The following is a 55342-nucleotide window of genomic DNA, read 5'->3' as shown; positions in this document are numbered from 1 at the left end:
AGCTTGTTCAGGAGTGTTGGACACCCCTGATTTAAGTTTTTGAGCAGTGTTTTACAGGGATTCCAACATTTCCACATCGTTTGATCACTTCCCTTCCTCACAGCGTGCTCTATTCACCAAAGCATTATGGGAAATGTATTCTAAAAGCTGTACTGTTTCTTATCTCTGTGAAGAAACCGTAACAAAATGTGCCTCTTTATTCCATCTTAGCTTTACCAAAACTAACAGAAACACTTCTTCCTTAAGGTAAATGTGCGCGCTACTGTCATCTAGTGGCTAGTCTATCCTCCTTTTTCTTCAATGTGTGAGTAAGCTTATATGGGTGAGACTTCTGGTTCATTATCCGCTATAGGCCCTGTCCCAAATGGAACACATGGGCTGTTTCTCAAATGGAGGGCTGCATCCTCCAGAGGTCGCATTTGTAGGCTGCATACGTCATCAAGCCTGAGTCAAAAGCATATTACACTTAACTAATTTACACTTAACTAAGAATAATGGTCAAATTTATAACTGTCAATATTCTAAAATAAGATCTTCTTTATGATGTATGCAGCCAACAAATGCGACCTCCGGAGGATGGACTAGCGGTCTTACGGACTTACAATGGCCACCGCGTGCACATGTCCGTTAAGTTCACTAGACCGTAGGGTGTCCCATTTGTCATTTTAGCGTTCAGAAGGGTGCTCACGGTGCACCCTTTGCGGCCATTATGCACCCTCGATAGGCACTTCTGCCGAGCCAGCACTGGGGCGAGCTCCGCAGCAGACTTCTACCCGACAGTCAAAGCGGCATTACGTCACGAAAGTGGGGACTCAGAGGAAGACCGCAAGGGTTTAAGGTTCCATTTGTGACAGGGCCTAGATGTTTTTATTGAACACGGAAGTCACGCATGACTCTTAACCGGAAGGATGCTTTGCATTTCCAGTCTCCAGTGTTTCTAGTCAAATTAGTGTATATTCCAAGCTGATAATCTAATGTTAAACCTATTAAAATGTTTTAAAAAAAAGCACATGACTCCATAGCGCCATCATTTTACATTGTCATAATGACCGTCATTTGTCAGTCCCTCTCCTCAAAGTTCAATGAGTGTGTAGATGACGCTGCCGAAGTTAGATACATTAAAAACAGATGGGTACTATTTTAATGGGTTCCTATGGAGACCGGAACAGAAGAGCATCCAATCGGAAGTTAGAATTCATAATGGCGGCGCTCATCATTTACTTAGGAAAAAGGTCTATCCACCTTTTTCTTCAACGTGGAAGTAAGCCTGGGCGAGACTTCTGTTCATTAGCCGCTATAGGTAAATAATGAGAAGAATAACAACGTGCAGTAAACGGTAAAAATGTTTGCACTACAAACCAAATATGGTAAAACACAACAATTTTCAACATCAAACAGCAAAACGAATTGTTTTGTACAGCTAAAAATAGCTGGATGCGTATGCTTGACTCATAGAATTTACAAATGTCCACGCCCATTTTTATGACAAGAAAAAGGTGAATAGAGAATGTGAAGCTGACTTCACGCCGCTTCGAGTCACATGCAATTTCCATTATTCTTGTTATTCACTAAGAATTGTGGTTAATTTTTTACTGCCATTATTCACATACCCCACTGCACAGCACAAATGATGGACTGAGAAAGAGCAGGTGTGTTACTGATCGATGTTTTAATTTACTTACGTCTAATGCAAAACACTTTTGCATGGTTGCATTCCATGCTTTTTCGGCACCATAGAAATGTGATGGAATTTGTTTGCCTATACGCTGCCATTGTGTTCTACTCGCCGTTTCTAGATGAGGGTAAGAACAGAGACTGGTGGCAGCGAGGTGTGTTTTCCTCAGAATGCGATGCTTTCTTCTCCACCATCATTTCTAATCTGTGTATTATTGCAGGTGCGTGTCACGTCATTGTCACAAGCACATGCTCACTTTGGTCAGAGCGCCAATACTGCGATTAAGGTGTTCACATGTCTGTAGGGGCCTATATTTCGATTAATATCAGAGTATGCCACCTATGTTAATACGATTATGCTTGCTGCGATTATCGCATTATTTAGATCGAAGTATTGTGTTTACGTGAGGTTGTCAGAATCGCAATATTGTCAGAATCTCATAATCACATTAAGAGGGTACATGTAAACGCACTGATTATTGTTGTGTGTTGCCGGTGTGCTGGAGCATTAGCACTTGAAGCTCCTCCCACTTCTGAAAAGGGGGCCGGGAGCACCAGCTCATTTGCATTTAAAGAGACAAAGACAAAAACGGCGTGTTTTGGCTCATACCCTAAAAATGGCAACTTAAACAAGCTATAAAAAAAAATTATCTGTGGGGTATTTTGAGCTAAAATTTCACATATACACTCTGGGAACATCAGAGACTTATTTTACATCTTGTAAGAGGCATAACTAGGTAAACCTGTTTGCACTACAAACCAGTGTGCTCATAATTAAGGTACATTAAAATAATATGGTAAGACACACCAATTTGAAATATCAAGAAGAAAAATTATTTTGTACAGCTAAAAATAACAGGACGTGAGACCGGAAGCCAGACCCATAAAATTTGCAAATGGCTACCCCACTCTTACGGAAAGAAAAAGGAGGATAGAAATGTAGGCTACTCTCTATCGTGACATCTGAAGAGCAATAATATCAAGGCAGCTTAGACTGTTTATTTGCTGCATGCAGCTGCATTTACTCTTCAGATCTAAATATTTGCTAAAGATACGGTGTATCTACTGATGTGTGACTTAGTATGAAGAATGAATTGATTGATGTATTTGTGTCTCCTGCAGATTCACATTTCCATGATCAGAATCTGCTCATCACAAAGTCAAACCTGTTTTCTGGTACTGACATGACAGGAACTGTCCTGTGTGAAACCACAAACCAGACTCGTTGGTGTTGCATTACAAAGAGCTAAACAGTTGAGCCGACAAATAAGATGATGCACCATGATCACACTTCAGCCATTGTTTCCCGCAATACACAGACAGACATTTTTAGTGATGTAAATAACCTTCCTAGATTTTTAGCGTCTGAATGTGAGCGACAGACTTTTCTGATCTTCTCATCTCATTGTTGCTCCTAAACCCCTGAAAAGTAAACAGACAACAGTATTCTCAGGTAATTTTGGAGTCAGTTTAAGTCAAGGTCAATATATCAGTGAACATCACAGGTTTAAATGCATAGTTGTGAATTTCTGGTTGTCTTTCAGTATCTGCTTTTCTCTGGATCTACTAGATCATCTGAGGGATTTGACTGAATCAAGATGCTGCTGATCATTGAAGCTCTTCTTCTCATTTTAGCTGCTCTAGGACAGGTAAGCTCGTGTTCTAGTATGAATATTGCAGACATGAATACTGATTATTGATCATTATGATTCCTGTTGCTGCAGGATCACAGAGCTGCTGCTGCTTTTGAAAATATACTTCCATTGGATATGGCACTGAATTCAGTTGATGACCAATATGAGGGTTGTAGAGAGAAAATGGCAAACCTGGTAGAGACAACATATCTAAAGAAAGAAATCAACAACTCAACTGATTTTAAAATTGCTTGGAAAAAAGGGAAAGACTTTTTCAAGACCCAAAAGTACAAAGACCTAACAAAGAATAATTTAATTGCTATTTATGTGTACAGTGACAGTAATGTATTTAAGCATTTTAATCCTGACACTCGTAATGGTAAAAAAAAGTACAAACAAATGAGATACAAATGGTATTCACTTCACTTTCTGTTAACAGAAGCGATACAGATTCTGAATAAAACACAAAACCAATGCTATTATACATATCGTGGTACCAAAGCTGTATTTGATAAGCATGTTCTGAACAAAGAGGTCCGTTTTGGCCAATTTGCTTCTTCCTCTCTTGTTCGTAAAAAAGCACAGCGTTTTGGAAATATATCTTGTTTTGAAATTTATACTTGTGAAGGTGCTAATGTGTCAAAATACTCTAAGCTTCCTCATGAGAAAGAGGTGCTGATTCCTCCATATGAGACGTTTAAAGTCACTGCTGTCAAGAAAAGTAAAGGTCAGAAAGATCTCTGGTGTGACACTGTGTATGTGTTGAAAAGCTCTGGAAACAGAAGTGACCTGAACTGTGCTCTATTCAAGAAACCAACCAAGACCATAATGAAGTGATGTACATCAGTTCCATATATAAAGAATGTTTTTTTTTTTTCAGTTTTGTTCAATAATTCTTTGTCAGAAAATACAATTTGTTTACATAACTTCAACATAAATAAATAAAGTTATTTTTAAGTGACCAAATTCAGTGGCCTTTAAGTGATTTTATGTTATTCTAAAACATTTCTTTATTTATACTTACACTATATTATCAATACAATAAATAAAAATTTAAAAAATTTTTGCTTCTTGTTGAATTTAATTTGTTTCAGTAAACTTAAACAGAAGTTCTTAAATATTTTAAAATAAAAATGTACAATATTTTTCAACTTAATCTTAACCTTAATCAGGAGACTGAGAAGAGTTTCTGTGATGTTGGAGTTTTTGTGGTTTTCATTGTGCAGAAGAGTGAAGCTTGTGGTTTTGTTGTGGGCAGCTTTACTAACACCATGACGCTTTACAAAATGAGCAATGATGAGTCTTCTTACGTGTTCATCTTACTGCATTGTCAAAAAATGTATTAGTAACTAGCAGTTAAATGAAAATGATTGATTTAAGTAGCAAATAACTGTGAAATTCTAATTAATTAAGTTTTTTAACAAAACATTTAATTATACAAGTCTTCTTATCTGAACTTTAGAAAAGCTTATCTCAGTTTGATTAAGATTGGGGGCAGTTGTGGCCTAATGGATAAAGAGTCAGACTTATAACCCAAAGGTCACGGGTTTGAGTCTCAGATCTGGCGAGATGGTCCTCACTGCAGAACCAGCAAATAACCAGCACTCTCTCCACCCTCAATACCATGACTGAGGTGAGACCCTTGAGCTCCCTGAACGCTGCAGCATAAATGGCTGCCCACTGCTCTGTGTGTGTGTGTGTTTGTTCACTACTCACTGCTGTGTGTGCACTTGGATGGGTTAAATGCAGAGCTCAAATTCTGAGTATGGGTCACCATACTTGGTCACATCCTTTCCTTTCCCTTTTCACTGAACATCTTCTTTGAAATCAAACTTAATTTGAAAAATATGTAAGGATTTATACTCATCTTAGACAGACAGAAATTCAAGAGTTGTTCCTACTTGAAACCACACAGACCGGACCTTCACAAGTGCTGATTTATCAGAGGAGATGAGAAGATTCACTCTTTCAACTCTTGCCCGTTTGAGCAACGTATTACAGACTTGTCCCTGGTACAAGAAATAGAAATAAAAAACACAAACAAGAACAAATTCATAATACACCGATATAAATTCAAATACTTAATATTTAAAATATGACCAAAATAACCCACAAGTGCCCACTTTATAAGTCCATAAACCAGATCGTTTTGTGAGCTATGCACAAACAACAAGCTCATAGACATTTAAAATAAAGAGGCGATGGCAACACTGCATGAGAAGTGTTCAGCAGAGCATGGCTATACCAGGGGACTCCAAACTCGGTCCTGGAGGGCCGGTGTCCTGAGTTTAGCTCCAAATTTTCCTAAACATACCTGCCTGGAAGTTTCTAGTATGCTTAGTAAGACCTTGATTGTGTGTTTAATTAGGGTTGGAGCTAAACTCTGCTGGACACCGGCACAGCAGGACCGAGTTTGGAGACCCCTGGGCTAAACAAGAAATGATGCCTCTGTTGGCGGTGGTTTAGTTAAAATTATAGAACGAGTTGTAATATTTCTTTGGTCAGTGAGCTGTTTTGTGTACACACACGAAACCATAATTTGGGGAATTTACTCCCTTATTTTAATGCGGTTGTCACTCCTAAAACTTTACAGTGTGGTCAGACTTTACAGAACCATATTGTAAAATGTTATGAAATTTATCAACAGTCAACAGTGTTAATAAAAGCTTCAGACAATAACAGTCAAAAGTTGCTTACAGATTTGTGATATAAGCAGCTGTTCTAACCCAATCAATGAATGATGGTGTGGACAGGTGAAGATTGGTCATTGTAACTCTTTGAAACAGCACCACCTTCTGGCCATTGTCTGACATTCATTTTAACTCTTTATTACAATGGCCTCATCAATAATGATTCCTAGGCAAGCACTTTGAGGTTTGGCTCAGATTATTAACAAGCTGGATCTCTCACCAGTCATAGATCTGATCTTCAACCCTTATAAGCTACAAACTGTGTGCAGTCAGTAGAGCAACAATATAAAACTGATCCAACAATGTGCCAAGAGCAGATCAAAACATAATTCAGACCAGATTTTAACATTTTCTGAAGACAATGTGAGTGGCGTTTGTCTGTGTGAAGTGCTGGACTTGATCAAAAGTCAAGATTTTAGGAACTACAGCAAATTACCTTAATTTTGACACTGATATCTGTTGAAAACAGATGTGTGCTGCTAGATTACCACATACATTTTAAAGTATTTTTAACCATGTTAGTGTCAAATCTTTCAGATCTGCGCCTTTGCATGTTTTGCAAGCATCCTTTCTGTGATTACTTAAGAATCTGAGTGAGCGTTTAACTAAATACTAAATGACCTTTCTGCACCCTTTTCAACCTTTTCTGCTCACCAAGGCTGCATTTATTTGATCCACAATACAATAAAAACAGTAATTTAATGAAATATTATTACAATTTAAAATAACTGTTTTCTATTTGAGTATATTTTAAAATGTAATTTATTCCTGTAATGCAAAGCTGAATTTCCAGCATCATTACTCCAGTGTCACATGATTTTCATAAATCATTCTGATAGGCTGATTTGCTGCTCAAGAAATATTTCATTATTATTATAAATGTTGTAAACATTTATAATAATAATTAAATACATGCTGATTAAAAAAAAAACTATCACTTTCATGAGCAAGTTCATGCAAATTCATGCATATAATTATTATGAAATCAGATTGCTATGCACTTCTCAGATTATTTCTTAAAACACACACACATTATCAGCATTATAAAAAAGCCATTTTCCTCATCTCATGGTTTTAAGAGTCGTTGTCTTCTGGCTTTGAGCGACTGACTTTTCTGATCTTCTCCTCTCGTCACTGTTCCAACGATCCTGAAAAATAACAAAAAAAAAACAGAATCTGACAAAAAGAGACAATAATTCTCAGGTAATATTACACTTTCATTAGTGAACATCACAGATTTAAGTCATTATTTCAAGCGGTTCTGCTATCTGTCAGAATATACCAATCCAAATTTAAACATTTTATTTAGTATTTGAGAAAAAGGTAATGTTTCTTGTCTTTCAGCATCTGCTCTTGACTAGATACTAGATCATCTGAGGGATTTGACTGAATCAAGATGCTGCTGATCATTGAAGCTCTTCTTCTCATTTTAGCTGCTCTAGGACAGGTGAGCTTGTGTTCTAGAATATTACAGACATGAATACTGATGATTGATTATTATGATTCCTGTTGCTGTAGGATCACTGACCTGCTGTTGAAGGACTGAAATTGGATATGGCACTGAAATCTGTTGATGACCAATATAAGGGCTGTAAATCAATGACACATCTGGTGAAGACAAAATATCTAATTAAAGAAATCAATAACTCAGCTCAATTTAAAATTGGTTGGCAAGTGGGTGAAATGTTTGTCAAGTTCCCAAAAGGTTATTTAACAAGGAATCATTTAATCGCCATTTATGTGTACGGTGATAATAATGTATATCAGCATTTCAATCCTGACAATCGTTACAGTAAAAAAAAAACAGTACAAACAAGACATACAAATGGTATTGACTTTACTTTCTGTTAACAGAAGCAATACAGATTCTGAAGAAATCACAGTATGGATGCAGGTTAATTTATCGTGGTACTAGTGTTGAATTGAATAAGTATGTTCTGAACAAAGAGGTTCGCTTTGGCTCATTTGCTTCATCTTCTCTTGATCGTAACATAGCATGAGGTTTTGGATCTAAATCTTGTTTTGAAATCTACACTTGTGAAGGTGCTGATGTGGCAAAATACTCTTAAGTATCCTAATGAGAGAGAGGTGCTCTCTCTCATCCCCTCTGTTAGGACAAGAAAATATCAGCCTTATCTCTGGTGTGACACCTTGAAAAGCACTGCAACAAGAAGTAACCTCAACTGTGCTCTATTCAAGAAACCACCTACAGTGGGGGTATTTGATCCCCTGCTGATTTTGTACGTTTTCCCACTGACAAAGAAACGATCAGTCTATAATTTTAATGGTAGGTTTATTTGAACAGTGAGTGACAGAATAACAACAACAAAAATTCAAAAAAACACATTTCAAAAAAGTTATAAATTGATTTGCATTTTAATGAGTCAAATAAGTATTTAACCCCTTCGCAAAGACTGGCGGCCACTCCAGGACCTTAATGTGCTTCTTCTTGAGCCACTCCTTTGTTGCCTTGGCCGTGTGTTTTGGGTCACCTCCATGTTTGACGTGTTCTTGGGGTCATAGGCAGCATTCCTCCTCCTCCAAACACGGCGAGTTGAGTTGATGCCAAAGAGCTTGATTTTGGTCTCATCTGACCACAACACTTTCACCCAGTTCTCCTCTGAATCATTGGCAAACCTCAGACGGGCTGCACATGTGCTTTCTTGAGCAGGGGACCTTGCGGGTGCTGCAGGATTTCAGTCCTTCACGGCGTAGTGTGTTACCAATTGTTTTCTTGGTGACTGTGGTCCCTGCTGCCTTGAGATCATTGATAAGATCCTCCCGTGTAGTTCTGGGCTGATTCCTCACCGTTCTCATGATTATTGAAACTCCACGAGGTGAGATCTTGCATGGAGCCCCAGTCCGAGGGAGATTGACAGTTATTTTGTGTTTCTTCCATTTGCGAATAAATCACACCAACTGTTGTCACCTTCTCACCAAGCTGCTTGACGATGGTCTTGTAGCCCATTCCAGCCTTGTGTAGGTCTACAATCTTGTCCCTGACATCCTTGGACAGCTCTTTGGTCTTGACCGTGGTGGAGAGTTTGGAATCTGATTGATTGATTGTTTCTGTGGACAGGTGTCTTTTATACAGGTAACAAGCTGAGATTACTCCCTTTAAGATAGTGCTCCTAATCTCAGCTCCTTACCTGTATAAAAGACACCTGGGAGCCAGAAATCTTGCTGATTGATAGGGGATCAAATACTTATTTCACTCATTAAAATGCAAATCAATTTATAACTGTTTTGAAATACGTTTTTCTGGATTATTTTGTTGTTATTCTGTCTCTCACTGTTCAAATAAACCTACCATTAACATTATAGACTGATCATTTCTTTGTCAGTGGGCAAACGTACAAAATCAGCAGGGGACCAAATAACTTTTTCCCCCACTGCAAGTACAATGTTTTTCACTGAAGAAAAAAAAAAGTGTTACATTTTAACACTTTATTTTAAGGTGCCCTAGTTACAGTGTAATATTACACTGTAACTAGGACACCTTAATGAGTAATATAAATTAACTACATGTACTCACTATATGGTTAGGGCAGGGTTAGGATTAGGGCTACTTGCATGTAATTTTGCATAATTTGTTGTTTTTATAATAGTTAGTACATGTAACATGTAACAAGGACACCTTAAAATAAAGTGTTACCAGAAATGCTCTGAATTTATCAGTTCCACGCAAATATATATATATTTTCTCTCAGCTATTTCCTCTTCAATAATTCTTTGTCAGAAAACAGATTTTGTTTACATTATTTAATTATGTTCATTAAGTATACAGACACTGTAACAAAAACCATTTTCATTCATTTTCTTTTGTTCAATGTCTGTTTCAGACCCTCTTTCATCAGACTGTTTTTGCCCCCTGCTGGTCACATCTGACAGCTGTTACTTAACTTGTTGAAAACAATTGTTCAAAAAATAACTTTACATTAATGACTGCTATCAATATCATATCAGATAAAAGTAAAGCGATAGAAACCACTGTAACTTGAAGAGTAGGCTATAAAAGCAAATAGACTAAAGTACAAACTACCAGCATATGCCTAAACACTGTTTTGTAAACCATGCATAACAAATGTGATGCTGTGCAAGCTAAAAGTAGCCTACATCTGAATTCGTGATTATTACCGGCTCCGTTGCTCTCACTATTTGCTTGCAAACTTCACATGGTTCCACATTCATTTGTTGTGGCTGCCAGTTTCTATACGACTCCTTCCACTGCATTTAGTAGTAACCTGACCGTCTTTTTTTTCCCCATTTACTAATATCTGGTAAAAGCGCATAGGAATGATGGAAGTATGCAATTTTGCGCGAAATCCGTCCTGACAGCTATAAAATATAATAGGCTACTTCTCATAGGCTTACCGTAGTGATTTAGGCTAGGGCAAAAACACGATTATTGTAATATTATTGTTGTAAATAAAAATGTGTCCATTTAAGGTCAGACAAAAGTTTCAGTCTTATTTAATTTTTAAACATTATACATGTTTTAATGCTGACTTCTAAGCATTTTTTAAATATATATATATATATATATATATATATATATATATATATATATATATATATATATATATATATATATATGTTCATACCATTTATGATCAAATATTTATTTCTAAAACAGACATTCATTCCTATTTCAATATTAAAACATAGGAATAGACCATACCTGTATAAAACATCTAAAAAAATTATAATTCAACGAACTATTGCTGTTTTCAGGTTTTCATTTTCCAAACCAACAGTATTTTACTACATATTTCTATAGATGGTTCGATCCTGTGCTTAAATAAAAAGAAATTCAAAAATTCAAAAATAACAGCACAAACTAGGTCTACTGATATTTATTTTCATTTCTTATAAAAAGGCAAAATTACTGTATACAATTAAATAAAACGGAAAACATGGAAAACTTTTTTTTTTTTTACTTAGTACGTTTCCATCTCTGGGAAGCTAAAACAGTTATATTAAAATATACTGTAGCCCAAAGTATTTGGACTGTGAAGTCCAGATTTTAGCCATTTCTCAGACGTTCTCCACCTTAATGATGTTCAGCTCGGGCTCATGTGGCGAAACTGGAAGACTAGAGGACTGGTTAGGGGGGCTACAGGCCTGGAATGACCCATCTGCACTGGTGGAGGGCATGTCTACGGATTTATTATCCATCCCCGTAAAGGAGTCTGTGTGCGGCTGTGTGTACTGGGGTGCAAATGTTTGAGTGTGGGTTTGCGTGAATGTCGGCGTGCGGGTGAACGAGGGCCCCCCAGAAGTTGGGCACTGCTGAAACCCGTTCATGCTGGGTGGGCTGAGCTGGTCCAGAGAAAACACCTCAATGCTCTCTAGACCAGAATCATGGATTTCGTTGTATCGCGTCTGAGCTTGGCTGCACTGAGCGTAAGCGCCCTGACTGGTAGCAGTCTGGCTGAAGGGCGCAGAGGAGGCCAGGGAACAAGATGCTGGTAACGTTGGTGCAGATGTCGACTGCAGAGGCTCGAATTTGGATGAGAGATCTTGCAGGGTGCTGAGGATCTGCTTCTGGACTTGAGTCTGCTGGGCTTGTTCTCTCTCCAGTCGGCCCTGATGGTCCACCATCATCCTCAACGCCAGTCCCAAACTTCTCAGCTCGGAGCCCAACAGCTGGATCTGCTCCTGCAGGCCGCTCAAGGCTCCAGAGTCCAGGCTGCTCCGCTGGGGAGGAGGTGAAGGCTGGTTGGTCACGTTTTGGACCCGTGCAGGGGGGGCTGGATTTTGGGACGTCATCCCAGTGGTTGATGGGTCGGGCAGGCGGATGCCGACACGCGGAGGGTTTTGAGGAGCTCGAACAGGAATGCCAACCCGCTGGTGCATCCACCTCCTGTGAGGACTGGCTCCTTGGTGCAATGATCTCTGGGAAATAAAGGTTTAATTTAGCCCTCAATCTATATACTGATGAGAAATAATAATAATAATAATAATAATAATAATATATGAAACATTAATATTACATTTTTAAAATGATATTTTATTAAATTAAAAATCATTCTGCATATTGGTTATGGGATGCGACACTTAAAGTCACCATGAAATCAAAATTGACGATTCTTTTATTTTCATGAAATATTTATTATAAATCCTTTATCCGTACACATCATTTATTTTTATTAATGTGCCCTCGTATTCTTTACTCAAAACAACTTCCTTTCCCTCTTCAGTGACATCTCTTCTCTGATGACATGTTTACTGGCGTGAAGGCGGGATCAACCTGTCACTCACATGAGATCCACCAATAGCAAACCAATTAATTCCCCACGGACAAAATCAAGACCTGTCCAACATTTTTCTTATTCAACAAGCCGTTTCACTTGGATATACAACACAATAGGGAAGAAAAGACAAATTCCATTTCATGCCGACTTTAATCAACAAATAATTATTATTGGTTATAAAAAATAGTTTTTATCTACCTCTAATCATAATAGTACTGGATTGATGATGAGGTTTCATAACTCACTATGTTTTGAGGTCTGGCTGTAGTCAGGTCATAAGAGGATGTCTGAGGTAATGCAAGCTTTCTGCCCTCAGATCCAGAGAAACAGGACGGGTCTCGTCTCATTGACAGCGACGCCTGCTGGCCACTCTGGGGAACACTGTCTCTGACCTTCACAAAACACATGCAAGTTATTAAGGTAAAAAAAAAACATAAATAACAAAATTTAAATAGGATTAATTATATATTATGTATATATATTTGTGAATGATATATTAACAATTTTTTGCTTTCTTTGAAAATTAAGTGCATTATCCTGTAATGTGCACATTTTAATTACTGCAATACAGGCATTTTTATTGTAAAGAAATGATTTAATGTTTTTTTAAATATACTTTAAAGCAATTTAATTATCCCATAATGTATAAATGCTTTACAATTTACTTTTTTTTTATATATAATGTAATGAAATATTTGTCATGAAATAGCTTTTTTTCCATTACAGTCATGAGAATTAGAGGAGTAATGTGCTTAATTATCATGAAAATAAAGGTAAATTTTCAGTGTCACATGATCCTTCAGAAAACATTCTAATATGCTGATTATTATCAATGTTCAAAACAAATTTGCTGTTTCATATTTTTGTGGAAACTGATACATTTTCTTCCAGGATTCTTTGAATAGAATGTTCAAAAGAACAACGTTAATTTAAAATTTATTTAAAAATAAATATATTTAACATAAATGCATTGTAACATTATAAATGTCTTTACAGTCACTTTTGATTAATTTAATGCATCCTTGCTGAATAAAAGTATTAACTTCCTTGCTAACTGACCCCAAACTTTTGAACAGCGGTGTATGTATATATTAGCACACTCCACCCACCCGTGCTCTATGGAGCAAAGCCTTATCCAGCAGTCGTTTGCGAGCCACTAACACAGGATTGGCAGGTGAAGGCGTGTGCCGTCGTCTTACATAATTAGCACCACTCATCGCTCCGGTTCCCACTCCTGAACGCGGCCCTTGGACGCCAGCGTGCTGCGTACCCTGTGCCAACGAGGTGACACTGACAATCCGGATATCCTCATCTTTTTCCCCACCTCGTGCGTCCCTTATGCCAGCCGATCCCGCCCCGGACAACTGTCCTCCTCTCACATCTGAGGACGCCCCGGCCTGCTGGGAGGCAGCAACTCGAGAAGCTTCTCTGAGGAGGTTCCTCAGCTGCTGATCGCTCCAGCCAGCCGACCGTGTCTCAGAGCTGCCCACCTCCCTCGCTGACATCGGCACCGAATGACTGCTGTTAGCAGCTGCTCCGTCCTCCTTTCGAGCTCTCCCTTGAAACTCCTTCAGGAAAAGGTAGATGGCCTGTGCAGACACCTTGATGTTCTCCAGCTCCAGCACGGCTTTGATCTTACGGAAGCTCAAACCTGCTTCCCGCAGCTCCACCACCTTGCGCTTGGCAGCGTCGTCCAGTCTGCCCATGCTGGAGACCAGAGGACTGACACTAAAAAGCTGGTTGGTTCAAGCTGATCCTGAAATCAAAGCAAAAACAAAAGTGATGTTCCCTGAAAAAATGCTGTTTACATATGCCCTGTTAGTAGTTTTTAGGAATTATATACACACATACATACATACATATATATATATAGACACGATTTGCTGTGTTGTGTCAGAATGTAGGATTAGCAGTTCTTTAAAAACACACACACAAATAATTAATTAAAAAGTAAGAGGGACTTTGTTGAATTCGGGGTTTAATTAAACTTAAAACTGAAACTAAAAAAACCCATTAAAAACATTTTTGCTACTTGAAATAAAATAATGTTAACATGTATAAAATACATGATAGATAGATCATCGAAATATGAATATAATTGTTATTAATTGTTTATTTTTTTTCATTTCATTATTCCATTAATTAATAAAGTGGATTCAGGGTTACATTTAAATACAACTGAAAAAAAAAAAGAAAGAAACATTAAATAGAATAGATAGATCATTTTTCATTTTAATTAATTTCACTTGATGTATTAAAATGCCTAAAACTGAAACAAAAATGAAAACAACACACACACACACACACACACTAATAAAAATAACAAAAACACCAAACAAACACTGATTGGATTTCGTTGATAAATATAATTTATTATAATATTTATATATATAAATTATATTCATTTTTTCCCCCTCCATTATTCCATTAATTAATAAAGTAGATTCATGATTACATTTAAATAAAACTGAAAAAAAAAAATAATAATAATAAATAAATTTAAATATAAAATAAATGTTAAATAGAATATTATATTATATATATATATATATATACACACAATATATGTATTAAACATATACACACACACACACACACATACACATACAATGGGGGGGATGATCCCCTGCTGATTTTGTATATTTGCCCACTGACAAAGAAATGATCAGTCTATAATGTTAATGGTAGGTTTATTTGAACAGTGAGAGACAGAATAACAACAAAAAATCCAGAAAAACGCATTTCAAAAAAGTTATAAATTGATTTGCATTTTAATGAGTGAAATAAGTATTTGATCCCCTATCAATCAGCAAGATTTCTGGCTCCCAGGTGTCTTTTATACAGGTAAGGAGCTGAGATTAGGAGCACTATCTTAAAGGGAGTAATCTCAGCTTGTTACCTGTATAAAAGACACCTGTCCACAGAAACAATCAATCAATCAGATTCCAAACTCTCCACCACGGTCAAGACCAAAGAGCTGTCCAAGGATGTCAGGGACAAGATTGTAGACCTACACAAGGCTGGAATGGGCTACAAGACCATCGCCAAGCAGCTTGGTGAGAAGGTAACAACAGTTAGTGCGATTATTCACAAATGGAAGAAACACAAAATAACTGTCAATCTCCCTCGGACTGGGGCTCCATGCAAGATCTCACCTCGTGGAGCTTCAGTGATCACAAGAACGGTGAGGAATCAGCCCAGAACTACACGGGAGGATCTTATCAATGATCTCAAGGCAGCAGGGACCACAGTCACCAAGAAAACAATTGGTAACAAAATTGGTAACAATTGGTAAGAGCGCCCGCAAGGTCCCCTGCTCAAGAAAGCACATGTGCAGCCCGTCTGAAGTTTGCTAATGATTCAGAGAAGAAGTGGGTGAAAGTGTTGTGGTCAGATGAGACCAAAATCAAGCTCTTTGGCATCAACTCAACTCGCCGTGTTTGGAGGAGGAGGAATGCTGCCTATGACCCCAAGAACACGTCAAACATGGAGGTGGAAACATTATGCTTTGGGGGTGTTTCTGCTAAGGGGACAGGACAACTGCACCGCATCAAAGGGACGATGGACGGGGCCATGTACCGTCAGGGCATTGAAGCCAGCCAGGGCATTGAAAATGGGTCGTGGATGGGTATTCCAGCATGACAATGACCCAAAACACACGGCCAAGGCAACAAAGGAGTGGCTCAAGAAGAAGCACATTAAGGTCCTGGAGTGGCCTAGCCAGTCTACAGACCTTAATCCCATAGAAAATCTGTGGAGGGAGCTAAAGGTTCGATTTGCCAAATGTCAGCCTCGAAACCTTAATGACTTGGAGAGGATCTGCAAAGAGGAGTGGGACAAAATCCCTCCTGAGATGTGTGCAAACCTGGTGGCCAACTAAAAGAAACGTCTGACCTCTGTGATTGCCAACAAGGGTTTTGCCACCAAGTACTAAGTCATGTTTTGCGAAGGGGTCAAATACTTATTTGACTCATTAAAATGCAAACCAATTTATAACTTTTTTGAAATGCGTTTTTCTGGATTTTTGTTGTTGTTGTTATTCTGTCTCTCACTGTTCAAATAAACCTACCATTAAAATTATAGACTGATCATTTCTTTGTCAGTGGGCAAATATACAAAATCAGCAGGGGATCAAATAATCCCCCCACCCCCCCCACTGTATATTAGGGGTGTAACGATACATGTATTCTAGGGATGGGAAGATTCCCCGCTTCGCTCGATGCATCAGCATAAAAAGTTAACGATGCATCGGTTTAAAAAGTGTTGTAGCAACTCATAATGTAATAACTGCATATAATGAGAAAATTGCACATAATGTAATAAGTATTACATTAATATTGTAATTAAATGTGTCAATGTTTGCCAAATACGTTATTATTACAGTTTCATCTAATGGTGCTCTTTTATTTATGTATTTATTTTTTTGTTTGTTTTTTGTTTAGCTCCCTAAAATGCACTTTAAAAAAGAATTTGTTGAGTCAACTTAAAATAATTTGTTACCCCGATGACTTAAAATTTTAAGTACACTCAACTCTAATTAAAGTGACTCAAAGTGACAACTGAAATATTTTAGTTGACTGAACAAAAATGTTTAAGGCAGCGGGGTAACAAATTATTTTAAGCTGAATTTATTAATTTATTTTTGTGACACAATAAACTGCTTTCTGTATGGATTTAATATGGAATGTTACTTAAATACGAGAACAGTTGGAAATCCTACTCTGCATGTTTTAAACATGTTCTTACTTTGGCCATGCATTAAATGCAAGTCCTTGAAAGAGAACAGTTTGCTGACTTTAAACAAGATGCCAATATCTTGTAAAACAGGGTGGCCGACTTCCGATATGCTGTAAAGCCGATATAATTAAATTTATTTTAATTAATATTTAAGAAATTTTAAATCATTTGAAAATGGATTAAAAAATAAATGTGTAAAATAAACAATTATACTTTAGATGACAAAGCATTTTTCACAAATAAATAAAAATGTAATTAAAAAGGAAGTAAGCACTGTAACCAACAGGTCACTCAGTATTCTGGGAAGTTTGTGTGCATTGGGAATCATATTTTTTTCAAATATAGCTAAGGTAACACTCATTTTACAAACAGCACACAGTGAATATGACAGTGGGCAAAAGCATAAAGCGTAGCATAAAAGCGTCTGAAGCTGAACTCTCCTCCTGTCCGCATTCAATTTATGAACGGCCTCTGTGGCCGTAACAGGACAGACAGTGAGTTCAAAAGTGGGCGCCACCACCTCAGGAGGTTCTGCAGCGGAATCTGCAACCTCTGGTGGTTCTGCAGTGGACGCCGCCTCCTCTGGAGGTTCTGCAGCGGAAGCCGCCACCTCTGGAGGCACTGGAGTGGATTCATGCACAGGAGACACTGTCAGACACCTTCGTCAGGCCAAAGAGGACACCTACAGAAATGGGGACAGAGTCTTGTACAATCAGGCCAGGAACGCACTGAATAAGGAGATTAGAATGCTAAAAAGCTGGAAGATCAGTTCACTTCCAATGACTCCGCTTCAGTGTGGAAAGGCCTGAAAGCCATCACCAAGTACAGGACACCATCCCCCAGCACTGAGGTGAATCAAAAACTTTCTGAAGACCTGAATGAGTTCCATTGTAGATTTGAAACCCCCCACACCCATCCTGACCATCTCTCTACACAACCGTTAACACCTCCAGCAACCCCCCTTTCCCCCACTCCTGTACTTCAGATCAGTGAAGAAGATGTGCGCCAGGTCTTCAGGAAGAACAAGAGAAAGAAGGCACCAGGCCCAGACGGTGTGACACCAGCCTGCTTGAAAACCTGTTTTGACCAGCTGGCCCCCATCTTCACACAGATCGTCAACAGATCTCTGGAGTCGTGTGAAGTCCCTTCCTGCTTCAAAAGCTCCACCATCATCCCTATTCCAAAGAAACTCAAGATAACAGGACTTAATGACTACAGACCTGTGGCTCTACCGTCTGTCGTCATGAAGTCATTTGAAAAACTGGTTCTGGCTTATCTGAAGGACATCACTGGACCCTTACTGGACTCCCTGCAGTTTGCTTACCGAGCAAACAGGTCCGTGGATGATGCAGTCAACATGTGACTGCATTACATCCTGCAACACCTGGACAAATCAGGGACTTATGTGAGGATCCTGGTTGTGGACTTTAGTTCGGCCTTCAACACCATCATCCCTACACTCCTCCAGATCAAACTAACCCAGCTCTCTGTCCCTAGCTCTATCTGTCAGTGGATCACCAGCTTTCTGACAGATAGGCAGCAACTAGTGAGACTGGGGAAATTCATGTCAAACAACCGTTCCACCAACACTGGTGCCCCTCAGGGATATGTTCTCTCCCCACTGCTCTTCTTCCTGTACACCAACGACTGCACATCTTAAGACCCCTCTGTCAAGCTCCTGAAGTTTGCAGACGACACCACACTCATCTGCCTCATCCAGGACGGTGACGAGTCTGCCTACAGACAGGAGGATAAAGAGCTGGCTGGCTGACTGCAGTGGAGACATTCAAGTTCCTGGGATCCATCATCTCTCAGGACCTGAATTGGGACACTCACATAAACTCCATTGTAAAAAAAGCCCAACAAATGGTGTACTTCCTTCGCCAGCTGAGGAAGTTTAACCTGCCACAGGAGCTGCTGAAACAGTTCTACTCAACCGTCATTGAGTCTGTCCTGTGCACTTCAATAACTGTCTGGTTTGGCTCAGCTACAAAATCAGGGATCAGAAGACTACAGAGAATGATTCGGACTGCTGAACGGATTATCGGTGTCCCCCTGACCACCCTTCAAGAACTGAGCAATGAACTTATACATCCAGAGTGAGAAAAAGGGCTCATAAAATCACTCTGAATACCTCACATCCAAGTCATCCCCTTTTTGAACTTTTGCCATCTGGCCGGCGCTACAGAGCCCCAATCACCAGGACAGCCAGGCACAAGAAAAGTTTCTTCCCCAAGGCAATCCACCTTATGAACAGTTAAATGCATTACAGCACAACTGTACATACAATCATTTATGTTTCAAATTATTTTTATTTTTCAATTTTTTGTTTATTTATATTTACATGTGTATTTTTTATTCTAATCTTATTTTTATTGTCTGTGTCATTGTTGTCTCTGTGAACTGGAAGCTTATGACATCAAAACAAATTCCTTGTATGCGCAAGCATACTTGCCAATAAAGCGGATTCTGATTCTGAGAGGCCTCTGAGGGCGATTCATGGAAAAGAGAGGGCTCTACGGCAATTTTGTGTACAGATGAGGCCTCAGAAGCAGACTCGTGGACAGGAGAGGCCTCTGGAGCACAGTGTGCAGCCCACACGCTCAAAATGGCGATCACCATAACAGGAAGCACTGAGGCCAGGGGAACAGTCTCTGTGATAGCCAGTGCTGAGGCCCTGGGGATGCCAGCTGCTCGCACCGACAACAGTGGTGGGTTCATCACACTGGCAATCACTCCTGGCCCAAGCTCCGCATCCGCAGGAGCTTGGGTACTATCTCAGCTTAGCCTGACAGTTAGCCTGTTTTAGACCAGGTTAATTTCCCAGCATAAGTTGCCACAGTGACTAAGCTTGATCTAGGCCTATGTTAAATTAGCGTTATGAACCAAATCATTTAACAATGAGTAAGAATAACTGAAATAAGCCTGGCTTATTTGGTTAGCTTGTTTTATGAAACAGGCCTAGAGGCATTAAAAGTAATCATATTTTCTGCATTGCATCGTATTGCATCAAATCGCATTGCGTTGAATCGAATCGAAATCGGATCGCACTGCATCGAAATAGGGGTGAATTGTATCGCATTGCATCGGTAGCTGCTTCATATGTATCTTAATGTATCGTATCATTGGCTATGCATCGAGATGCCTATCATATCAAGTCATGAGATGCACATCCCCAATGTATTCAGTACCGTTTCTAGGTATAGGCAAGGTAGGCGCCAATGAGCGCACTGAGCTGTTCAAACGCTCCACCATCATCCCTGTTCCAAAGAAACTCAAGATAACAGGACTTAATGAGTACAGACCTGTGGCTCTAACGTCTGTTGTCATGAAGTCATTTGAAAAACTGGTTCTGGCTTATCTGAAGGACATCACTGGACCCCCTGCAGTTTGCTTACTGAGCAAACAGGTCTGTGGATGATGGTCTGGCAATTCACCCTCAATCCAGAAGGGGGCGCCCGCAGTAACGCAACGCTGTTTGATAACCGCCAGCAGAAGAACAGCAAATGCCATGAGTTGCGCACTTGAAAAAAAAGCCCACTAGACAGTGACCATGTGCTGATTCTGAACGCGTCTCTCACTGGCAAAGGAGTATACTTAAAGGCTTGCGCACTCAACTGTTTGCGAAATGGAGCTTTGTGCTTGTGTATCCTACCTCTCTCATTCGGGCACAAATCCAAATATTCCATAATATTTCCATATTTGCGATGTATCTAAATGCAAAACTATTATTTATTATGTAAATTATAGGCTTTGTACTTCAATCTCATTTCAACGGTGACACAGAGGTGGGCGCGGTGATGTTTGGGTCACTGTATTTTATTTTGATAAAGTACCAACTGCGCTGTCAAGTTAGCAATGCTGTAACTTATATGTCTTGTGTGTGTGTGTGTGTGCGCCAGCACGATCACTTCAACTGTTTCCTTGTACCAGCAGAATCAACTTAAAACACTTTTTTGTCTTACTAATAATGCATCACTGTAAAAGGTATATTTTATTTGTGTACACTCACAATGAAAACAAAACATTGTGCTTTTGTAAAATAAAAACGCTTTCTGCCATTTGAGTTTCCTTTCTGTTAACAAAGCGTCACAAAAATGAACTGAAACTCTGCATATATAGGCTACGTTACGTGTCGCACTGTTTTTTCCCCTTGTTTATCTGTTAACTAAATCAAATATATATTTTAAGTATCAAATAAGTATTTATTCCTTGTATGTACATATGTACTGCAGATTATATATACGCAGTGCTCTCCACTAATATTGGCACCCTTGGCAAATATGCAAACACGGCTGTGAAAATAAATCTGTATTGTTTATCCTTTTTATCTTTCATTCAAAAAAATTCACAAAATTCCAACCTATCATTGAAGTAAAACAATTGAAAGTGGGGGGGAAATCTCATTGTGAAATAAATGCTTTCTGCATGATGGCCACAATTATTGGCACCCAATTATTGCAACGTCCTTTTCCCAGGGTAACAGCTCTGAGTTTTCTCCTATAATGCCTGAAGAGTTTGGAGAACGCCTGATAAGAGATCAGAGACCATTCAATCATACAGAATCTCTCCAGATCCTTCAGATTCACAGCTCCATTGTCAGTAGTACTTCTCTTCAGTTCACCTCACTCATTTTCTGTAGGGTTCAGGTCAGAGGACAGGGACAGCCATGGTAAAAGATTCATTTTGTGCTCAGTGACCCATTTTTGTGTTTATTTTGATGTTTATTTTGGATTGTTGTCCTGGTGGAAGATCCAAATATGGCTCATTATAAGATTTCTAAAAGAGGCAGTCAGGTTTTGATTTTTTATCTGTTGGTATTTGATAGAATCCATGATGCATGCATCTGAACAAGATGTTAAGGACCTCTGGCAGAAAAACAGGCCCACAATATTAAAGATCCAGCAGTATATTTAACCATGGACATGGGGTACTTTTTTTATCCCTCTTTGTACTAAACTCATCTGGTGGGTTTGCTGCCAAAAAGCTATTTTTTTCTTTTTTCCATTTGAAGTTCCAGTTGTGTCTGATAACTGAATTTGCTGGAGTTTGTTTTTGTATGAGAGAGGAGAATTTTCCTTGAAACCCTCCCGAACAACATGTGGTGATGTAGGGGATGTTTGATATATACAGGTGCATCTCAATAAATTAGAATGTCGCGAAAAAGTTCATTTTGTCTTGTAAGTTACTTCAAAAAGTGAAACTTTCATATATTTTAGATTCATTGCATGTGAAGTAAAACATTTCAAAAGGTTTTTTTTGTTTTAATTTTGATGATTAGAGCTTACAGCTCATGAAATTCAAAAATCAGTATCTCAAAATATTTGAATATTTACATTTGAATTTCAATAAATGACCATCCCTACAGTACAAATTCTGAGTATCTCTTGTTCTTTGAAACCACAATAATGGAGAAGACTGCTGACTTGACAATGATCCAAAAGACGAACACTGACGCACTCCACAAAGAGGGTAAGTCACAGAGGGTCATTACTGAAAGGTGTGGCTGTTTACAGAGTGCTGTATCAAAGCATATTAAATGCAAAGTTGACTGGCAGGAATAATTTGGGTAGGAAAAGGTGCACAAGCAACAGGGATGACTGCAAGCTTGAGAATACTGTCAAGCAAAGCTGATTCAAACACTTGTGAGAGCTTCACAAGGAGTGAACTGAAGCTGGAGTCAGTGCATCAAGAGTCACCACGCTCAGACGTCTTCAGGAAAAGGGCTACCAAGCCACTTCTGAAGCAGAGACAACGTCAGAAGCGTCTTACATGGGCTGTGGAGAAAAAGAACTGGACTGTTGCTCAGTGGTCCAAAGTCCTCTTTTCAGATGAAAGTAAATTTTGCATTTCATTTGGAAATCAAGGTCCTAGAGTCTGGAGGAAGAGTGGAGAGGCACAGAATCCAAGTTGCTTGAAGTCCAGTGTGAAGTTTCCACAGATGATTTGGGCTGCCATGTCATCTGCTGGTGTTGGTCCACTGTGTTTTCTGAAGTCCACAGTCAACACAACCATCTAACAGGAAATTTTAGAGCACTTCATGCTTCCTTCTGCTGACAAGCTTTATGGAGATGCTGATTTCATTTTCCAGCAGGACTTGGCACCTGCCCACACTGCCAAAGGTACCAAAAGCTGGTTCAATGACCATGGTGTTGGTGTGCTTGACTGGCCAGCAAACTCGCCTGACCTGAACCCCATAGAGAATCTATGGGGTACTGTCAAGAGGAAGATGAGAGACACCAGACCCAACAATGCAGATGAGCTGAAGGCCACTGTCAAAGCAACCTGGGCTTCCATACCACCTCAGCAGTGCCACAAACTGATCACCTCCATGCCACACCGAATTGAGGCAGTAATTAAAGCAAAAGGAACCCCTACCAAGAATCGAGTACATATACAGTAAATGAACATACTTTCCAGAAGGCCAACAATTCACTAAAAATGTTTTTTTTTGTTGGTCTAAAATACTAAAATACTAAAATACTTATTTTAATTTGTTGAGATTGGTGTTTGGTGAATTGGTGGGTTTTTGTTAAATGTGAGCCAAAATCATCATAATTAAAAGAACCAAAGACTTAAACTACTTCAGTCTGTGTGTACTGAATTTATTTAATACACGAGTTTCACAATTTGAGTTAAATTACTGAAATAAATTAACTTTTCCACAACATTCTAATTTATTGAGATGCACCTGTATATTTTTTTAGGTTTCTGACCCCAAGACTCAACTATTTTCTGCAATTCTCCAGCTGTAATCCTTGGAGAGTCTTTGGCCACTCAAACTCTCCTCCTCAGCGTGCATTAGGACAATATATATGCGTCTTCTTCCAGGCAGATTTGTAACAACCTTATTTGATAGGAACCTTTTAATTATTACCTTGATGGTGGAAATGGGGATTTTCAATGCTTTAACTCTTTTCTTACAGCCACTTTCTATTTTGTGAAGCTCAACAATCTTGTTTTACATATCAGAACTATATTCTTAGGTTTTACTCCTTGTGATTGATGATTAAGGGAATTTGGCATTTGTGTTCATCATAGTCCTGTGGAACAGGAAGTCATGGCTGGACAATTTCATGCTCCTAGTCACCCTGGTGTGCTAAAAAATGTAAATATTAATGGGAATATACTTCAGAGATATTTTACTCATAAGAATTTCTAGGGGTGCCAATAATTGACCTTATGCATGGTTACTTCCTGGTCGTAGATAAGCCAGCTCAGTCATTTCCGGTCAAGTGTACTGTGCCGTAAGAGGAACGCCCTTGGCCCTTTGCTCGGTTTCTCTACATAATCCATTCACAATTAGGAGAAAAGTTTTGTTTGTCTAAGATGACCAAACGTCCACGTATTCCGTTTCAGGAATGACAAAATGCGAATGTTAAATTTACGCGAGGGAATCCGTTAAATCATGCCGCGAGTCATTGCTATGATTGACAGTGGCAATGAAATTAATCACCCGATGTCAAAATAAAGCTGTGCATTAAGTGATTCAAAACTACAGGTCTGTGTTGGATAAAACTTAAACGATGTAGCCTAGTTATTAAATTAAATCTAAACATTTCAAAATATTGAATGCATTATTTATTTGTTATACCAACTTATTTAATTTGTATTTGACTATATAGGTATTTAAATAATTCAGCATTATAGGCTGTGACTTTGTGACTTCCTGCACTTGCTATACTTTATACTTAAGTGCGACAAAGTACTAAATTTGTTATAATATTTATTTTATAATAAATCAAAAGACTTGGAAAAACTAAGTTGAAATGGCAGCTGCAGCCAATGAGTGATCCTATACTACCATCTCTTGGTTATAACGGTAATTTCATTTTCTTCTTAAAAAGTCTATTTTTCACAGAGACATGTTTTAGCATATTTCTTCATGTCGTCTTCGTGAATGAAAAGTGAACCTTTAATAATGGGAATTTTACCACACATAGTTGAGAAATAATAAATGCTTTAAAATTGTATAAGATTTTAAAAATGTGTTCATGGCTATGAAGTAGGGCTGGGCGATAAATCGATTTTATCGATTAACTCGAATGTGTAGTTTACGTCGATTTGTTTGAATGAAAATCGGTTTTCTCTTTAACATCCGCTGACGCTCCCCTCTGGGCTCCCGTAGTCCCGAATGGGCTCAGCCCTCCCCCCACACGTTTGCCATATTAGAGTTTAGATAGGGTTTCGTGATCCTCCCGCAATCCGCCGCATCCCAACGTGTTCGCAAAGAAAATGATGTGTACTACGCAGGGGCGGACTTAACGATTTGGGGGCCCTAAGCAAATTCCAGGTATGGGGCCCCCATACAATAACTATGTGTCCTTTTATGCTTAACACCTATTTTGCTCACTCGCTCAAGTTTTTAGTTTATTTATCCCTTCACAACCAGTAATTAGTCAACTTTCTGCTGTTCTAAATCCAAATTAGGCTACCTTATTTTTTTTTCCGGATCACACAAGGAAGACATTATCAAAAAATAAAGAAAGAAAGAAAAAAGAAAAATGCGTTCACTTGTCCATTTAATAAATTGCAAAAATGTTCAATCTTTTTACAAACATAATAGCCTACTATCCCATGCAACTCATTCCATATTCCAAGTGTTTATAACCCTTATTTTGCTTGCTCGCTCTAGTTTATAGTTTATTTGTACCGTCACAACCAGTAATTTGCCAACCTGATGCTGTTCTAAAGCCAAATTTGGCTACCTTATTTTTTGAGATTGCAAATGAAGACATTATCCAAAAAAAAAAAAAACTTGCACTTGTCCATTTAATAAATTGTAACCCTTTCCAATCTTTTTACAAACATACAATTATCCCAGGCAATTCATTGTATATTACAGGTGTTCTGAAGGCATACTGTAGGCTTTGCCGAGAAACAAATCGAAAATGAAACCTATAGGCCTAATTAAGGGAAAATATCCAGTCACTGCATTCGTGCATTTATACGAGTATGCGGCAGTTCGCGCCGGTGCGCCTAGAAGAAGCATACAAGAGAGTCATTTTGAAACATCAAGATAAATAAAATTGTGACTTGAAACACAATACTTTCTTTACTGAGGTGAATATCTCTGTTCTGAGACAGTCAGACAGCCTAGAATGCGCGCAAAGAGCGCTTCCTCATGATCACTATAGCTGTCTCTCACTTCAATTAATTGCGATCTCACGACGTTCCGTTAATAACTGCACAATGAATCTCTTATTTACATCTTATCTACACTTCGTTATAATGAGATGATCCCCGACCTTGCAGAACTCAGCACTTGACAAAAACTCGGCATTTTGATCGGTAAGTGGATTCTAACTTAAACACTTCTGGTCACTGCGTTCAAGAAATCAGCGCACATGTCTGTGAACGGCTACAGTGCTCAACGTTGCAAATATGTTTCGCCAATATCAAATGGGGCCCCCTGATTTCCCGGGGCCCTAAGCGGCCGCTTACCTCGCTTATTGGTTAAGTCCGCCCCTGGTACTACGGAATGCGGATCCTTAAAGCAGTGTTACTCATTGCACGGCTCGCCAAGCTTTAATTTGTGGCTCGCATGGCAGTAAATAATACGATGATATGAGCAAAACAGAGATTTCATAAAAAACATTAAAAAAACAAGCAGGGCTATAACATAACCCATAAAAAAACTCACACCGTGTCTACACCGGTCGTCGCGGTGCGATCAGGGCTTATGATTTCCGCGATGCGGAAAAAGCGGACGGAAACGCGGAATCTAGTTATAAAAACAGAATTTACTGTATAACACGGAATGTCATTGAATTTGTCAAAGTTTGGATGAATAAATCAAAAGTAGGTCATTACACTTAAATCAATTTGCGATATGAATAGGGTTGGGTACCGTTCACATTTGAACCGGTACGGTATCGGTACCGGTATCTGAAATTCGGTACCGGTACCCAACGGTACCTTTTTTCGGTACTTTACTCTCTGTGTAATAACAAAAACATTTATTTCAGTGAAAAAATAAGTCCAAATCTCTCAATTTCAACATTTTGAACAATTGGACCCTACAATTGTTTTTCTTTTTTTTCTTCCAGAAATTCTTGTGTTTTATTTTTTTTCTGATAATCAAATGAAGGCATGAAACATTTATTTATTTTTAATCGAATCAAAATGAAACCCTTTTATTTTTTTGGCAAACAAACAGAGGTTTACTGTTAAAATTAATACATGGTAGAAAAATTATGTGAATATACCTTTAAAAAAGTTATAATAATAATTGTATTTTTTTCTACAATTAAGTCATTAATGTGGTTGTAATAATTATTTTTATAATTTAATTGTTTTATTTAAATTTGTCAGTAAATGGAATATATAAAGACGTACATATACTGTACAAAAATAATACAAGAGTAATATATTTCTGTTACATGTTAAACTGCACTTTTATTTTGACAGGTTGCGTGAAGTTTCTGTGTGTATACAGTATGATATGATGCTGGTTTTCTCAAATGAAACGGTAAAATTCTCATGAAGTGACTCACAGCTTGTAAGTTCATGTGTTCAGTGTAAGTTCATGTGTGCTTCAGTATTTGTTTACTAAACAAACCCGCGTCTCCGCCATTCATACATACCGAGGCTAATGGAACATGCAGGATTCATATTTAAACCGTCTTTTTGCGTTTTAATATTCACATACACTAGTTCATATCGCGATTCGAATTAAGTGACAGACATTCTTTTATTCATCCAAAATTTGCCGAATTACGTGGCATTCCGCGCTATAAAGTAAATTCCGTTTATATATGGACTCCGCCATCCTGTCCGCGTTTTCGCGGAAACCATATGACCCTAGAAATGTAAGCACACTTCAGAACATTTCGGTTTGCCCTCAGTGTTGTGTTTTAAACAGTTGCAGGGGTGGCAAGTCACAGGGTCTCTCTCTCTCTCTGTCTCTCTCGTATGCGCCCCAAATGCATTCTCAGGTACCGAAATTTGGTACCGAATGATTTAATGTGAATCGATACTCGGTACCGACGCAATTCGGTCCGTACCCTTAAAAGTACCGAGTTCGGTACCCAACCCTAGATATGAACTAGTATCTGTAAATGTTAAGCTGCAAAAATAGCATTTAAATATGAATCCTGCGTGTCTGGTTATGAATGAATGCACAGACGCTCAGTTTCGTTTACTACACACATACTGAAGCCTTTCAGCATCTGCCGTCTCCCTAAATGAGGACATAAATACATGAGCAGTCAGTGTCTGCTCTATTACAAATATATTTTATTTTAAATACCCAAAACAGCGGGATTACAAGATGGAAATATAGACTAGAAAGATATTTAAACTTGCTCTGCCCTTACATCCATGACAGAATAAATACAAGATGGGAGGAAAATGTATATTTCTTTCCCTCGCAGTTTTATCATTGGTTGATCATCATACTGTATATAAAATTGCGGGATTCAGGGAGCCTCTATTATGCATTGCAACTGCTTTTGAATGCATGATCGCTTTTTAGTTTCACTTTCACTTTCGAGATTGGCAATTGCATGTCTGTGTTTATACTATGATGCGGCAGTATTTACCACACATTTTACAAGATTAGATGTTTGTCAGTTTTGCTCATGATCTGCAAATCATTCCTCATCGTCCTGAGTCATATCTCCTTACTCTGTTTATGTGGTAAGTGAAATTGTATGTACTGTAATGTAACTGTAACAGGCAACCTTTAACAATTGTTATTCGTTTTCCATGCCTTTCTGAATATGGATTCACGCTTTGGGCACACCCCCTAACCCCCACGATGTCATGGTCCATCGTTTATCAGAACTACCTCCTATCTACTGAATAGCAAAATGTTAAACTTGTGTTTAAAGAAAACTTATAAAAAAGGGTCACATAATTTTATATTTTATGTTACATTATATGTTATGTTATGTTACATTTTCACTGTTTACAATGGCAGGGCCTGCCATCTTGTTTCTTTGGCCTGTTGTTTCTGATTGCACTTTAACCCCAAGGGGGAAATCCAGATCAAATCCCAGAAGGGAAAATCAAAACAAAATAAAGTTAAAACTTGTTTTGAACAATTTCTTTGTCATCTGCAGATTGATTTTAAGTAGGGGGGGAAAAATCGATTTAAATCGTAAATCAAATTTTTTGTGAAAAAAATCGGGTATTTTTTTTTAGGCCATATCGCCTAGCCCTACTATGAAGGTAAGATATTGATTATCGAGAATACCATTAAGACATCGTTTAAGAGATTAGCCTAACTGCCTAAACAGTTACGATTGTGTTTATTTGTCAGCATTTAAATGTACAGTTATACTTACGTGGGTACTTTCCTGGGATTACCAGACTCTGCGTATAAAATTATATGTTCTTTAATAACATGAAACTATATGTTAATTCCGCAATCATTATTTACAGTGTTGCAATTATTTTGTTTCTCAGTTTCTGATAAGAATGAGGCAGGAGATGTTTCTGTGAGAGTCTATAGCACATATAAAATGAGCTTCACCGGAAGATTACGAGCTGGCTTATCTTTATCCGGAAGTTCTAAATAGCGCTCCGTTCATATGGTCAATTGTGGCCAATATTCGTTGGAGAAAAACATTTATTTCATCATGAGATTTTCTCCCCACTTTCAATTGCTTTACTTCAATGATAGGTTAGAATTTTGTTAATTTTTTGAGTTTAAGATCAAAAAGGATAAACAATGCAGATTTATTTTCACAGCCGCCTTTGCTCATATTTATCAAGGATGGCGATATTAATGGAGGGCACTGTATATATAAATACATACACACACACACACACACACACACACAGTTCTTACATTTTTATATTCATTATTTTCATTTCATTTGAAAATATTTTTTTTCAAAGATAATATATATATATATATATATATATAGCAGTTTGAAACGTTATAGCATTACTGTTGGAAATGTAAACAAATAACAGGCAGTATGCGTAATGCTATAACGTTTTAAACTGGGTTTTAGCTGGTCTGCCAGTCCGACAAGTGCCCCAAACCCCAGGAACACAGACCACCAGGATCAGCTAACCACCTTAGACTGGTTTGAGCAGTTTTTCAAAAGGGTTAACGTTAGACCAGCTGCCATTTTCCAGAAACTACCCGTTTACCATTTTCTAGCAGGGAGCAAGTTGAGATTCATGCAGCGACAATGCATAGGGATCCCGTGCACTAAAACACAATGGAAATCAAGCATATCTCACCTACTGCGACTTTGCTCTTCTGTTATTTATGTTTAAAGCGACGATCTGCTCCATTGTAAAGTCACATGGCAAAGCTCGTATCCGTATCGTGCGTCTGATATTGTCAACACAACAACAGTAGTATGTTTCGTTGAAAGGCACACATTAGTGGTTTACTTTACGACCATTGCATTAACACACGCCCCGCCTCCGTGCGCCTGTCGCAGAATCAGCGTCGTCACGCCCGCGTCCTCAGGCAAACGTCGTTAAGACGCGACGGTAGTTACGCACAGCGTTGAGTGTGTAGCACTTGTACATTCATCATGTAAGTTTGACTCTTTATTTTGATTAATATTTATAACATGGAATCGGTTTTGTGTCGTATATGACGTTGAGTGCACGCAGAGAGATGATAGTGGCGTTCATTATTATTAATCTTCGACATTTTGCGTAATCAGATTCCATATCGGCGGGATTAGCATTAGCTCAGCGCGTTGAATGAACCGAATCAATAACGTTAAGCGTACGTTCTTGAAAATAAATAAAGCCGTTAAATGTTAAGGATTTATATTGTTTTTTTGTAATAAAATACATATTTTTGTACTTTTTAGATGTGAATGCTTTATTTACTAACGTTACTTGATTTTAAAAGATCGTTTTATATTTTTGGATTATTCTAAACAATCTGATTTGGATTTTTATGATGTGCACTGCATTGAAACAAAAGGTTAAAAATAATTACGATGGTATTGTCATGTTTTATTATGGTTGTTTGCTATGCTAATTCCTCTTAAAAGAACTAACGTGATATATACTTTTGATCTAGACGAGGTTTCTGAATAAAAATTGCGCATGGAATTAGTTTGGTTCTGTACATTTATCAATACATAAAATGCATAAAAAACTGAATGCAATAATAAAGTACAATTTCATACAAAATTGGGTGACTAAAATGTGAAAAATAGTAATATTGAGGAGAATCGTAGTAAAACAAAACAGCAACTAGATCATTAGAAAATTAAGTTTTTATATATATTTTTTAAGGAGCTTATTGTGGTTATTATTAATAATAACTTTAACCATTTCCTTCATCTTTGTAAATCATTTCCATTCTGTAAGAGAGTTTTAAGCACTCTGTTCACATTGTTCATTCGCTACTCAATTTTATACAAGTTTTGATGACTAAAATGTGAAAAATCATAATAAGGAGGGTCACAATAAAGGTCTTTATTGGAGAGCTTATTGTCATTATTAATAATAATTGTATTAATCATTTCCATCATACATCTGTTGCTGCTAAGGGAGTTTTAAGCTCTTTGCTTCACAGTAAATATTTTTTACCAATGTCCTATAAAGGGTTTTAAATTCCCTCCAGCTGTAGGCTTTTAATGAAACGTGCAAAAAGGCAGTGCATGGTGTGATTTAAGCATAAAAAAAACTCTGTGAACAGAGTAAAACTACAGTACATTGAGTGTGGCAGCTAGCTAGTTTGTAAGACGCAGGCTATTTTAAATAAATGTGACTCTTTTTCACACAGGGCTCCATCACCGACCAAGCGCAGGGAGCGTTCGGAGGACAAACCCAGGGAAAGAGGGAAGGAGAAGACTGCTGGGAAAGAGGGAGCAGAGAAGGAGCGAGGCCGAGACAAGATCCGCAAGCGCCGCAGCAAATCCACCGGCAGCAGCAGCAGCAGGTCGGATGGGATGGAGTTCAGGGTTCATGTTTGTGTGGTACTTTGACCGTTTTCTAAACACGTGTATCTCATTCGACCTCAGATCCAGGTCCAGCTCCAGCTCCAGCAGCAGTTCTGGCTCCAGCTCAGGCTCGTCCAGTGGGTCCAGCTCTTCCTCTGGTTCCAGCCGCTCCGGGTCGTCCAGTTCCTCTCGTTCATCTAGTTCATCTGGGTCCTCTGGGTCTCCCAGCCCGAGCCGCCGTCGCCATGACAACCGACGTCGCTCGCGATCAAAGTAGGTTCTGGGCTTTTTGACCCAAACACTTCATTCATGAGAAAACCAGGCACGGCTCTTGCTTAACTTGTGCTTTTAACCAGGTCCAAATCACAAAAACGGGCTGATGAGAAAGAGAGGAAGAGGAGGAGCCCGAGTCCCAAACCCACCAAACTTCATCTGGGAAGACTCACCAGGAACGTAACCAAGGTACAGTTCAAGATCAGCGCATCACATAACTGGTGTTTCTCATTCAGTCGCCTTTATTGAATATTCACTATATTCTTTGCATATTATAAATGTTGTCATGATCCAAAACATTTTGTAATTGGTACCAATGAAATGTCACGATTGCTTAATTTAATATAAACAAATTAAAGAGATGTATATTTGAATTAGTATTTCTTAAATTTTTTTTTTTATTGATTTGTTTATTTTATTACATTTTTCTTTTTGCTCTTTGTGTCTGTAGATTTGAGCTTGAAGTCTCCATTTCAGTAGCTCTTACATGAAACTTTCCGGTTTTATTCCTATCTATATTCTGTTGGTTCTTACAGAGGGTTTTCTTCATATCCTTCACCCGATATAACATTTTATTCCTAAAAACATGGTGTTTTACAGTATTTTCTGATTTATGGGGTGATATCCAAAATTTCCTTGTAATACCTTTAGCTCTAATGTCAACAAAATCAAACAAATTGGCTTTATACAATGTTTAGAAATGTATGCAAACTGGTTCATAACTGATAATGCCTTATTTGCATATTTAAATCTATCATTTTAGAAAATCAGCTGGGGAAAGAATGGTGATATCTGTTAGTAAAATATTTCTCTATTCTTCTGGTGTCTTGCCTTAAATTTGCAATTATTTCAAAAAAAAAATTTAGTTATCTAACAGCATCATAAAATATACAAGACACATTCAGAAATGGGAAAGTAAATCAATATCAAAAAAACCTACTTTAGTTATTACTTAAAGGTCCCATGGCATGAAAATTTCACTTTATGAGGTTTTTTAACATTAATATGAGTTCCCCTAGCCTGCCTATGGTCCCCCAGTGGCTAGAAATGGTGATAGGTGTAAACCGAGCCCTGGGTATCCTGCTCAGGATTAACATTGAGCTCAGGTGGCCCAATCTGGAATCTTCCCTTTATGTCGTCATACGGGAAAAGGTTACCTCCCCTTTCTCTGCTTTGCCCGCCCATGAGAAAATGAGCTACTACCGTGTGAGGCGAGCGCAATATTTTTTTTCCCTCGAGAGACATCATGGCTTGCAAACGAGCGAAGCATGGCAGTTGCTCAGTGTTTGGATGTACAAATGAACACCGAAGTATTTTTTCAGTTCCTTCATCCGAGCCTATGGCTAGCATTAGCTACATGATAATAACTGAAACAGCATACATAAACAAGCAACTAAAGTACTGTATCCAGACACAATATTTTAAACTAACCATTCGGAGACGTCCTGCTGTAGCCGCTGAGTTCTTCATCCGGTGCTTCTCCATCTGGATCAGATTCTGGGTCAAACTGAAAAGCTTGAAGGATTGTGTGTCTACGAGCCATTGCGATACATCCACTGTTAACATTAGCGCATGGTAGCGCAAGCTGGTTAAGGCCACACACCCACCCTCCACCTTGTCCCGCCTCTCTCCTCCTCATTAGCATTTAAAGCACCAAGGCTGAATTTCGGGAAAGAGACTTCAAATACAGTACTAGGGACCACTTAGGCCTATATAAAAGCATCCAAAAAGCAGCATGTCATGGGACCTTTAAATATTGCAAAAGGTACAAAAACAGCACACTTAAAAGCACATTTACACATGTATTTTAAATTATTCGTTTGAATATGTTGAAATATTGGTGTACCAGTGCTTATTCTTACTTCATTACTCATCTCTGCTATATTGTTTTTTGCCGATCTGCTTCTGTACTTGATTTCCTGTAGGAACATATTCAAGAGATCTTCTCAACTTACGGGAAGATCAAGATGATTGACATGCCCCCAGACCGTTTGCACCCAAATCTGTCAAAGGGTTATGCTTATGTGGAGTATGAGTCTCCAGAGGACGCACAAAAAGCCCTCAAACACATGGATGGAGGTATGTGTGGCGGGATAAAAAAACAACTGAATTCAATCAGTTGCAGGGTTGCAACTGTAAAACAATAATAGTAATAAAAAAAGTGATAATTACTTAACAAAGGTTAACAAAAATAAAATATTTAAACACTTTACAGTATGGTTCATTTGTTACTATTAGTTAAATAGATTATTTAACATGAGCTAGCAATGAAAAATACTTTTAAAACATGATTCATTTTAATTTCAACATTTACTAATACATTATTGAAATCAAAATGTGTATGTGCTCATATTATTTAAAGAGGTGGTTGACTTTTTGGTGGGGGTTTTTCTAGGTTTGATTGTGTTATGGGGTGCAGTCTAATGTGTTAATGCTAGGGCTGAACGATTTTGGAAAATAGTCTAAATCTAATTGCGATTTATTTATATTTTTTTAAACCAATATTGCGATTTAATATGCAATTATTTTTAAAGCTCTTTGTGTTCTGTATTATTCAACAAAGACAAGCAATAAATCATTGTGTAGTATGACCAACACAATATTAGATAGATTAAACATGTTCTTTTCTGTAGGCCAGGCCTATATGTTACGATGAAATTAGGTGATGCACGAATTGATATGAATTAAATTTTTATTTAACAACTACAATCACAGTAGTATATTGACTGATTTGTTGAACTTCCAGCCTTGTAAGCATGTAGGCTAATAATTATGACAACATAAAGCACTGACAAAAAAGTCTGGTGTAAACGCATTAATATGAAAATCAGTACGAATCACACAAACTAAAGTAGATTGCAGAAATATAAAAACAAATCTGTTGCTTTACCACACAATTTAGATAATTCAAAGTCACTTTAATAAACATATATTTAAACCGGTGGAACAGAATGTGTATATATTACCTTATTTTATATAGGCCTATTATCTTAAGGTCGAAGTCTTCAGTAACGAAATGTACCGTAACACTGTTACTCCGCGTGTAGCGTGCCAGGTTTTCACAACAAAACCCGCCCAATTGCTACTCAAAACTAGCCCAGTTGCGTTTTGAGGTGGGTCCACCGGTAAAAATTGCGTTCTGGAGGGTAAAATACACTTTTTTTTTTTTTTGAGGGGTTCCCCTGGTAATTTTACCTTTATTCCACACTGCTCTGTCCTTTCTCTGATAAACGCGCTTATTATTTCCTGCTTTTATGAAGCCCCTCCCTCAGAAATACGTAATGGGCTCTGATTGGTTAGCTGGCTCAGTGTATTGTGATTCGCTAAACCGTCTCGAGTGCACGTCTAAACGTCCCGCCCCTCAGCTCAGTGGCATGTGCTCCGGTTGTATTGTAAACAATGGCGTAGTCTATATTGCTTATCAATTTAAGCCCAATTGAGACGCAGGCCTATGTTTTTTGTGTTGTTGTCTCATACTTTTTAGATACGCTGTTATTTGTAAATGCTACTGCTTATGTTCGCTTTTAATATATGGTTTTATCCTGATTAAAGCTTTAATACAGTACGGCAACCACACACGCATCCATGTTTAACGTTTCTCATTGCTATGTGAAAATAAGTGTATAATTGAAACGGTTCATTGTTGGAGCTGAGCTGATGATCTGAAAGAGAGAGAGAAATGCAGAGCAGGGCGATGCGAGGAACAGTATTAAGAACCGCTGCTTTAGAACATTGATTTTGAAACTTGTGAATCCATTAGAATCTTTATAAAACAGAATTGCGATTCATATAAGAATAGATTTTTACGTGCACCCCTAGTTTTCTCTTCCTTTTCTCTAAAGCAGCACAACAGGGCCTCGCCCCCTTTGCTGCTTGTTCCCAGGGGCAGAGTTTAGTAGTAACTCAGGGGAAGTAACTCATTGTAGTCCCTACGAACCGTTTTTGTAGGCATTAAACTGCCGGAATTTTAAAAGACAATATCTCCGTTTGCGTTGAACTTTCAGCTTCGTAACTTTGCAGATATTGTTCATGCTTAAACAGCAACATTACACACTAACTAACGTTAAAAAAGTAAAATCGCAATCAACCACCCCTTTAATGGACCTGAGCTACTATGAAATAACAATGAATAGTAATATTTTAACTAACTACCCTTAAGAATAATAAATACAGTAACCAATGTCTTGCTCGTCAATTTAATGAATGCATTAGCTAGTGTTACAAAAAAAAAGTTTTATTTTAGCTAGTTGGCAAGACCACATTTCTCATTTTCAACTTGTTTATCTTGGTGTACTAAAATAGCAAACTAATATAAAAACTAATTAAACAACCTGAATAAAAAAAAAAAAACAGATCAGGTGACTGCAGTTTTCAACACACTATTACTGTCCTCAGGTCAGATCGACGGTCAGGAGATCACTGCCACGGCTGTCCTGGCCCAGAGGATACGACCTGCCCCGAGAAGACCGTCTCCACCGCGCCGAATGCCTCCTCCACCTCCCATGTGGCGCCGCACGCCACCTCGCATGAGGAGAAGGTTGGCTTTTTTTTAATGTATTTTAGTCCTGCTGGCATGCTGTGTTTTCTGTGCAGTTCCATCCAATACTTTAACAGGCCTAAATTTCATTTTAGTCCACATTTCACATCTGTTTGCGAATGTCCAATCTGTCCTTTCACCTCGCATTTCTGTTTATTCGCCTTCGTGCTTCACAGAGAAGACAGACTTCCTGCCTTTTATGTGTCTTATCAGTTAATTAGTGCATGTGCATCTGTGATTTATCTTTGCCAGAGCTGACAGTTCGTCCTTTCCACAGGTCTCGATCTCCGCGGCGACGCTCGCCGGTGAGGAGACGTTCTCGCTCCAGGTCTCCGGGTCGCAGGCGACATCGTTCCCGCTCCAGTTCCAACTCGTCCCGTTAGCGAGACGCTCCATTCTCACAAGTGGCATGTATTTTTGGCCCACTCATATTTTAGTTGGATATGACAGATAAATAGTTCAATTGTTTTCCCTTTTCTCTAGTACCTCAGGATTGTACGTAAAAGCCCTGTCTTGTAACATCAATGTTAGGGTGGATGTGTTTTTAATGCTTCTCTGTTTGTACACTCATTGGATTTGTGCTAGATGCTCCATTTTTACAGATTTTTTTTTTTTTTCCTTTTCTTTTGTTTGTAATGTGCTTTTGTTTTGAGAAATCCAGCTTTTTACTGGTTTGTTTATGGGATTAAAAAGCAGATCTTTTTTTTATCCAAAAGTTAACATTTGCTCACTGAATTGCTTTTGTTAGTTACATTAGCAGTTCCACAAAATTAATCTCTCAAGATCGCCTTCTAGTCCTGTAAAATTGAATGATCTGTAAGACTGAAAACGGAAAATCAATAAACCAGTTTAACAACATAAATCCTCAATGCTGTAATTTTCTCACCCTTTTGTTATTCTGAACTTTTATGACTTTATTCCTTAACCCAAATGGAGATGTTTTCCTAAATGTTCAGTTCTTTTAACCTTGATAAGCCTGCGATTTATATAATCATACAGCCAAACCAAAAATTATTCAGACACCAGATATACAGGTGCATCTCAATAAATTAGAATGTCGTGGAAAAGTTCATTTATTATTCAACACAAATTGTGAAACTCGTGTATTAAATAAATTCAATGCACACAGACTGAAGTAGTTTAAGTCTTTGGTTCTTTTTAATTGTGATTTTTGCCTCACATTTAACAAAAACCCTCAATAAATCAGAATATGGCGACATGCCAGTCAGCTAATCAACTCAAAACACCTGCAAAGGTTTCCTGAGCCTTCAAAATGGTCTCTCAGTTTGGTTCACTAGGCTACACAATCATGGAGAAGACTGCTGATCTGACAGTTGTCCAGAAGACAATCATTGACACCCTTCACAAGGAGGGTAAGCCACAAACATTCGTTGCCAAAGAAGCTGTCTGTTCACAGAGTGCTGTATCCAAGCATGTTAACAGAAAGTTGAGTGAAAGGATAAAATGTGGAAGAAAACGATGCACAACCAACCGAGAGAACCGCAGCCTTATGAGGATTGTCAAGCAAAATCCATTCAAGAATTTGGGTGAACTTCACAAGGAATGGACTGAGGCTGGGGTCAAGGCATCAAGAGCTACCACACACAGATGCGTCAAGGAATTTGGCTACAGTTGTCGTATTCCTCTTGTTAAGCCACTCCTGAACCACAGACAACGTCAGAGGCGTCTTACCTGGGCTAAGGAGAAGAAGAACTGGACTGTTGCCCAGTGGTCCAAAGTCCTCTTCTCAGATGAGAGCAAGTTTTGTATTTCATTTGGAAACCAAGGTCCTAGAGTCTGGAGGAAGGGTGGAGAAGCTCATAGCCCAAGTTGCTTGAAGTCCAGTGTTAAGTTTCCACAGTCTGTGATGATTTGGGGTGCAATGTCATCTGCTGGTGTTGGTCCATTGTGTTTTTTGAAAACCAAAGTCACTGCACCCGTTCACCAAGAAATTTTGGAGCACTTCATGCTTCCTTCTGCTGACCAGCTTTTTAAAGATGCTGATTTCATTTTCCAGCAGGATTTGGCACCTTCCCACACTGCCAAAAGTTGGTTAAATGACCATGGTGTTGGTGTGCTTGACTGGCCAGCAAACTCACCAGACCTGAACCCCATAGAGAATCTCTGGGGTATTGTCAAGAGGAAATTGAGAAACAAGAGACAAAAAAAAAAAAACTGCAGATGAGCTGAAGGCCACTGTCAAAGAAACCTGGGCTTCCATACCACCTCAACAGTGCCACAAACTGATCACCTCCATGCCACGCTGAATTGAGGCAGTAATTAAAGCAAAAGGAGCCCCTACCAAGTATCGAGTACATATACAGTAAATTAACATACTTTCCAGAAGGCCAACAATTCACTAAAAATGTTTTTTTTTTTGTTGGTCTAAAATACTTATGAAGTATTTTAATTTGTTGAGATAGTGAATTGGTGGGTTTTTGTTAAATGTTAGCCAAAATCATCACAATTAAAAGAACCAAAGACTTAAATTACTTCAGTCTGTGTGCATTGAATTTATTTAATAGATGAGTTTCACAGTTTGAGTTGAACTACTGAAATAAATGAACTTTTCCACGACATTCTAATTTATTGAGATGCACCTGATTATGGAGTATAACAGCATATTATAGTGTGTGTGTGTGTGAGAAAGAGAGAGTCTGAGAGAGACCTTTGCACACTTACCTTGATGTATCTGAGAAAATCAAAATATGCACCTCAGCTCTCACAACTACATGGAGTAAACAAAAACAAATTAAGTGTATTTATGCACCTGCTGCCTTTTGATAATTTAGTAATTTGTTACTAATCTTTCACATATCCAAGACTGATAAAAGGTAAAAAAAATCCAGTCCACAATCACTTTTTATATTGAAAATAAGTCATTTTGTGTGTTTTTTCCCCCAAATCAGTGACATCATTTATGAACTTGGCAATTAAAGAGTACAAATCCTGGATTTTTTTAAAGATTTAGTAGTTTTGATCAGGACAGAGGTTGATTAACAGATTTATGCAAAAGAAATTGAAAAAAAGATTTATCTGATACAATTTTATAGCAGTTTAATTTAGTGGATGTTTTCATCCCGAACATTACAAAAGGGTAGTGAATTTGAACAATGCACAAGGGTTAAATTTAACAGCTACCTAATTCTATTCAACCTAATTCTTGTCATATTTTATTACCATTTCCTAAACCATAGCAAATAAACTGTGATGTGAGAAATGTTGAAGGTGTCTGAATAAATTTTGTTTATAAATGTTCATAAATAGAATAGTTTAAACCTTTTATAGAAAATAAGAAAGAAAATGCTTTTTGTTGTGTATCATATTTAGTACGCTCAGCTGGGATTCTGTGCCATTTTATTCAGTCATTAACATGGACATTAAAACAGCACTTTATCAGCAGCTGATCCCCGGGGCTGACAAGCCCAGACGGTCGTGTGTGGAAATGAGCTTCTGTATCTGTGGCCTGCTGGAGATTGACTCATATGTGTCAAGGGTAATGAGGCATGTTGGGTCACAAGCTTGTGTCTGTCAGGCACAATAAACAGTAAGCAGTAGTGAGAATTGTGCCCGGACAAAAATGTCAGCTGCAGATGAGAATTAATGTGTAATCCACATCACATTGATTTTGTTGCTGAATTTGCTTGTGGACCAGTTACTAATTACTTTGGCAACTTAAGCGTTGTACCCAAGAGCACTAACATTATTGATCAGGAAGGTGATCTAACTACTGGTGTGTTCTTTACTGGGTTTATTTTACCAAAACTGTCCAGCTCATATTTCACCTTAAAATCATTTTTTTATTAATCCAATTTATATATATAGGAAAAAGAACTTTGTCATTGCAACATAATTTTGTGCTATATATATATATATATATATGGATTAATAAAATATTTTAAGGTGAAATATGAACTGGACAGTTTTGGTAAAATAATATATATTTTAAATATAAGTTATACACTGATACACTTCTTCAACATAGATCCATTATGCTTATATAAGTCGTCTTCATATGTTTATAATCATAAATTAACTTCAGACATTGAATGTATGTAAAAGGTGATATATTTTTAATGATTAATGTGTTCAAGAAAATATACATCAGAATAACTTGCATGCTATTTTCCATAACATACAGTAGCCTACATTCACTGGAAATACACAAATACATTCACTTGGCCTATATATAGAAAGATTCACTGCTGATCAGCCAAACATCTTAAAGAAACTGTAAAAAAAGGGCTATATACTGGAAACAATGCAAATATGCTTCATATTTGATCACATACATTCATTCTTGTACACATATCAAAGGTTAACAGCCTCAATGACTTAATCAAATAAAATGTGCACAGTATTGTTCAAATATGTGCTCAAAAATAAACATTTTAGTGTCTCTTAGGCCGCATAAGCAGACATCAAAAAAGATTAAAGGATCAGGAAACATATTTCTTACCCCCTTATTTGTTATTTTTTGCATGAAGGCTGATCGTGGCTTTAAATGATCTGTCGTATCAATACATTGGCAGTAATGTCCAAATATATGAGCTTTATGATTGTTTAGAGAAAAGTAATCCTGGACATGAAAACATTTATTATTGGATTTTGATTGGCCCTTCATGTAGTGGCCTCAAAAAGTACATGAACACAGACGTCACACTTAAAAATGTACAAACCTTTTTGCATTATACAAAATATCAAACCATCCAATGCAATGACATTTAGACATGAGTCATGATACATTTAGTGCACTCTGGATTCTATTTATGTCATTTTTTTTTTGCAATTGATTCATAAATGTTCCCTTTAATAGGCTAGTAGTGTGAATAATCTGTGTAGACAATCTAAGTGAAAACGTACAGAGGCAAATATGGTAGAAACAAATAAATAAGAAAGAATAAATATCAGTTTGGATGATATACAGTACAGACACTTTAGCAGCACCTTGACATTCTAGTCTATAGTTTTGCTTAATTTGTATTCTGTACATATCTACCATACAATATTACACGGTTTTTGCCTATATTTCACTGACATGACAGAGAACTCGCAGGTTATACAGGTTAACCTTAAAGTCACCAGTAACATGGCTCCTATTTCCTGAACGTTCTACTGACTGAGTAAAATAACTCAGATTTGGTAAGACTTCACATTACAGGGTCCATATTAATATAATTCATCACAATAGCAAGAACAATCAATATGCATAATTACAGGCTGCTCCACAAAATAATTGCATATTAAGAGCATTTTGATTACTGTTACACATAACTTCATATAATTACATAAAAAAATAAAAAAAATAAAAACATGAAATCAAATGCAAATGCCTTGACATGTTTCCTATCAGGCCGGATTGTCGGTTTAATTTGTTTTGCATTTAATTTACATCACAAGCTGGCAAAACCACAATTTGCACTTTGCTATTGCTAGTATGGTGAAAATATTGATTCATCTGAGTGAACAAGCTGAATTTCACTCGGATTCGTTTGTTCAGTTCGTTCGATAAACAAATCTTGTTTGGTGCCACTTTGAGTCTCGCTTTGGGTTCAAAACACTGACTTGTTCAGTGTATTGATTCAGTAGGTTCAATTAATACAATTATTAACTATCAGGGTATAGTGCTGGGTAGTAACTGATTACATGTAATCTGGTTTACGTAATCAGATTCCAAAAATGCTGTACTTATAATTAGATTAGAGAATGCTTACAATCAGATTACAGTTACTTTTTATGGAATAAATTTATTGATTCTCCCTAGTTCTTCTTTTTTCCTTTTCCTTTTGACTGGCACCTCTCAGTCATATTTGATGACATGACTTTGAGCATGCCATTGCTGCTTTCATGTTTGTTATTGTTTGTTCATGTAATGCAGGCATTCCCAAACTTTTTTGTCACTCAAACTGTTTTCTAATGTTGATTAATGGTCATATAATGGTCAGTTTTATTTCTCATTTTTTTTATAACAATAATCCCAATTAAATAAACAAGTTAAATCAAAGGTAATCTAAAAGTAATCCAAAAGTAGTCAGACTACATTAACTATAATGAGTAATCTAAATTACATTACTGACTAGTTTTCATCATGTAATTTGTAATCAGTAATAGACTCCAGTTTGTAAGTAATCTATCTACCCAGGCATGTTATAGACTCTTTAAAGACAGAAAAATAGTCACACGATTCACTTACGTATTTAAGTCCATGAAGTGAGCCAGAATGAACAGAATTGTTTGCTTAAATTATTCATTCAAAAGACTGGATTCACTTATTCGTATGTAAGAGCATTATTGGACAAAAGTGTGACCTTGCAAGCAAGATAAGTTCATATTTTTGTCCATTACCCTGGAATTGAAAGACCGAACATTTTAAATATATAAATTAACATTATCAACTTCAAGCATACAGTGCATACCTCAAACTGCTCCTCAGGGCTTACAGACATGGACTAAAAGCCACAAAAAAGCCACAATTTTTAAAATGGACGCTGTAATGGAAAATGACCATTTCAGTTCTGAAAGAAACTATTTTTCTCTTTTACATTTCACCACCAACACACAGCATTTAGCATTCATAGCTCGTCCTGCTGTAATGAGACAGGTGAATACAGCCTTGTCTACGACAGAGATCATACATTTTTAAGTTGTCTAGCTTATCTACGAACACGTTCCCCGCTGTATAGTTTAAATATATATGCACCACAGTTAAAGCACTCCAGATGGCAGCCTGTTACTCCATGCCGCAGTGAAGATAAATGAATGTGGTTTCCTCCAATAGCTCACTCTGGAGACAGCAATTGATTTTATTTGAAAAGCGTTCTCTTTTTCACTTTCTTCTTTCTTGAGGCTGCCCAGCAAAGGATAAATGAGTGTGTGTGTGTGTGCGTGTGTGTGTGTGTGTGTGCATGTGTACATGTATGGCAGAAGTTGAAAAGTCTTAATAAGTTAGTGTTTGTCACTGTGATAGAAAACCCGTTCATGTACTGAGCAATGAGTGTCGACGTTGCTTAAAATATTAATTTAACCGATAAAGAATAATTCTTCTCTAAAGGTTTTTTTTTTTTTTTTTGCCTTAATTGTACACTTAACAGTCAGTTGCACCAGAAGCTTTTTGCTGAAGCAGAAGTCTTTGCGTTTTTGTAATTATTCTTCATCAGGCAGCAATAACAATGCAGGTTTCCAGCACTGAGCATGTCTAAAGGCTTGATTCTTTAATAAGAGCTTGTGCTGTTTGCGACCAGCCCTTGGAGACCAACAGCATATTAAACGAAAATGCCAGCATGGTTTTTTAATGTCACAAAAGGAGGGAGTGCTCTGTCTCTCTGCTGAGAAGGTGAGAGGGGAGAGTTGGTTGACATACAGTAACATCTCGTTGGCTCCGGCTTTGAATCCTTTTTTCTTCATGTAAAATGTTGCTTTGGTGCACATTCCACTGAAACCATGCTAGAGACTAGGGCTGGGCGATAGGCCTACATCGAATATTGGAGATATTATCGCATTGTCTTTGCTGACAAGTTTATATCTCGCAATTCTTACTTTTTTCTTGCTTTTCTAACTGTTTCTCATAAGTTGCGAATTTGTATCTCACTATTCTGACTTCTTTTCCTATAAAGTCAAATTCTGAGGAAAAAAAAGACTAACGTTTTTTGTCTGAGTTGCGAGTTTATATCTCACAAATTGTGTTTTTCTTTTGAGAGAAAAAAAGTCAATAGTTGTGAGATAAAATTTGTAATTCTGTGGCGGAAACAGGCTTCCATTATAATTTCATAACGAATCTGTAAACGCGATGTAAATACGAGATTTATATAAATAAGATAAATAAATATGTTTTTTTAAACTACTGTTGATTTTGCAGTAAACTATTTTTCATGAGGGCCAAAAAAGCCCACCTTTTTAAATTTATCAAGAGCAAGAGCAAATGCAAAAGTATAGACACATTAACGAATATTGTTAATTTGAAAAATATTGAGATATAAATGTGCTATATTGCCCAGCCCTACTAAAGACAAACTCTTTAAATCACATCAGTATGTATATTGGTCTAATTGGACAGTCATTGCCTGGAATGCGAGCAAGCCTTTCATGAATTCACTTGACTTTGAGATTGAGTCTTTTTTTTTTTTTGCATTAATATCCTGAAAGGCATTGGCATGTTATAGCTTAATGACCACTCCTGCTTGTTTTTGCCAGAGAAAGAACCACATTTTGGCCGTAAGATGTCTCTGAACCTGACACTGGATCTCTCGTTGAGGCACTTTCCAACAAACTGACCGCCGCCTTCTGCTCGTCATCAGTTGGGAAGGATTTTTCCCAAGCTTGCCTGACTTAGTAGCCAGCGTTATATTGGTATGGCATGACTCGATTTGGCGCTCAGGAAGATATGCAGACTGGTTTGCCGTTCTTGTCATACTGGTACACCAGCATCTTGATGCAGTGTGAGTTGGCTGGTGAGATCCAAGGGCTGCTGGTGATGGAGAAGTTGTGACTCGCGTAAAATGGCGGGGGCTGCTTCCTGCATTGAAAAAGGGCCTTTAGCACCATGCCGGCCATCCTGCGGAAACGCTTGCTGATGAAGCAGTACAGGAAGAAGTTGACGCCAGTGTTGAGAAGTGCCAGCATGTTCGCCACATCTGTGACCAAATGCAGCAGCCTGGCCGGTCCAGGCATCGCAGGTTGGGCCGTGTAAAGGTGGTAAAGGATCATGAGGGTGCGTGGTGCCCAAAGCACAGCGAAAACTGAGGTGATGGCCAGCAGGATGGCCGTGGTTTTTCCAGTGGAGTAGCCGCGCAGACGGAAGCAGCTACGGCGGCAACGGAGCTTGCGTACGATGATAGCGTTGAGCGAGAAGAAAACAGAGCAGGGGAGCAGGTAAACCGTTGCACAGTGGACCCAAACCAACACATGCTGGCCTGCGCTGCTACTCCGGCCACCAGCGCTCGCTCCCGGCAGTCCGTGCCATAGCTCTGGCCACCAGTAATACGGAACGCTGGTGATCAAGCAGCCAGCATACACCGCCAAGATCACTTTGCGAGTTCGGGCTGGGTAGGAGACGGCGTGGTAGCGCAGCGGATGGCACACGGCAATGTAGCGGTCCACGGTCAGGGGAACCGTGATCCAGATGGAGGTGTGGATGGAGGAGAACTCCAGAACCTGCACCGCTTTGTTAAGGGAGTGGGGAAGAGGTGCTCCAAGAATGAAGTCCTCCAGCAGGAAGTCCACAAACACGATCAACAGCAGGACCAGAATGTCGGCTACGGCCAGGGCCAGTAGGTAGTTATAGGACGATTTCTGTCGCCGCAGCACCAGCTGAGAAAGGATGATCACGGTGAGGATGTTTGCTGTGGAACGTGAGAAGAAATGGAGAGAAAGCAGAACATGGTGAGAAGAGAGAGGAACGGGTAGGTGAAGAAAGCGTTGAAGTCAATCTTGTCAGATAATGGCACATACAAGTGAGAAAATTGCATCTTTATTAAACTTACGGGTGTAAAGAATGAGTCATACAATATTGCATTGGAATTGCAGTACCACAAATAGTAACAAAATTTAGCAAAGCCGAAATCAAAAGCTGCTCCATCTTTCTTACCTACTGCACACACTTACAATGGCTCAAAGTGTACAAATCACATGAAATGCATACACTTATCTTAACGTGCGCACACACACGAACACGTTTACATGCATTTACAACATTTTCATGCATATATGAATGCTCACATGCATGCATTCACACGCAAACACTAAAATTAGCAGCCATATAGTCACCATATCACATGCACACATTCATATGCATGCAAGCATATTTGCATTTACGTGCATTTAGACAAATTCACATGCATTCACATGCACAAACGTGAATTCATACAAATGCACAGTCCCATGCATACATTCACATACATGTCCAGATGCATACATACATTTACATGAATACACATACAGCCACATGCATAAGTTTGTTCACATGCGCTGCAATTCAGAAACATTTACGCATACATTCATTCACACACAATTTCAGTTGCATACATTATCATTCAGGTGCATGCATTCACACATACACACTCAAATTCACACACATGCTGTTCATACGTTGACACACATGCACACTGAAATTCAAAAACGTGCGGCCATGTACAGATGCACATCCAAAGGCATGAGAGAACGTGACCTTCTGAGACTTGATCATTCAATTCGTCCCTCTTCTTCCTGCCTGCCTGTTTTCCTCCACAGCTTTCACCTCTGTCTCATTGTGACCTTCAATAAAAACTGAACAAGCAGCAGCAACATGTGCAATTACATCCAATTGCTGGTGCTTATGCGGTGCTCTACGTCCGTGTCACAGTGACCCAGGAAAAAGGCCCAAGGATACGCAGACCCCCTAGCATCCACTCTTTCCTCTTCTAGATCCTTTCATTACCTTGCTTTTATCCAAACCTGTATTGTTTGTGGGTCACGCACAGGCAGCGTGAGATGTACAGGCAGAAGAAATGACCAGTGATTGTCATGACCTCTCGCTGTGATAAAAAGAGCATGCACACAAAAGCCCTGCCTTTATTTAAGCCAAACAATTTAACACACTGGTAGGGGAAGCATGGAGGATAAAGCCTCATTACAAAAGACCTCAGGAATCGTTCCAGGATATGTTAACCTGAAAAAGTAATTCACCAAAAGTTGCAGTAAATTTCCTACCATGGCTTTATACTGTAGCCAATGGGCTGCTGCGTGGAACGATATACTGGATGAAAACTTCAAAGTGTTTTGCACCCATGGTGTGTCTCTGCCTGTCTGATAGTCATTCGGGCTGCTAATAAAGATGGAATTGGATTACATATGCCAGTCAGGAGTCTGGAGAATCGCACTTCACAGTTCCAGAACATCAGCTGATTACAAATGGCAAAGACTCCAATTTCAAACTCACACATTTGCATAAACACTGGCAATCTCAGGCACACAAGCATTCTTTTAAAGATGTATAGACAAACAGAGAGACAGACAGAAATAGGTTTGATTGGTTCATTTGCATCACGTTTGAAGAAAAGATGCAAGTTTTACCTTTTCAGAACACACACACACACATTAAAACAAACAAAGCTGTCTGTCTATCTCTCGGTTGAACTCACAAACATTTTAGTGCTCTGAGGTTAGTCTTTCGTAGCTTAGGAGACTTTTTAGGTTAGAAAAATAGAATATCAGAATGCTCCCCTTATTTTTTCTGGAGTATACAGTATGTATATTTTGCACAGCATGCACATTTTCTGTATGCATGAATAGCCACATGACCTACGCTACTATGCAATGTGCTGACCTGACTGTCTATTTCCCATGTGACGACTGTGATTACAGCTGTGAATCTCAATATCTGTGATCCCTTTTTTACCCCCAGGAGACTGATATGTAATATTAATACTGATGAACCCATTTAAATGAAATACTTTTTCAAGTAGGCCTATATATATATATATATACATTTTATTTGTATTTACTGAAAATTCTGCTCATGTTCAGAAATGATACCACCTAGCTCATTACAGTAAATAAATACCACCTGTAAATGCAGTACAAACTGAACAAATCTTGCAGAGTCATTATAGAAACATATATATAGGCCTATCTATTCCATCTAACATCTACTCACTACTTATAACCTACGTAGATAATCTACTCCTTGGCAAATTCACAAGATGCTTCTTTAATTTGTTTTTTGACTAAATTAAAATCTCCTCACCTGTTGTGTTTAAAGGCAGGTTAGTTAATCCAATGTTTTACTAAAAGCTGATTGGGTCTGAATCTCCTTCGTGACTTTTTTGGCTGCATTTTACGCAGCAATCTACGTTGCATTATTTGAATATCCAGTCTGATTGACCAATTTAGTCATGAGCCATGAGACTGTCTGGCTTCGATAACATTAGATACAACCGTTTTCCATCCCAGTGGAAGAAAGACAGAAGTAGCAGAAATGAATGGCGCTTGTTCAGAGAGAGAGAGAAAAAAAAAAACGTTTTGCGCGCCCTTCGGAAAGAAACGCGCGGGAAGAGAGTGAGCGCTATCACGTGAACTGAAGCGTGTGGCTGTGTGCGCGGACTCCGCCGCAGGAAGTCAAGATAATCGCATAACAGGTTCAGAATTATTGTTTAGGTCTTAATAGATTATTACTGTCAAAGTAATGGTCCATAAATTCGAGGTTACAGAACCTTCAGTAATTCTAGCGAGCTAGATTGAGCTATAAAATAAATGTGGATCAGTAAGAACATTTGGTTTTGGGAGAATTTGGTGAGACATGTTTGAGTTTATATTGAGATCTTTGACTTTTGATGGCAGACTTTGGTATTTTAGCAAATCCGAGCACAATTGAGAGCTGTTCTGAAACCCAAGATTACTGGGGTCTTTTTAACAAGAGAAAATCCTGAGATTCAAGACATGTCTCCTTTTGATGCCATTGCTTTCTAAAAGAAACAATTGAGATCTCATTTTAGATTTGTCTTTCCTACAGGTTGCACAAAACAAGCTTTACAGTGTCAAATTCAGTGTTTTTTGTTCAGGATCACTAACAGGATAATGAAGGTTATTTTTGTGTCTGAGTTCAGTGACAACAGCCTGAACTCTATTACAGCTGAAATGAATTCTTTGATTTCTTCTTCACATTACTATTGATTGTTTCTTGCCATAGTAATGACATTTATTATGAAATTCAGTTACTCAATTCTCTCTCATTTGCATCAAATTCTGCAGTTTTTGAAATTCAGTTTCCAGTGCTATGAAGATTACTTACAAATTGTAGTCCATTACTGATTCCAAATTACATAAGACAAACTGTAGATGATCCATTACATTACACATTTTAGGTAACATAATCAGGCTACTTTTAGATTACTTGTGGCCTAACTCGCTTATCAATAGGATAATCCATACTGATATAAAGAAAGAGAACGGAAATATATTCATCATTGTTATTAACAACTTGAACTGCATTAAACATTTTGATGTGTTTGAAAGACAAGCTTTCCAAAGACAAAGACTTGTGTGAATAATATTGAATAATATGAAATCATGTAATCAATAAAAAGGTAACTGTAGTCTGATTACAAGTATTTTAAAATGTAATATAATCTAATTACAACTAGGCCTACTTAATTTTTGGAATCTGATTACTTAATACAAATGACACATAATTAGTTACCTAGCACTGTCAGTTTTAGATGATTTTTCTAGTCTTAAACTTTTTTATGTTGTAGTGTTGATTTAATTGCTAACGATTGTTTCAGGGAGTCTTAATGTTATTAGTCGTCTGTTTGAGAATGAGTAGTGGTTTGTGTGTGTGTCCTTGGCTGTGTGGATCAGTTTTAGGTCTTGCAGACATCGTATGTAAGTGTGTTCATGTGTATCAGAATGTCACTAAGTGTCACTGCAGTCCATCATAAAATCCAGATTCACCAAATATTCACCAAATCCCACTGCCAACTCCCTTTGTTTTACTTTCCTTATCCTCTTTATTCTTCTTTTTCATACTCCACTGTCCATTCCGCTTTTGTTTCTGGATTTCTCTTTCACTGGATTAATCTCTCCAGATGCCCTGCTGAGAACGTACTTTATTTAGACAAACAAAAGGAATCCATTGTGGCCTGGAAGTTGTACATTTCCTGACATTTCCATTTAGCTGTGGTCAACAATGTAAGCATATTGATTTCACTTGACTCCTGTCTTTGTACAGGTCTCTGAGGCCCAGAACAGGAGCAACCAATTGTAACGGCTCAGTTTGCTTTGAATCCACAGTGTGTGTCAGACTGGAATTTTAGAGTATTGTTTACAGTATATACTGCATTCTTCAGGCTCCTATGTTTAGGTTCAGTAATTGTACTCTAATGGCAATGCGCACATCCTGATATTGCCGAGTTAGACGTGTTCCTGGGTCAACATATTTTGTTGACCCTGGAACAACATTTTAATCCAAAAATATAATATTAACCATATTCCTACACCTAAACCTAACCTTACCCATGAGTAATCCCTAAAATCAGAGGAACTGATAGATGAATTACACTGATGTACAAGCACCAAACACTGATTGTAATCCTAAACTTCACAAAAATTATAAACTGGTTTTTGAAATCTGATTGGTTAATCACAATGTTGTTCCAGGGTCAACAAAGATGTTGACCCTGGAACACGTCGCACTCGGCAATATTAGGTTGTGCTGGCAATGCATAGGTCCTTTTCTATGCAATTAAAGTGAAATGACTGAACATAAATATAGGAGCTTGATAAAAATGCTCATTTTAGAAGAAAATTTTAGATGGCACTTAGAGGCTTTTGCATCCGAACTCTTCATATATATATATATATATATATATATATATACATACAGTATTTGGCAACCATTTAAAACAGTTGTAGCCACATGACCTTTCTGTGTTGGAAGATAAATTGGAAGGTAAATTTTTTTGTCAGGTCAAATAAATAATGGGTCAATAAAAAGATGCTAAAAATTCATTTTCAAAATTTGTGTACTGTGCACAGTATGCATATTGTATACTGCTAAACTGGAAATATTACCAATTTTTCTTGGAAATCAATTTGTTCTGGGTTTTTTTTTAATGAAATAATTTCATAGCTGGTTAAAAAAAATGGATGAATTTTCTCAAGTCACCTGCCATTGGCATTATAAAGAGACTTTTGCTGAAGCGTCCAGCTTCTCAGATGTTTAAAAAAATAAATAAACTCTGTGTCACTTCTAGAGTTTGAGATCTTAGCAGTGTCTCAAAATCTGACAAGATACTGCAATGAAGCCTGCAAAAAGTTTTTCTCTGAGTTCAGCAACTCTCACCCTAAAAGTTTTGTCTGACTTGCTGATCATCCTGAAACAAACACGAAAACGCTCACAAACACTTTCCTCACAGAGGCGGTGAGCTCTCAGAGTGCCCTGGATCATTTACCTAAATTGAAAATCATTGGCTCCACCTCTTAACTGGTGAATAACACCACTAGGGTAATGTAGAGGCGGTGAGAGGATTGTTACTGTGGATCTGTGACCTTCCAAAACACGTGATGTTATAGTCAGTTTCTGGATGAAAACCCTTCATCTTCAATTGAACCAAAACACATAAATCAAACAGTCCTTCAAAGTACAGTCTTCGGTGCGCGAAGCCAATGAAATAAGACCAACCTCTTCCAATTAGTGACCTTAATGAGCTTAACCTCCAGCGATCAATCGAACAGGCATGAGCTCATCTGAACACACTCGTTTCTGTGGTTTCTACTCTTATTTTCTGATTTTGTGAAGTTGGGTATATACAATGATACAAAAGTTCATTAAAGTGTGAATAGCAGGTTTTTACAAGTTGCCACACAGTTCACAGCTGTGCAGTTGAATATGAAATGTCACAGTAATATATTAAAATGCATTATTTTAATATAGTTCTTAAAATTATTTTTGGTATGATTTAATATCTGGGTCGTGTTTTCTTTTATTTTGTGTTTTTCTCCCTTGTTTTTAAAGGATGTCAAGCAACCTGTCCCTGTTGGCATGTGTCTAATTGCCTAGCTTCTACAACAACTGACAGCTGAACGTTGTTGAACAGTCTTTAAAATTAAAAGCCTATACGGTATTTTGCAACTATACACAATTAATTGCATTTCATTATTTGCATTTAACATTTTATTTGTTTTGTTTCACAACAAACCTACTTCTGTTAAACTACTTTTTTTTTTCTTTTTTTTCCCCGAAATTTCTTTCAAATAATCATTTGCAATTTCTCAATTAATTAATGTGTCTACATGGAATATTTGCATTTTAAAAACATTATCAGAACTCTTTAGGTAAATTGCAAAACGGTAAGTAAAAAAATAATTATCAGCCTCTAACATGTATGTATATATAATATACATTCATTGTCATAAAAATTATTTGTCAACTACGATAAAAATACAACCAAAAAGTATCACTCTTCACCTCTTTCCTCACACCTGCTTTTAGTCAACCTCTCTCTTTTCATTCTCTTTCCATCCATTCTCTATGCTTTTCTCACTTTCTGTGTACAATGCCTTTGAGAGGTTTCACTTCTTCACCTTCTCTCCATTTCTGCGTTCTTTATCACCTCCATCTACCCAAATCACTGCCAGGTGTGATGACTTTCACACAGTGTTGAATAAAGACTCAAATCTCATCTCATCACGCCCCTATTTTTCCCACCAACCCGTGTCGAGTTGAAATTCAAGCTGCTATTTAGCAATCGAGCAACAAGAAGACTGCTTGCCTTTGAAAGCAAATGAAAATATTTGTGTAAACTGCTCAGGCTGAGTGCTTCGCTCAAGGGCACGGCGATTTATCTCAATCTGACAACGAATCATTCCGCTGAAACTGTGCCACATGGCGTCCGACCTGAGAGAGAAGCTTCGATTAAAATGTTCAGCACACCTGCAAATAATACCATTAGTCATAAATGAGCAATCAACCTCCAATTGTGCAGGGACGAAATGTAATTTTAGTGTCCAGGAGCATTAATATTAAACGCTTGAGGCCAATTAATACGAGGGCTACTCAAGACATCTAATGTATCATCTGTCTTGCTCCCCAGGTCATTCCAGTTAGAGCCAGATCTAATTTCAGCATCTGTGGAATAACAGGTTTTTCTTGCTGATATATGATGTGAGACACTGAATTCTGAATGTCACCAATGACCTTTGGAAACAGTGTTTTCCTTAGTTCTGATGCCAATATGGCTGCGCCTCACAAGGTTACAGACTATTTAGTCAAGGATGCTAGTAAATAATCAAGATTAAGTGGGACAAAACTAAATTTTAATAATCTACATGAAAAATCTCTACTGATCGGTCACAGACAATAATATTAGGGTAAAGCATTCACCTCAGGCCTGCGTATTCATAAATACACAGACAAAATCATGCAACAAAACATGCATTGTAACTAAATAATCTTTTTTTTTTTTTAAGAATATACATGAAATACTGTATTTACAGGTACAAATGTGAATATATGGGGTGATGTACTTCTCTCACCCCTATGCACTTCACACATTCATATACAAATCATGGATAAAAACATGCATTGTGCATGAAATAATCAAGATTAAGTTGGACCCAAGACAACATTTCAGGAATCGACAATGAAATATTTGCACTGATTGACCACAAATGTAAATTCTGATGATGATACACTCGCCTCAGCCCTGTGCACTTCATTGAATACTAAATAATCAAAAATTAAAGAATTTGCATACAAAATCTGTACTGATTGGCCACAAATGTGAATTCTGTGGATGTTGCACTCCTCTGACCCCTATGCACTTCATATATGCACAAAATCATGCATAAAAACATGAATTGTGCTCTAAATAATCAATATTTTAAGAATCAGCATAAACAACCTTAATGGGCACAAATGTGAATATTAAGGGTGATGCACTCCTCTCATTTCATGATTACACAAAGTCATGCATAAAAACATGGATTGTGCATTAAATAATCAAGATGTTAAATATCTTGTGAAAAGTGTGAATGTGAATATCAGAGACAATGCAATATTCTCACCATTCTCCCAAGTCATGCATAAAAGAACTAATTAATCAAGCTTTTAAGAATCTGCATAAAAAAAATAACTACAGATCGGCCATAAATGTGAATATTTAGGGCAATACCCTATCATGCATAAAAAAAAAATCATGCCTTGCGTACTAAATAATCAAGATGTTAAGCATGCATGAAAAACCTGTAATGATGGGTACGTTAGTTAACATTTATCACCCCTATGTACTATACACATTCATGTGCAAAGTCATGCATAAAAACATGCATTGTGCACTAAATTATCAAGATTAAGTTGGACTAAAGACAAAATTTTAAGAATCCACAATGAAAAACTTTCACTGATCGAACACAAATGTGAATTTTGGGGACGATGTACTCCTCTCACCCCTATGCACTTCATATATGCACATATCATGCATAAAAACATGCATTGAGCACTAAATAATCATGATTTTAAGAATCAGTTTGGAAAAACTGCATTAACAGGTACACAAGTGAATATTTGGGATGATGCACTCCTCTCACCTCTATGCGTTTCACAAATGCACAAAGTCATGCATGAAAGCACTAAATAATCAAGATATTACGAATCTGCACAAAAAAATCTGTACAGACTGGCCACAAATGTGAATATTTGGGGCGATATACTCCTCTCACTCCTATGTACTTCATGAATACACAAAGTCATGCATGATATCATGCATTGTTGCACTGTTAACAGAAAATATTTCTTGCATCCTTCTTACCAGGCAGGCCGAGGCACAGCAAGGAACTGTAGTAGATGACAGGAAACTGTCCGAGAGGGCAACCGCGAGGACTCCAGGAACTGGAGTTGGTGGACAGCACGGTGAAGATATGGCTGTGCTCCATGGCCTCTCTGCCCTCCTTCAAGCTCCAGAGAGAAGACGAACCACAGCCGGACCGCAGGACACGCACAGGAAGAGCCGGCTGACACGTGCGGGAGCCGGAGGATGACTGCGCGGCAGAGAGACACAGACGATGAGAGGCGAGGAAGCCGACAATGTGATGGGAAGAGAGGCAGGGATGTGAGGAAGAGTGTGTGTGGTGTGTGTGTGAGTGAGAGAGAGAGAGAGAGAGGGGGGGGGGATTTGCGAGCTGGTGGGAATGAAAT

General features: G+C 38.0%; 4 protein-coding genes and 1 pseudogene across 6 annotated transcripts; 3 read left to right on the top strand and 2 right to left on the bottom strand.

The window, feature by feature from the left end:
• The first annotated feature begins 2751 nt into the window (after positions 1–2751).
• On the top strand, positions 2752–4407 carry LOC131537906 (NAD(P)(+)--arginine ADP-ribosyltransferase 2-like). Of its 2 annotated transcripts, none has more exons than XM_058771611.1 (3): positions 2752–3127; positions 3245–3323; positions 3399–4407. In XM_058771611.1, the coding sequence occupies exons 2-3, from the start codon at positions 3273–3275 to the stop codon at positions 4143–4145; spliced, it is 798 nt and encodes a 265-aa protein (XP_058627594.1). In that variant the 5' UTR covers positions 2752–3127; positions 3245–3272; the 3' UTR covers positions 4146–4407. The 2 variants fall into 2 exon arrangements, with proteins under 2 accessions (XP_058627594.1, XP_058627593.1); XM_058771610.1 differs by having other exon boundaries at positions 3219–3323.
• Positions 4408–7394: 2987 nt separating this feature from the next.
• Positions 7395–9886, top strand: LOC131534833 (NAD(P)(+)--arginine ADP-ribosyltransferase 2-like; annotated as a pseudogene).
• A 953-nt stretch (positions 9887–10839) lies between these two features.
• On the bottom strand, positions 10840–30333 carry LOC131537896 (uncharacterized). 2 transcript variants are annotated; one of them, XM_058771597.1, is made up of 4 exons: positions 30197–30333; positions 13365–14011; positions 12501–12647; positions 10840–11896 (listed from the first exon to the last, which is right to left on the bottom strand). In XM_058771597.1, exons 2-4 carry the CDS (start codon positions 13959–13961, stop codon positions 11036–11038), a joined length of 1605 nt encoding a protein of 534 aa, XP_058627580.1. In that variant the 5' UTR covers positions 13962–14011; positions 30197–30333; the 3' UTR covers positions 10840–11035. The 2 variants fall into 2 exon arrangements, with proteins under 2 accessions (XP_058627580.1, XP_058627579.1); XM_058771596.1 differs by having other exon boundaries at positions 30193–30332.
• Positions 30334–30359: 26 nt separating this feature from the next.
• Positions 30360–37537, top strand: rnps1 (RNA binding protein S1, serine-rich domain). The gene is made up of 7 exons (XM_058771605.1): positions 30360–30496; positions 31709–31864; positions 31947–32138; positions 32222–32327; positions 34064–34217; positions 36534–36675; positions 36953–37537. Coding segments are annotated over exons 1-7 (858 nt in total). The 5' UTR covers positions 30360–30494; the 3' UTR covers positions 37059–37537.
• Positions 37538–40752: 3215 nt separating this feature from the next.
• gpr139 (G protein-coupled receptor 139) lies at positions 40753–55089 on the bottom strand. Its single transcript, XM_058770439.1, has 3 exons — positions 54957–55089; positions 52732–52734; positions 40753–46013 (listed from the first exon to the last, which is right to left on the bottom strand). Exons 1-3 carry the CDS (start codon positions 55078–55080, stop codon positions 45046–45048), a joined length of 1095 nt encoding a protein of 364 aa, XP_058626422.1. The 5' UTR covers positions 55081–55089; the 3' UTR covers positions 40753–45045.
• Positions 55090–55342: the final 253 nt, after the last annotated feature.

This window comes from Onychostoma macrolepis, chromosome 03 (assembly GCF_012432095.1).
Source record: "Onychostoma macrolepis isolate SWU-2019 chromosome 03, ASM1243209v1, whole genome shotgun sequence".
Lineage (NCBI taxonomy): Eukaryota > Metazoa > Chordata > Actinopteri > Cypriniformes > Cyprinidae > Onychostoma > Onychostoma macrolepis.
Note: the sequence above shows the minus strand (reverse complement) of the source record. Positions and strands in the feature narration are given on the sequence as shown.

What these genes read in the sequence shown, in the direction of transcription:
- LOC131537896 (XM_058771597.1), bottom strand. Translation starts at nt 13,961, where the DNA reads ATGGGCAGACTGGACGACGCTGCCAAGCGCAAGGTGGTGGAGCTGCGG. An exon ending in CTTTGCTCCATAGAGCACGG is followed by an intron (nt 12,648 to 13,364) that starts GTGGGTGGAGTG and finishes TGTTTTGTGAAG; the next exon opens with GTCAGAGACAGTGTTCCCCA. An exon ending in CAGCCAGACCTCAAAACATA is followed by an intron (nt 11,897 to 12,500) that starts GTGAGTTATGAA and finishes TTTATTTCCCAG; the next exon opens with AGATCATTGCACCAAGGAGC.
- rnps1 (XM_058771605.1), top strand. An exon ending in ACCGGCAGCAGCAGCAGCAG is followed by an intron (nt 31,865 to 31,946) that starts GTCGGATGGGAT and finishes ATTCGACCTCAG; the next exon opens with ATCCAGGTCCAGCTCCAGCT. An exon ending in CCACCTCGCATGAGGAGAAG is followed by an intron (nt 36,676 to 36,952) that starts GTTGGCTTTTTT and finishes TCCTTTCCACAG; the next exon opens with GTCTCGATCTCCGCGGCGAC.
- gpr139 (XM_058770439.1), bottom strand. Translation starts at nt 55,080, where the DNA reads ATGGAGCACAGCCATATCTTCACCGTGCTGTCCACCAACTCCAGTTCC.
- LOC131537906 (XM_058771611.1), top strand. Translation starts at nt 3,273, where the DNA reads ATGCTGCTGATCATTGAAGCTCTTCTTCTCATTTTAGCTGCTCTAGGA. An exon ending in TTTTAGCTGCTCTAGGACAG is followed by an intron (nt 3,324 to 3,398) that starts GTAAGCTCGTGT and finishes CTGTTGCTGCAG; the next exon opens with GATCACAGAGCTGCTGCTGC.